The 72089-nt window shown below is 36.5% G+C and overlaps 1 protein-coding gene across 2 annotated transcripts; it reads left to right on the top strand.

The window, feature by feature from the left end:
• The first annotated feature begins 13307 nt into the window (after positions 1-13307).
• CYRIA (CYFIP related Rac1 interactor A) lies at positions 13308-70774 on the top strand. Of its 2 annotated transcripts, none has more exons than XM_084283304.1 (13): positions 13308-13428; positions 29779-29829; positions 31663-31731; positions 48143-48222; positions 58973-59094; positions 59984-60089; positions 61243-61379; positions 61464-61541; positions 61792-61908; positions 62007-62086; positions 63869-63995; positions 66608-66678; positions 68733-70774. In XM_084283304.1, exons 4-13 carry the CDS (start codon positions 48150-48152, stop codon positions 68794-68796), a joined length of 975 nt encoding a protein of 324 aa, XP_084139430.1. In that variant the 5' UTR covers positions 13308-13428; positions 29779-29829; positions 31663-31731; positions 48143-48149; the 3' UTR covers positions 68797-70774. The 2 variants fall into 2 exon arrangements, with proteins under 2 accessions (XP_084139430.1, XP_084139431.1); XM_084283305.1 differs by lacking the exon at positions 48143-48222 and adding an exon at positions 47876-47955.
• The last annotated feature ends 1315 nt before the right edge of the window (positions 70775-72089 follow it).

Raw genomic sequence — 72089 nt, 5'->3', positions numbered from 1 at the left:
ATGCTTCAGAGTGAAGGAAAGGAAATCAGAATGCTCGAGCTTACGTTAACTTATAACTATCACTGTAAATTTTCAGCTTTTACTTTACAACTTCATGCTTCATGTTTTTATATAGATCCCCTCTTGGCATGTTTGTGACTATTCACAAACATTACAGTCTAAAAGTTCAGTGCCAGCTAATTTTGCCTTGTATTTTTTTCAATGACCAGAACGTGTGCACATGTGTTTCCTGTTGGAGGCGAGGTTCATATTTACAGGATATGGAAAGTTAGCATGACAAAAGTAATGATTGTGTAGAAGGAAATTCACTTTCATTAACAGGCATCCTATTTACTCTACTGTCACCTTGCATGATATGCTGCATACCATTTCAGACAGATACCAAAGTAATTTTAGTGAAAACTTCCTGCACAGAAAATGGAAAATTTGACCAAAAAAAAAAAAAAAAAAAAGGCAAAGAGATATGGCTGAATTTACCCTGAAAAATAATATTATCAGTTAGATCCTTCCCACTCAAATCCTGCTATGTCCATTGGTCACACACAAAATTGACCTCAGAAGATGATAGTGAATTGTTTGGTTTAATTAAGAATTTTATTTTAAAATTATTTTATTTTTTTACCCACTGCAACCCACTCACTGAGAGGTCAATCTGTTTTCAAAAACTATTTTCCAAAATCTTTTAATTGTGGCTAAAATTTAATTCTTCTGGCAATGGCAGAGGAAGGCCTCCCAGTCAGCAGAAAAACACCCAGGGAGACAGACTGAGGTTGGACAATGATCTGCAGCAGCTATGTATAGGATTATTGGATTACTGTGGGATGAAGATATAAAGAACTAAGTTTGTATTTATAAATCCTCAAAAAAAAAGGACTGAGAGACCCAATGACCAAGTTAGAAATTCAGGCCAGCAGATGGATTCCCAATGACATTCTCTGTTAGTGAGGATCACAAGAATAACTCAGTTAAAGGAAATTGCTTTTGATGCATTTAACACTATCACAAGCCCTCCACACTTAAAAACTGGGTTCCATGTGATTGCAACACAAAGTATTGAAATCAGAACAAAATCCCATCAGCTGGTGTAAAGAATTATATTTAAAAAAAAAAAAAAAAAAAAAGTTGTTTATGGTTTCTATAAAAACAATGGGGAAAAAAATATGCAAGTGTTGCCAGTAATGCTAGAATTTGCAATTATATTTTAAAAATAAAACAATTTGGCTGCTGATTTCATTCAAGATTGATTTCATTCAATCAGCTGCAACAGTTCTTTTGCAAAGGCTATAGCACTGAAATTTAAAGGATGGTGTTTACCACATCAGAAATTATATTGTGTGAAGAAAGATTCGACCACAAGTCAGGTCATATTAATGACTGAATTGAGACCCATGGAATAACATTCTTCTCTGCCCTGTGGTGCATTAATTTAATATTGCACCGAAATACAGATCACTGAAAAATATCATTTCCAGGGTTATGGAAGAGCTTGCTACTGGTTAGAAATCATAGACTGCATCTGAATTTAGGTGCAAAAAAAGGCTGAAAATCAGTTTAAAGACTCAAAGCTTGGGCTTCTGATAATGTGTGTGTGTGTGTGAATGGTTCACTGGTTACTGAAATACATCCAGTTTTACAACAGCAAGAGCATGTAGACTTTACTTATCTAATAAAATATGGGTGGTAACAAATTATGTTGCAGTGAAGAGCAAATCAGGAGAGACGCCCACTGAAACCTGATGCTGTCTTTGAACTCTAAAATTTTGACTTAATAAGCTCTGCGCTTGTGCGGCTCAGTACAGAGCTGTCACTAAGGGCAGATTTGTTTCACAGCAGAGCTACTTTATTAAAAATCCTCAGCATTTCCATAAAGTCCTGATTCAGAAACAGAAGGAGGAGTTACATTGAACTTGACTGCTGACCTGACAGTGAGAATGGAGCTATTGTATCCAGAACTGAATATGCAGATCTGTGCTGCTTCTTGCTGATCTTCACACGGCAGTTACCCTCGGAGAGAGAGGAACCCTTCAAAGATCTGAAAGTTGCTGACTGCCAGAAACCGAAACCCTGAACAAGACCCTGAAGTCAGTAGGTTTCCAAGTCATTAAGAGGTTAAAATACAACTTTTAACCTCACCCCTTTTTTCTCCGTTTGCTGTAGGCTAATCAATGGATTGCAAACCACGTAGAGTAGCATGGCCCATGTCGTCATCTTTGTGCTATTTAGCAAACTGCAAGCTAGATGTGCTCAATTAATAGCAAAGATTGTCAGGGAGGCAGAGCTGGAAATGCCTTTTTGGTATTGCATGAATTGAACCTGCTTGTTTGATTAAAGCACTAATTATCTCATTGATTCATTTGCATTAAGCCTCCTCTTTATACTGTTCTTCACTTGATGAAAAGGCATTAAAAAAATTTGTTCAGGACAAAATGTGATACAAACTAAAGCTTGGGAAGGAAAAACTCTAATGTTTTATGTTGTTCATTGCATGGCATTCCCTATCACTGTTGAACTTTCAGGGTAAAGAAAACACCATTTGTAATCACTGGATGCACAAAGCAAACACACAGAGAGGAATTTCATGCCCTCATCCTGAACCTCAGCAAAGAGCAGAGCTCCTCTCTGCTCTGTGTGCAGGAAGGCCAGCTTTCACCTAGGTTATGCATAAGATTTCAGCTGTATTTCAAACTCTGTGATGAAGAGAGGTCTCCTTATGATTTGATCTAGTTATGATGCCATGAAAAGTTATCTTGTTTTCTCCACTGCTATATTTGAGTCATAGAGGCTGTCTTATCCAAGAAAATTTTAAATGCTTTTCTCTGTCTTCATCCATGGCTTTCTTCATTTTCATTCTGGCAGAATTTGTGACACAGCTTGACATTTTCTTGTTATGGCTGAACTGAAACACAGCTCTCATCTCAGTCCTACAGCTCCTTTTAAAGGTGCTACCTGTAGCAGGAAGCCATCACTTGTAAGCAAAGAAATGCAGAAAATGCGGTGAAAGAATTAAAGCAGAGTATGCTTCAGCCTTACTATGAGATCTATAAGGACATGAAAAAAAAAAAAAAAACTTTTTATAATTTTAATATTCATGCAAAATTAATTGTTTTATAAGTCAATGTTCAGTTCCTTCTAACAACTGAATGAACTTGTTTCTTGTCATAGGAGAAATAGCTTTCTGTTGCCACCTATTAATGAGCTAGAAAAGACTGTTTGCATATCATCTTGTCAGATAAATACTTGGATTGTTTTGCACCATAGTGACAAAGCTGAAACTGTTCAAAGTAAAACTGTGGTATGTCTAACTAGGACTGTTACAAGAAGCAATGCCAAAGCAATGAGACACTATATCTGGCTCCCAGAAACTTCTGGTCACTACTGGAAAGCAAGGAGCTTCTTTCACTAGAATAAAAGCTCAAAGCAACATCATGATTTAAGATGGCTTTGGGGACTTTGCTGTACATGGCTAACAGAAGACATACCAGGGAGGAGGTCAGGGGATTAGGATCGGTGGCTTTATTGGGAAAACAGAAGAAGGTGAGGTAGAGTAAGATATTTATTTCCCATTCATAGTAGCTGATAGGAAAAATGAGGTAAAGACTTACTGTCTATTGTATATTACTGTTAGGGAGAAATAATAGAAGCTTTCTAATACCCCTGAGAAGGTTATCCAGGATAGAGACAAGTTCTTCAGAGTGATTTATGTCAGGAGGAAGGGACTCCATGCACATAAGTTGAAAAAAAGTGATGTTCAGACTGGATATAAGGAAAAGTCTTTTCAGCATGAGGACAGTCAGACAGTAGGCCCAGAGAGGCTGTACAGTATCCATTCTTGGAGGTTTTCAAGAACTGACTGGATAAATTACAGAGCAACTTGGTCTCAAAGCTGGCCCTGCTTTGAACAGTAAGTTGGACTAGAAACTGCCTCTGGTCCCTTCCAACATTAATCATTTTATGATCTTCTGATCCTATAATTGTTCAATATATTGATGAAATGGGTCTTTTTCCACCCATGTAAATAAACTTTCAATGAATCCTCATAAATGTTTCAGTATTATTTGCTGTTCATTTTTAACATCTTCTTGACTGCTGGCTTCTGACTTTTCCTAATTACTGCTGCATTTATCTTTCAGATAAGTAATTCTTTCATTTGTTGATAGATTCAATGCTTGAAAGAAGAAATGTAATGGTTATTTAGAGAACTCATGAAAATGTGCTTAGCTTTCCTTGTTCTAATGCCAGAAAAGGCACAGGTAGTTTACTAATAATAATGATATTTACCTTTTTAAATTACTTTTGACATCATTTAGCAGGAAGATGGTATATGGCCTATAACTTCTAATTCTAGTAACACAGCAAAAGAGTAATGCACTTTTGGGCAGTGCAGAAAGCATTATCTCAATGTTCCTAGCACTTCTGTTGCCGTGCTGTTTGTATTATAAACTAGACAAGTGATAGACTAAGCTTGGAATGCCTAGATTATAGAAGAAATAATTTTGTTTGTGTGTCTTTGTGTGTTGGCACCCTCTCAGATGGAGTCTTTACCAGTGCTGTTATACTTAAATTTTCTTTGAATGTTCAACCAAAAGGCAGAAGCACTTCTTTCTAAAGAGGCAATATTTTTGATTTTTAAGATCTAAGGTGAAAAAAAAAAAAAAAAAAAAAGGATGGTTCAGTCAAAATGAGATGACCCAGTAAAGACCTACTGTTTAAACTTTCATCTAACCTGTCTCATTTTGACTATATTAGCAAGTCATCCCAGCAATAGGATGGGGGAACAATAATCACAGGCAAAAAGTTGACAAGCAGCTGGGAGTGGTAATGTCCTTTATTAACACAGTGGAACCAAGAAGGTAACATCCATTTACAACTTAATGCTTCTGCAAAGGAGAAACTCAATCCTACAAACCCTTTCCAAACCCTCTATGCAAGACAGGGTATCAGATCTTCAGCATAAAGAATGCATTCAATACAGTATTTCATAGAATCATGGAATAGTTTGGGTTGAAAGGGACCTTAAAGATCACCTAATTCCAACCTCTCTGCTCTGGACAGGGACACCCCCCAACCAACCAGGTTGCTCAAAGTCCCATCCAGCCTGGCCTTGAACACTTCCAGGGTTGGGGCACCCACAGCTTCTCTGAGCAACCTGTGCCAGTGCCTCACCACCCTCATAGTGAAATATTTCTTCATTGTACCTAATCTGAATCTACCCTATTTTAATTTAAAACCACTACCCCTTGTCCTATCACTATGTGCCCTTGTAAAAAGTCCCTTGCCAGCTTTCCTGTGGGCCCCCTTTGGGTATTGGAAGGCCACTATAAAGTCTTGCTGGAGCTTTCTCTTCTCCAGGCTAAACAATCCCAACTCTATCAGCCTTTCTTCATGGAAGAGGTGCTCCAGCCCTCTGATCATCTTCACAACCCTCTTCTGGACTCACTTCCATGTCCTTCTTGGGCTGGGGGCCCCAGAGCTGAACACAGTACTTCAGGTGGGGTCTCACAAGAGTAGAGTAGAAGGGGAGAATCACCTCCCTCAACCTGCTGGCCACGATTCTTTTGACGCAGCCCAGGATGTGTTTGGCTTTATGGGCTGCAAGTACACATTAGTGTGCATACAGTTCTTATTGAGCTTCTCATCAACCAAAACTCCCAGGTCCAACACCACCCTCCGGGTGAAGAATTTCCTCCTAACATTTGATCTAAATCTCCCTCTTATTTTAAAACCATTCTCCTTTGTCCTATCACCATCTGCCCATGTAAAAAGTTGCTTTACATCTTTTTTATAAGCCCCCTTAAGTACTGAAAGGTTGCAATGAGGTCTCCTTGGAGCCTTCTCTTCTCCAGACTGAACATCCCCAGATCTCTCAGACTTACTTCATAGGAGAGGTGCTCCAGCCCTCTGTTTAGCTTCTTTGCCCTCCTGTGGACCCACTCTAACAGGTCATGTCCTGCTTGTGCTGGGTGCCCCAGACCTGGATGCAGTGCTTCAAGTGGGACCTCGCAAGGGTAGGGCAGAGTGGGACAGTCATCTCCCTCTCCCTGCTGGCTACTCCTCTGCTGATGCAGCCCAGGATGCAGTTGGCCTTCTGGGATGCAAGCACACACTGCTGGCTCGTGTTGACCTTTTTGTCCACCAAAACCCCCAAGTCCTTCTCTGCAGGGCTGCTCTTAATGAGTTCTTCCCCCAGTCTGTAATCCTGTCTGGGATTGCCCCAACCCAGGTGCAGAAACTTGGACTTGGACTTGTTGCACCTCGTTAGGTTCATTTGGGCCCACTTTTCAAGCTTGTCCAGGCCCCTTTGGATGGCATCCCTTCCTTCAGTTGGATCAACCGCACCACTCAGCTTAGTGTCATCTGCAAACTTGCCAAGGGTGCACTTGATCCCACTGCCTATGTCACTGATAAACAGCACCGGTCCCAGGACAGACCCCTGAGGGACGCCACTTGTCACCAACCTCCATTTGGACATAGAGCTGTTGACTGCAACTCTCTGTCTGAGGCCATCCAGACAATTCTATATCCACTGACTGGTCCACCCATCAAATCCATGTCTCTCCAGTTTGGAGACCAGGATGTCATTTGGGTCTGTGTCAAAGGTCTTACAGAAGGCCAGGTAGATGACATTGGTCAGTCTTCTTTTGTCAACTGATGCAGTCGCTCCATCATAGAAAGACTGCAGATTGGTCAGGCATGATTTGCCCTTGGGGAAGCCATGCTAGCTGTCTCAGATCACCTCCTTGTTCTTCATGTGCCTTAACATTGCTCCCAAGAGGACCTGTTCCATGATCTTCCCAAGTACAGAGGAAGGCTCGCTGGTCTGTAGTTCCTCGGATCTTCCTTTCTACCCTTTTTAAAAATCAGAGTAATGTTTCACCTTTTTTCAGTCACCAGGGAGATCACCTGACTACCAGGACTTTTTGAATATGATGGATAGAGTTTTGCCACTACATCAGCCAGTTCCCTCAGGATCCTGTGATGCATGTTATTGGCCCCATGGACTTGTTCCTGTTCAGGTTCTGCAGGTGGTCTCAAACCTGCTCTTCTTGTACAGTGGGAGGGCCTTTACTACCACAGACCCCGCTTAGAGGTTCAGGGACTCAAGAGACATGGGAAGCCAGACTGGCAGTGAGGACTGAGGCAAAGAGCTTGTTTAAGAAGAATTAACGATTTTTATAAGTGTTTTGTTCTTATGATGGCATTATACACTCTGCATTTCTATAAGCAGAGCTTTGTTCCAGCTGAACACCTTAGATGATCTCTAATCAAACAAGGTTTTGATGATACTAGAATGTACTGAAGATGCACAGGTTGCTGTAACCTAATCCTATAGCAAATGCATTGAAATCATTCACACGTATGCACCGAAACCAAAAGGTTTCTTATGTGTCCTTTCAAGGACACTTGCACACAATAAGATAGAAACTCCATATATAGCTTCAGCTTCATGTTTGCTCTAGATACTGTGTTAACTTATCAAGTTATCAAGTCAGCATGCATAGATGCGGTCAACAGCTAGAGCCTTTGCTCTTCCTCCTCCCTCCAGTTGATTAAACTCTGTATGAGTCTGGGAAACATGCAGCATTTTCAACCCCAAAAAGAACAAAACAGAATCATGACTGTGGTGTGTGATAATTATTACTTCACAGGACACAGCTTGGGTTGCTACTGCTTTCTATTTTGCAGTAAAAGTATGTGAATTGTGCAAGATAAACCCCTTAGCTGGGTAGGTACATGGAAAGAAATGTTCAATAGATTGTTAAATATATACATATATTACTCACATATCACTCCTAGTCATCTATATATAGCTCTGAACGATGTTATCCAAGTTATCCGTCTTGAATTCTCATGATTCTTGCAGTATTGGTTACCTCATTTGCATAAAATGAATAGAATAAATTGTTACAAATCCAAAAATATACGGTTGCCAGGATACATCTTGCTAGATGCAAATGAAAATGGGTTTGTGCCAACCAGCTTAAAATAGTTTGGTACTTAGACATTTTCTTATTAACATTAATAGTGATAAATGCAACTTTACATATCCGGTGAGCTATTGCAATTATTGCTATTAATTTTTCATTAGGAATATTATTTCAAGAAAATCTGAACTTGTTTTGTTTTGTTTTGTACAATATAATTCCACTACTCTGCAGTTTCATTGTAGAAGAATACAGAATGAGTAAATATTCTATGTTAGCTACCTGATAAACTTTTGAATTTAAAAGGTAAGTTTCTTGTTATTAATTTTTATGATTTTTAGTGTTATAGTGTTACCAATAAGCATGTATCAGTGTATAGGGACACTATTATTATGGTTTGCCTGTGTATATTTGGATAAGTTGTTTACAGTTGAGAACCGTGCCCAAAAAATATCCTAGGGTTTTACCACATTCCTATTCAATTACATAACCAAAGTCTCATTATTTAATGTACATGTATATTATTCTGACTTGGTCAAAAATGACAAAAGTAAAATTACTTTTTACTTTAAGCAATATATTTCATAAATCTCAACTGTTTTTAAATTGCATACATGAATATTGATACCTTTAAAAGCCTATACCAGAAGCTTAATCATATCACTTTCTTGAGAAAAGTTGTTTAATTTGTGTAAGACCGACAATGAAGATTGTCTGCATTGAATGCCTAATGAATATACATGTTCTTATATATATAACAAATACATTTTATTGTATACCTCTTTAAGGTGTGTACATGCATTATAAAGAGGATTATATTTTCAACATATTGAGTTTCAAATAGGTAAACAAAGTCAGATTTCCAGCTGTATTCCGTGGGGACTCCTATATTTTTGTGATCAGTGTAGCTGCTGTAATCTCCAGTGGCTGGCCCTTTGCCAGCAAAGGGCTGTCTGCCCATGCTTCTGCTAATTTCTTTCATCAGCTGATGCGAGAAATAAACAGGGGATTTCCAATGAAGGCTCAATGCATGTTGAGAAAGCAAGCTCTTCAAGCAGAAGATATCCACAACAACTGAGAAGCAGAAGTTTTCTCTGCCCACTTACTAATAGTAGATTCTTTGCGAGGAGAGAAAAATAAGCTGACAAACCACAGCAGCACATTTCTCTGGTAGGAAACAATTTCAGACACAATTCAGACTCATAAAATGACAGATTAATTCCTCCCCACCACCACCTCTTCATTTATTTATTTGGTTTGTTATGTCTCATCTACCGTTTTTACTCCTAATTTTGAGCAGTATAACTCATAACTCAGAAAATTATGTCCCTAAATTCCAGAACTGTACAGAGGATTGTCTTCATAAGTGATGAACAGCTACAATTCCAAACAGTATCAGTGGTACCATGAATTATGCAAGTGATGACAGGATCATACTGAATATTCATACAATTTACTTCATAGAATATATTAGCATTATCTTTTTTTTTTTTTTTTTCTGCATTAACCACAAAAATAAAGTACTTCCAGATGGAGGAGGTGATTAAGGGGCTGATTCAATGGCCGCTGAAATTGAAGAGACTCTCCTTTGAATTTGGTAATCTCTGAAGTGGGTGCAAAACCCTTCTTTCTGAGAATGCTGTTTGTATTAACCTCCTTCATGGCAGTCTGTACAGAGTTAAAATAAATATTAAGAAAGATGTCCTTTTATTCCACAAAGTAACCCCTTCATTAAATACTTGAGAAAACTGCTAGATAAATCTATTACTTCTTCTTGGCAAGTCAAATATCAAAAGCAGAGAACTCACTTTTCCATCTGTTCCAAGGCCACTGTTTGCATCCAGATGATTGTTAGCGCAATTGTGCCGAAAACCTTGAGTTTCAAACTTTTAAGGCACTGTACTCTCTACAGAAGGCTACACTGTCCTAGGTAGATAGTCATTCAAATATTTGCTAACTTTGTGGGTGACTTATCCAAAAGCCTTGACATAAGTCTATGACATAAGTCTTATGAGGAGCAGCTGAGGGAACTGGGGTTGTTTAGTCTGGAGAAGAGGAGGCTCAGGGGAGACCTTATTGTTCTCTACAGTTATCTGAATGGAAGGTGTGGGGAGCTGGGGGTCAGCCTCTTCTCCCAGATAACTAGCAATACAACTAGAGGGAATGGCCTCAAGTTGTGCCAGGGGAAGTTTAGGTTGGAAATTATGAGACATTTTTTCTTAGAAATAGTAGTCAGGCATCGGAATGGGTTGCTCAGGGAAGTGGTGGTGTCACTGCCCCTGGGGGTGTTCAAGGAAAGGTTGGACATGGTGCTTAGGGACATGGTTTAGTGGGTGACATTGGTGGGAGGTGGGCAGTTAGACTAGATGATCTTAGACGTGTTTTCCAACCTTAATGATTCTATGATTCTATGATTTTATGACTCAATCATTCCCATTTAAAAGAAAGAAAGAAAGAAAGAAAGAAAGAAAGAAAGAAAGAAAGAAAGAAAGAAAGAAAGAAAGAAAGAAAGAAAGAAAGACCTCTATGTTATCTTTCAAATTACAGACAGAATCTAAAAAATGTGTTATTGGTGCTATGCTACAATGTTCAGTTAAGCCATGACTACTGGTTGCATATACATTGTCATAACTGTGCAATAAAATGTGTTAAATTCCCCTGAGATTTAAGATAGCAAATTGTTTTGGATAGGATTCAATGTAAGATTCAAACTTCCAAATTTTTGTTGTCTGTATGCAGTTGTCTTCATCTAGGGATTGAAATTTCCATTGCAGTGAAGACAGATTGACTTCTGCAGCAGTGAGTATCTTGAGTTGTCTGAGCTACCTGTATGGGTCATAGGACCTAGAAGAGATCTGCATGCTTCCATAAGAGTGGCAGAAAACAAAGCAAGATAACCAAGGGCATCTTGAAATGCCCTGCATATTCCTGCTTACCCCTTCAGGTCTTGGCTCAGTGGAGCCTAGGTAGCTTTGAGCTGTGATAACACAGCTTTGTAGTAGCTGGTCCATATCATCGCTACCCGGTAGGCACCTGACTGCTTCTTGCGATGCTTGAGACACCCATATGAAAGTACCAGAACCAGACACTACTACACTACTAAAAAAAGTTTAGGGTGTTTGAGGTACTGGCATGCAGCTGGTAGATATGAGATGGAACTTTGTAAGAATTCTGCACCTTTTCTGAGCAAAAGCTGGGCACTATATAAGACACCTTGTAGAGTCCAAATGATAAGAAAGAGCTTTATTTAGGAATCTGAATCCTACCAAATGTGTCCCAAATTGAATTTGTCTCACATCTGCATTGGCATAGCAGTTTCACACAGATAGTTACTGTGGTATTGCCAATACGCAAGTAGCTGACTAAACAATTAATTCCTGGTCTGTAACGTCATTGTCCAAAGTTGAGAATCTGAAATCTATCACTCAACTGCCGTTCTCCCTAAAGGCTGTTCAACTTCAGTCTTACGGCAGTATGTGACGCTAAAGCTGGGTAGATGTTCTACAGCTCATTTCATCAATATATAACAGTCCCTTTGTTTTGACAGAATTTAAAAGTTGGACATATCTAATTCCTAAACACTATCAGCATCCATAATCAAAATATTCTTCTGGCTAAGTTCCAGCTGCATTCAGTGCAGGCATTCTGAGAGCATATGTAACACACACTAACAGAACGGGAGTATTTACCAGTGGTGGTAGACAGCTATTTCTTTTTGTAATAGCAGCCAGTTAAAGACGTGTCCATTATACAGTGGTCAGAACACATGCCCCAGAAAAATAAGCAAGGAAAAGGGTTGCTAGCTGTGAATCTGAGGTTCAGTTCTCTCTCCTGGTTCAAGTTTTCCACGTGACCGTTCTTCCTGCTTGAAAGTGGAGCAATGCTTTTTACTTTTTTTAAAAGGTACTTTTGAGACTTGCGGATAAAAAAATGCAAGCCAGCAGTTTAGTGTTCCACTAAGCCTGGTGCTGTAAGGATAGCTGTATTAAATATGTGCCGCTGTAACAAAGACTAAGCCTTTTAATAGACCAGTTCTGTCCCTTGAATTATTTTCTGACAAGAAAATTTGGAATTTTCAGACCAAAAGAGAACAGTTCAAGGATATCTGACCACAGCCTGGGTAAAGACAACAAGTTTGGGCATGTAAGTGTTGCTGCTCTGCTGACTTGGTGTGAAAGGCCAGAGGATCAAGTCAGCAGCAGATCCTACATGCTCGCAGCTCTACCAAGCCGCTCTGCTCCACAGCACTGCAAAACTTGCCTTGTTCAAGAGCATCACACCTGCTCAGTGCACAGAGGCCATTTTTCTCTGACACATTTTCCCAAAGCTGTGAACTCCTGGGTGCACTGACAATGGTGTTACAATGGCTTTGTGGTCAGCCTTGCAACATCTCACATCTAGAGCTCAGTAAGCAAAACCCCAATGTGAAGAATAAATAACCTGGTATTTCTATACTGTACTTCCAATAGTTACTTGTAGGCGATATTTTTTTTTCTTTCTTCCTGTAAATGACTCATAGACTCATAGACTCATTTTGGGGAAGGGGGAAACCAAGCACCGCATAGCCACTTTTACAACTTTAACCTTACTTAACCCTCCAAACAGTAAGAGGAAGTACAAAGTATTTTCACGAGCTGTGAATGGACTCAGATCTGGTTTTGACATCTTGAGGAAGTACTGCCTTCTGCGAAGTCAGAAATGCACACACACACACAAAATGTCTTTGCAGCCCTGCTGAACTCAAGCATTCACACACACACCAAGAGTCAAAAGCCCACAAAGGAGAAGGGGACGGGCTGGGAACTGTGAGAAACGGGGCAGAATTGGGTCGAAACGGGGCAGATTTGGGTCGAAACGGAGCGGTTTTGGGTAGAAACGGGGCTGATTTGGGTCGAAACGGAGCGGTTTTGGGTCGAAACGGGGCTGATTTGGGTCGAAACGGGGCTGAGTTGGGTCAAAGCCGCTGTCGCTGAGAGGAAGAGGGCGGGTGGGGGCCGCTCCTCAGTGGCTTCAGGGGTGACACCGCCGGGTGTCCCTGCCCTTCTGGGCTGGGCTGGGGGGTACGTGGGGAGCACGAATCTCCCCGGGTGAGGTCTGTGCAGAGGCAGGGTGCCCCCCTCACCCTCCTTTCCCTCTTCTCCTTATCTCAAACCGCGCCGCCTCCTCTGCCCCCGCGCCCTGCCGCCCCTTCCCCACCCTCCACTTGGGGGGGGAGGCTTCATCCTCTTTTCCTCCTCCCTCTTGTGACCCTACACAGCCCGGTGGGGAGACATTGAGGGGCTCACAGCCCTCCTTCAGCAGCGGGAGGCGGGTCCGGGGGGGGGAACCGCGCCCGGCCGGGGCCGGCGTCTGGCGGCAGCCTCACGCAGCCACCGCGGGGCGGGCCTGCGAGTGTGGCGCGGGGCTGGGCTGGGCTGGGCCGGGCCGGGCCGCGCCGCCGGCTGTCTCTGAGGCTCGGGGGATGGACGAGGGTCCCCGCAGCGGCCAGCGGCGACGGGCAGCTCAGGTAAGGCGGCTCGGGGGCTGCGGCTGGCCGCCGGTGGGGGCAGGCGGCGCCCCGTCCTCTTGGGGGGGAAAGATTGGGGGAGTAAGGGGGAGGAAGGGAGAAGCCGCCCCCGCAGCGCCCTGCTGGGAGACGGGAGGCTCTGCAGCCCCTGCGTTGTTTTGTGGTGGTTTTATTTTTATCTTTCTCATCTCAGATCGGGGGTTGCCTTCCTCCTCGCCACCGCCCTTGTGTCGCCCCCCGTTCCCTGCCCTCCTGCTGCCAGCCTCGGGGGGCAGAGGGGTGGGGGGCTGCCGGTGGGGAGGCGACCAACTGTTGCCTCAAAAAGCACCGGCTCCAGTGGCCTCGAGTGGGGTTACGGGGCACCAGGGCCACGCTTTGCTTTCCCTTCCCCCGTGGTAAAACGTTTTGCTGGTAGATCTTAGCCTCAGCTCGGGGAGAGGCTTTTTTTCCTCGGCCCCAAAAGGAGCTCCCATCGCTGCCTCGGCCTCAAAAGGACCGTGCCTGAGCTCTCATCGCTGCCTCAGCCCCTAAAGGAGCTCCCATTTCTTCCTCAGGGACCCCCATCACGCCGGGGTGCTGTGGGCACCTGGCTCCCTGTGGGCCCAGGTGCCAGGATGAGCTGTAACGGGGCTGAGGGTATCAATCAATCAAATAAAAAGGCTGTAGCCCTTCTCTGGATTAAGTATGCCCTTGCTCGAGGTTGGGGACAAGGGGGGTTCAAATTCACAACTTCGGTTATTAGGGAAAACTTTCAGCTGCTGGAGATGGTTAGATGCAGAGTGCTGTGAGCACTGTTTCTAGAAGGATGTGCCATTGTGAAGGCTAGGCATGAGAGAGAGCAGATGGAAAACATGTTCTGCAATGTTAAATTCATCTCATCGTTTGAATCTCTGAACAGACACCACACAAGCATTTCTGCCTTTTTTTTTTTTTTTTTTTTTTTTTTTTTTCCCTAACTTAATTTCAAGACAGTTAAGCTTCGGACTTATTTATCTGGGTTTTGTTCTGCTAAGGCCCTGGTAATGTATGATGCCAGTGTATAAAATCAAATGTTCCATAATTCACCAGAAGCACTTTTAACTTCCCATTCTTTCAGCGTTGTTGCTAATAACTTGCTGAGGGTTGTAATGTGTGTTGGTTTCCAGCCTGTTCTGGTAGTCCTTGATTTCCATACAGACAATCTTTGCACTCTGTTTTTGTTTACCAGCTCCTAAAGGCAGTTTGTGTGTGCATGTGGAAAGGGAAAATTGAGGGGGATAGGGATGTTTTTGCTTTGCTTTCCTTCTCCTATTCTTGCCATCTGCAAGGTCAGAAAAAAAATAAAAATGACTTTGACTGTGAACGCTTAGGTGGGGAGATCTGGAATGAAACGCAGTTGTGACAGGAGGTTGCCTTGTGGGCAAAGAATTTTACATGCTCAGCATTGGTCTACAAAAATACCCCAACTCATATTACACAGAGAACTAAGTTGATACTTCCCTTTTCTCAGTTATGCTAAGTTTTATATCTTTTTTAAGATATAAAGAAAAATTATACATTGGCAAGGCTGTTTTGTTTTATTTTATTTTTAGGGAATAAATTCTGTCATTTCTCATGTTGGATTCTTCTTTCTGCATTCTTGTAAACCCCGCCCCCCCCCCCCCCCCCCCACACACGAGGCCTGAAATAAAAACAAACAAATCATAAAGTTAAACAACTCACAAAATGTTTTAATGAAATTACAGACTGAGACTAGCATAAAGGGTTTAATTTAAATTTATAAAAAGCATAGAGTAGCAACTAAGAATAAGATTCTTCAGCTGCATTTTGAACCACTGTATAGTGTATCTGATCATTAAGGTTTCACTTGAAACTATAAACTATGGCAAGTATAAGAGAGGCTTTCTGAATTATTTGCATGGTTTCTTAATGACTGTCCATTATTTTATTGTATACTGCTCTGTACTTTTTCACTACTCTCATCTACTGTTTTGCAGTCATGTATGCCTGTGAACTTGTTCTTTATTAAAAACAGAAAATAAGCAAGTCACAAGTCATTAAAAAGGCAATGTATGCCAGTAATTAGAATGAAAAATACTTGGTTAATTCACAAAGGAAAAATGGTGAAGATCTTGGGTACTACTATATAGTTACTGTCAGCAGATGTCATTTTGCCATAATAGTGAGCCTGTTAGTGAATTTTACAGTGCTGGGAAGATAATTCGTTGTTAGTGTGCTTAGCTTGTCTTCATGACATCATTTTTGACACTGTTTTGTCAGCCTAAAATATCTTGTCCTCAGCACTATGGTAGTCTCACAGACGTCAGGGATTTGCATGTGCAGTGTGTTGCAGATTTACATGGGTTACATGTTATACAAAATGAGTGATGAAAATGTATATAAAAATACTAGACGTTATTTAGATGAATAACAATTCTACCTTAACAGAAACTGTAGGTGTACAGATACTATAAATAAGACCTCCTGAATTGATTTATATGTATTTCCAAATACCCTTTTAATTGGAGTTTTTAGAGAAACTGTAAAATAGTTTTGTGGAATCACGTTCTTTAGTACTAGATGCAGTAGCACATTAACTTGATCATTCAGTTCACATTTTATACAAAATAGAAAAATAATATTCTAAATCCAAAACCTGCATACAATCCAGACATCATTAGGTCTCCTATTAAATCCTTGGAAACAAACTTACTATGTCAATGCGAGTCATAGTATCAGTGGGCAGAGGAATATGCATAGTAATAGTATGTATCAATTTGAAGGAGCCAAAACCTCATAGTATTTCCTGTGTACTGAATTCAGTATGTATTTGGATCTGTTTCAGTATTATCAATCATTCTTTTAGCAGTGCCTTCTACTTATGTTATCTATGAATGCAAAGCAGTAACATTAAATCTGAGAAAACAGTTTGAGAAGCATGAATTACAATATTTAAAATATGGGACAGCTTGAGAGCTGCAAAAAATGGAGTCATAAATTTGAATTTTGCTGTTTAAATTAAAATTGTAATAGAAGCTGCTATGCATTCATGTATGAATAATGATGAGAGCAATGTGAATGATGGGAGTTGTATAGGTCCTAATTCTTGTGAAGTACACATTTTACCGTTCCTCTGCTTTCACAGAATTCCAATCTACACTTGCACTTAAAATGAAATACACGTGTCTTATTTTCCATCTTTATATACTGTTTGATACAAGTTCTTGATTTGGTAGCAGTAGTTGCTTGTACCTGAAAAATAGCAGATACAGAACAAATATCTTGTAGGATGCATATGAACTAGGGCAGCAGTGACACACAGGTGCTTAAAAGATTTGTATTTATTATTATGGATTTAAAATGTTTAGAAATAGTCTTATGAGTCTTCACATCTTCCATACCTTACAGACTTAATTCAAGAAAAATTAACTTTGCTCACCAACAGCTGAAATATTCTTACCTACTTTACCAACTTGTCCGTAGACTACGTAACTAGTGAGCTATGGGAACTTTCTGTGAATTTTGCCCTATTTTTTTTTCCCTGACAATGATAATATCTACAAAGGAAGGCGTGTTTGAAGTGGAATGTACAAGTTGATTTTTAAAATCATGGATTAGATAAATGGCAGTGCAAAAGATGAAGCTAATGCCTAAGTCTGAGAGTTATTTTTTCAATAAATCTGTGTAAGGAATTTGTCAAGGTAGTAAGATGTGAAAAATTAATTTTGAAGGTTCCACTAGCAATGCAACTTGTGATGTTATTTATGTCTATCACTACTGCCACTCTTTCTTTGTCAGAGTTTTGAGTTAATAAATGTGATTCATAAACTTGTCGCCCTCAGATCTGTTGAACAGCATTGACATGTCATGGGAGGTGTCATATATGGAACATGGAATGGAATATATTGGGATGTTGCATTTGGTCACGTGTTTATCTGTGGTGAGCTCTGAAAGATTGAGTCATGTCTGGGCATTGGAGTTTTCACAATTTAATAATGCTCTGGAGGTAGTTTGTTGTTTTTAAAGGGAAGGGGTCTGTGGACTTATGCTGACGTTTTAGATAACAGCTGTTCTGCACTGTCCTATAGCTCTCTGATACACATGGGCTTTACTTAAAATTTAAGTAGCTATTAGAAGCCTTTTATTTATATATATATGTATAATTTATGGTATTTTGGAGGAAAAATCTTTCTCTCTGTTGAATTGCAGCCTGAATTCATAAATTATTTGAGTGGCCTATTTTACAATTAGATGCCTCAAAGCCAACTATGGTGTTCTTAAAACTCATTTCTGAAAGCATGCTGCTGTCTGTGTTTTTACTGTAGGGAAAATTAGGTACACTGAGCTACACGTCTGCGTCCATCCAGCATTGTTACCCCCGTGACTGTTCTGGAGACTGGCATCTCTCTTGTGCCTAACTGCCTTTGGCATCCTTAGACAGGAATGATCCTCCTGGATTTGAAAACCTTGTTTTGCTTATAAATAAATAAGAAGTGTAAACTATTTATTCAAACTCAAGGAAGAAATGTTTGCAATGATGTTTCTCTCTCCCTCTTCTCTTTATATTCAGTGGTGCATTAGTTGCATCAATTACCCATGAAGTGGAAAGCTTGTTTCTATGTCCCCTTTTCAGCTTGAAGTAACTTAAACTCACATCTCTCTCTTCCCAGGAAAGTACAACAGTCAGCATCTCATAAATGTCCCATAGTGGTAGGAAACGTTTATTTCACCTGCAATTGTGTTACTTGGGAAAAAAAAAAATAATTAGGCCAAAGGGAGAGCAACTCCTGCCCTGTGATCAAGACATTCATCTGAGATGAGGGAAATCTGATTGCTATCGGTGTTTCATTCTTTCATCCAGTAAATATTCTCCAGTTTCATACCTTCACTGGGAATGGTCTGGGAGAAACTAGTCCATTGGCTAGGGCAGTGCCCTGTCAAATGGAGGTGTGGTTGTGAGCCAGCATTTTAGCTTGAAGAGAGCATACCACCCAGCACTTCCTCCGTGGTTGCTTTACTGATGCTCTTGAATTGCTAAAAGGTGCTCGGGGGTGTGCTCTCATCTTCTCATCCAGAACTTCAAAATTGTGTGACGCCTTCCCTCATCTCTTTGTGAAAGGGATGTCTTTGTATTTTGCTCCCAGGGAGGCTTGAAGGTTTTAAAACCCTTCTTAATAACATAGGCATCTCTTGAGCTTCCAGGATAATGCTGTTTAAGGTATCTACTTCTCAGCATTGTTTCCTATTAGGTTAGAGGGCTTCCTGCTTACAATCCCAGTTACTTTAAGTTCCTAGCTGGAATTATTATAGCCATCTTCGGAATTTTCATGGGAATACATTGTTGTGCTTCTATTCTCATATGAAGTGGTAAATCTAAAAGTGTAAATTTCTGGGGGGATGAAGTCCAGAATTTGGCAAGAGTGGACTGCAGTTACCTTCCAAAGAACAACTGTATTTGGGGGTTAGGACACAGTTGGAGCGTGGTTTGGTTGAATTGCCCAACACAGGCATCACGTCCTATTCCAGATGCCCTGCGGCTTCCACTGTGTCTATGCTTTGCTGGCAGATGCAAGATGTACAAAGACCCATGTTCTGCCTGGAGTAATGTCTGCAGGGAATGCAGGGGGGTCTAAGTTGGTGCTGAGAACTTAAAACAGCTGGTTCTAGTATACAACTGAACTGAACCCAGTAGTTTACCAATATTTCTGTTGTTTAGGCTGAATGTATTTAGGGTGAGAAGTGTGGGGAAGAGGTGTTTTTCTTACTTCTCAGAGGCATTTCAAAGAAAACCAACTTTCTGTTTTACTTTCTGTATTGCTAATATATTTGGTACATAGCCTGATCATCCTCATTTTTTTAATTTTGCAGCAACCCCATATTAAGTCTGGGAGGTTAGCTTGAGTTAATGGCTTTCTGGGAGGGGAGCAGAAAGTACATCTTTGGGTTTCTCTCATGCATATTAATGGCGGTATGGACCTGTGGGGCAGAAATTCATTACTGCTAGCTGGTACGGAAATGCTGAGTGATGGTACCACTGATGGAGCTGGATTGGTTCTGGAGAATAAGGAAAACTCTCTCTGGTAACTGATCGGTATGATCTTATCTCAAGTAAATTGGCTCCAGAATTGTGTTTAAATAGCCATCAGAAGAGATGTGCAGTGGTATTTATCATTTGGTTTGTTATTTGGTACAGGCGATTTGCTGTTCCTAATTTTTGGGGGAGGTTCTTCTAATGCTGTGGAAATTGGAGGAGGGGAAACATTTATTTCTCTGAGTTGTTCAACCCTCTTTATATTTTAGAAGGCTAGATTGTTAAATTTGTTATGCTTCATTTCCAAGAACAGTCTTGATTTTTTTTATCAGTTGCAATTTTTACCACCCACATACACATAGTCTGACTTCTTTTACTGAATGGTTTGATAATTTTATGATGTTTTGCTTGAAGGATCATCTGTAGACTGCTGGTGACTCCTTTAGATAGGGATTTCATGATGGATGTGGGCATCTTTGGAAGTTTCTGGAAATAAGACTTTAGTCATCTCCCTAATAACTGATTGGGTTTTTCATGGCAGCAGAGGAAATGGGAGCTGATACTTTGCAACTGTTTTTCCTATGTTTTTATTATTAAAGCATAAATACCCTGTAGGACTGGAACACTTTCCTCACCCTCTCAGAAGACTGTATTACAGCAGAGCGCTGTAATATCAATTACTGTGGGAATGGTTTGCGAGTCCAAATGAGATCATGATTGGGAAGCTGGAAAATGAGTCTCTCTTAAAATGTGTTTCATGCTCTGAATACATGAAAGATTTTGTTGGGAATGCAATACTTAGGTCTACAGGGTTTATATTTTTAATTAGAGAAGGTGTTAAAAAATCCACTTACTGTTTTGTCTGAACACCTCTTGTACTCAAGAGGAAAATAGAAAATAATTCCTGATCTTGAAGTATTCTGGGGATATGCTGCATGCAAAACAGATTTGTAGTTCTGCAACTAGATAATCTTACTACTTTTATTGGTTTTTGTATCCAGAAGACATTGAGAGAGCATACATATTAGAGGCCTTAGAAGTATAGATAATCTTCTTGTCCATTTTTATTACGTGAGGCAAAAATTATTGTGGTCTGACTACTTACGCCTGTGTTTAACTGAGGTTTTGATTCATTATGGCACAGACAGTATCATGTTGTCCTTTACTGAACCAAAAGTAAATCCGCCTAAAAAATCCCCTTTTGTTCTGCTGCTGAGGAACACTGTGGGCTGCCAAATCCTGGCAGTCTGACTCACCACAATCGTAATAAAGTGTTTGTACTTTTGCAATTGCAGTTATTCAGTGCTTTCTAATTTATTTATAAGGCAAAGGGACACCTACAGGTTAAAGTACTACTTTTTAAAGAAATATCCCTTGTTTATACTGAAATAACATTTGTCAAAAGAGAGTTAAAGACCCACTGGTAAAACTTGAAAGCTTCGCAGGAGCAAATCATAATCTTTACCGATAACAAATATAGAGATATATATATTTAATGAATTTAATTTTCCATGTAATAGCAATGTTAGACTTCAAAAAATGGTGGGATTATTTTAAACTACTTCCAGAGCTCTGCTGTTTTGGCCATCTAATCTGACCCGATAGTGATCTGATAAGTGGGAAGACTGTTTCCTTCCTTTAAAAAAAAAAATGCTTTGAGGACAGAGACTCTGACCTGGCCAGTGCTTATCTGTGTTTTAACTTTGATGCGTGGGTTGCAACCCAGCAAGCGTAACTCATGTAATTGAATTCAGTTGTTTGCAGGATGAGTCCCAAAGCAGTCGAATATTAAGTTGCAGCACTCAAATAAAACGTTGAATGACTGCGCATCAGCAGCTGAGGAAAAGCAAGGTGGCTCTTGGTCAATGATAGGTACCTGTACAGCCAACAGATAAGTACCCAGTTCCACGCAAGGTGTCTGCAGGTACCCTGCAGGTCATTGTGTGTATGTACATACATTATGTGTGGTCTGGCTGATGTGCCTGACTGCCTGTTGTTGGAGAGGAAATGGGAATTCTTACAGTGTCATGGTCCCATCACCTGTGCATGGTGAGGAAAAGGGCTTTCTTGTCTCTCGATTCTTTAGCTTTTTATAGGTAGGAGTCCCCTCATATGATTTAGGGGTTTAACTGTTGAGGCAGAAACAATGATTTCTTTCTTGCTATTGATAAAAGAACAAAAAGGCTTTTATTCCTTTTTGCCTGATACATGGGGAATTTTCTATATCATTTACCTTTCCCAAGTTTTGAGCTAATGACATTCTGACAGTTTTCTTGAAAAGGCCAAGCTGTGGTAAGTCAGATTGTTTGTAACTTTCTCTGACTGTCTTGTAGACCACAGCTTGGTGCTGAACAAAAAATAAACTCCCACGGCACTGGGAGTGGGTGCTGGGCACTGAGGCAGCATGCAACTGGCAGAGAAATATACGCAGAAGAAAGTACTATAGTTCACAGGAATGCATTTTAATTGCTGCTCTGAGTCATACTATCACTACAGCTGCTTCCAAAAGAAGAGATTCGTATCTAGCGATAGGCCATTCACATAAAGAAAGAAGATGTTAGATAAGCAAATACAAATATGTTACATGCCCTTTCTCCTTTGGTTTTCAGTAAGTTCTCTAGTTCAGCAGCATGAAATATTTTGTGACATAATTATATACGTGGTAAGTGCCTGCCAACTGATTCATGGTATTCCTCTTCCAGGGTGTGTGTTCTGATTTCACCAAGGTAGGCACAAGCACGTAGTCTTCCAGCTTTGAGCTTCTTGATTCACGTGGCAATGCAGTCCTGCTCGTGGTGCTGACTTCCTTTCTCCTTTTTTTTTTGCCCATAAAAGGAGAAAAGTGCTGCCATATGACTTGTTTTAGAGCAGATCTCAAAGGGAAGAAGGGGGGAGGTTACTCAGGTAGCTATTTCTTGCACTAACTCTTCCACATGGTGTTAGACATTCTGCTCTCTGCGTTTAATTTGATATAACTGTCAGAGTATGTGGTAGTACTTCCTTCAACTGACATTGAAGTAAAACATTTCATTCTTAGAATAACTTTTTTTTTTTTTTCTTTTCTGCTACATGGACGAGAGATTCTGAAGGGAAGCTGGATATAAACGAATTTGGAATAAAGAAAACAAAAAAAAAAAAACAGTTCTCTAGGATTAGGCTTTCCTCCAAACCTGCAGAAACTTTCCTGATGGTGATTGAAAGAATGACTGTGTGTGGTATTCTCCCATCTTGTGCCAGTGACTGTAGATATGCAGGGTAAGTTTAGTGCTTAATGTTGCACTGTTAAAAAGTTTCTTCTCCAGTTTTCAAGAAAACAGAATATTCAGGTGATCCTCTGAAGGCTTGCCCAGAAATCAAATCTGGAAGTCTCAGTGCTTTCTGTGACTGGGGGCCTTGTGCCCACTTGCTCTGCAGTCTTACAGTGTCTTTCAGTGTACAGCAAAGCACGAGTCTCCTGGCTTTCTTTTGATGTACTCTGACAAAAAGCATAGTCCTCACATTGGTGAGAGTCACATTTTTTCCACAGAGTGAAGACAATTAACAGCTCTAAATAAGTGCCACCCGGCTTCTACCATGGCTTAACGGGTAGAGTTCAACTGGTTTATGTTTCAGCATCTAAGGGTGCAGCCAGCTCCAGGACAGTCTTAATCTGTCAGATCCAACCATGCTCGCTGCTGATATCCTGAACATACTTTCAAAACCATCTCCACGTCAATCCACAGTAATGATGAATTTGGTTTTAGTCAGTCTTCTACATTCCCTACTTACTGATGGTATGAGACAATGTGACTTGGAGGCATACAAATTAGCTGTCTCTCTTCCAGCTCAATCTAACATAACAGGTTTTAGAATGATAGCAGAATGGATCTACCTTTGGAAATCAGACTTTTTTTTTTTTTTTTTTTTTTTTTCTTAAGCAACTGTGAAAAGTAAAGATCTTTTATGCAAGAATTTACTTTCATATGAAATGAAGTATTTTGTCAGGGAGTCCAAAGGAAACCGGAGAAAACTGAGATGACAGTATTGACCAGTTATTTCCTAGCTTCATCTTTTTCTAGTGACACCGTATGTATTCTGGGCAGCGTGTCAGAGAAAACAGAAAAAGGACCATAGTAATTCAGGATCTACAGTTGTATTTTTGCTTTCCAACAAGCTGGTTTGTTACTTTTTTTTTTTTTTTTTTTTTTTTTCCACATCAGAACTAGGATTTAGGCCAAAATCTGTGCAAAACATATGCCTGTCTCATGCCAGCAATGTTACTGTTGCTGAGAGTTAAGAAGTTTGTTACTTCACTTATGTGGGAGGGCATTTGGATTTTATTTTTTTTGGTTGTTTTTTTGTTGGCAGATCTGTTAGTTTTCTGGTTAACTGAAGTGATCATCTTTATGCATGTGCTCATGTCACTTTTTTGAAAGACAGAAATTGCATGTATAATTCAAGGGGCTACGATTAAAGTACTCCCAGGCAAATGTGGGTACAAGAGTTCACTGGCTGGGACTGGTACACTGGGTAAGGGACAAGGCAGCATTGCTTGATATTTTAATTTTTCAGAGCTCAGTGGACCAGATTGGCAGCCGATACTCTAACAGTTATCAATGGCAGGTTGAGGTTTCGCAGAATAATATACAGTTTTGTCAATACCATTACATTTTAAGGCTATTTCAAGGTAAGCCTTGGAGAAGCATGTATTGAGATAACTTATAGGTATGCATTTGTGAAAGGAGTATATGTTTTTATACTCAGTTTTAATTTTTCTATTTTTTCATTACCTTGTGACACTGCATAATCATTTACATCTATACAAAGTTTAAGAGACAGTAATTCTTCCTAAGTATAAAATTTGCATCCAGTGTAGCTATGTTTTCCTTTGGAAAAAAATTATATGCCTTTGTTTTGTGCACAAAGACTTGTTACTTGTATCTATTTTTGTGCAAATTAAGTGTAAATTCTTTTGATTTGTGTTAGCAGGAAAAGTAAGTAAGTCAGGATTTCTGATTTAGAAGAAATTTGTGAAGACACAGACGAGTTTGTTAATTACAAGAAGAAGAAGAAGAAAAAAAAAAAGAAAACACTAACCTTTTAAAGTATTTTAATTTTGTCCTTGCCCACCACCCTGATGCAGGTAACGTCTGGGGAAGAGTCTCATCTGCTGTACATTGGCTACTTGTCACTAGAACTGTGCCCACTTCATACCAGCTGACAGTCTGGTCCAGTGTAATACTGACAGCAATCCAGGCTTGCTAAAATGAAGAAGTCAGATCCCAGATGTTCATCTTCTGTCTATCTGAATACACTAGAAAAATTCTAAATCCTAAGAGAGTACAAATTTGCACCAACAGCCTCGATTAGGATGTGTTATTAAGGCTAGAAGCTCTTGTGCCTGGAAAAGGTGACCTGTTAATTCTGAAATGCATTGGCTACTTACGGAATTCACTTCTTAAAATGATATTCTCCAGAAGCAACTGGGAACTATAATCATGATACATGTTTATAGTAGGAACTAAATAAGGAATGGATATGGCATGCAACTGTCTGTACTGTTACAAATTTAGTACTGTTCGTGACACAGTTTTGTCTTGTGCCAACTAACACTCTCCCACATTATGCCCAAGCATAGTTCTGGGGTTAGTATAGACTGTGGACTGTTTCCAAAAGGCTGTCTGGATCTGGCCATGCTGTTTTGGAGGGACAGGATTTTAGTTGTCCAGCCACAAGCTATACCATGCTAGCTGCTGCCAAGCCCAGAGTGTGGCCATTTGCCCTGCTCTATTTTATTTTTTCTTATATATGTAGCTGCAGATCCTACTTTTCAGGAAGCTGGGATTCAGGAGCATATTTGAGAAAGTAAAGGCAGGATTCTCTTTGTGCTTAGAAGGGTTGAGAAAAAAAATCAATCAAATCTGAAGGTAAGAATTTGTGTCTAGAAAGCTGGAAAAATAATCCTGAGCAACTTAGAATAATTGTTTCATAGAATAATTAAGTTTCACATTGTGTGTATGAGAAAAACCCCAGGGAATACACAGGCAATTAGTCATTTTGAAAGTTCTATTAAAAATATATTTACTTATGAAGAATAATGGTCTGGCATTTTAAATCAAAATGAGTAAAATAAAAGTAAAAGATGTCACCTACAGTGTCCTCTGACCAGAGGACATGTATACTGTAAGTGTAAAACTTATCCCTTTCCTAAGTTTTGCCTTCTGTTATCCAAAGTAACAGTAGCAACCTGCTAACAACAGGTATGATCTTTAGGTTTTCCCTGGGGAGTCTGTCTCAAGCAAATATTTCAACCTTCTTTAGTTGTCTTATTGCCTCCTGTCAGGGAGATCTAAGTCTAACTTTATATTTTGCCAAAACTGGTGGCTTGATTTTTATTTATTTATTTTTTTAAAGCAGCATTAAAGCTCTTAGCAATGTAATATCAGTTGGGCCAGGGTCTCTTTAGACAACTTAGGGGTTGAATCCAGTCTGTGGAGCGCTTCCATCTGTCTCCCAGCCTCTTCTGTAGGGGATGAGGGAGGAATAGCTGTATGGGCAGCACAGGCTGTCTGCTGAACCAGGCGTGTGTCCCTCTGTCTGGGAATGGTCCCACAATCAGAAACCAGGTCCTGGGCCACAGGGAGAGTGCTGGGCCGAGTGGTGGATTGGGCTGGGGATGCTGGGTGCAATGGGTGACTGGGTTTGTGTGTAAAGGGAGCCAAAACCAAGAGCAGGTGCCATTGAAGTTGAAATTCAGCAAGAACTGCCCTGAACACAAGAGTCCAGATTTAACATCTTTCTCTCTCTCTCTCTCATCTTCCTGCATAATATTTAAATAGTACCAGGTTGGTACTAAAAATTTCAACAAGCCTTTGTTTTTCACTGTATACATCAATCAGTGTGTTCTGCTGCTTCTCTTTTTTCCCTGTATCTTAAATTGAAATAAAGATTCATAACTTCTTTTTGTAACATGTGCTATCTTGAGTAAGTGAGTTCTAAAATGTGGAATAATGTCCTGGTTGCATTGTTATAATTTAGAGATTGGCCTCTATTACACATCACATCTTGCTTAACTCTTGTTTCACATTTAGTTTGTTCTGTGATGCAACGTCACTTGACTCTTTATTTGCAGGTAGAATTAACTTGCCCTCTCTGCTATAAATGCTTTCTTGAATGCTGATCATACAGCCTTAATTATTTCTTACACAGCAGGAAACGTTCAAAGTAGCAGCTGCGTTATGCCTTAGGTTTGAGTTGGTGGTGGGCTGTGACGGCCCAAATCCCTGGGTGTATAATAAGCTTTACTGCCAGCAGGCCCCCCAGCCGCCTGCTCTGAGGGTGCGGAACTGACTCCCATGCTTCATTTTATAAATGCCTTTTAAAGAGGGATAAGTGGACTTACCAGGTGTTACCGAAGCAGTAACAGAATTGTCTCTTCTACACTAATCTGTGATGGTTTTCCTCCTTGTTGACATCCTTCCTTTAAAGCTGCATTAAGGGTTGGATTTTTTGCTGAGGTTTCCAGAGTAAGCAGCAGCGTGTGTATTTGTTTCTGCCCGTTTTCATCATGCTGGTGTTTTCCTTGCTGAAAGGTGCCTTTCCTTTCTCCCTGACACAAGAATTCCCAGTTGCTTATAAATGTGTTTGTTCACCCCCTGTCTGGGTCACAGTGTCGTAGGGAGTATACTGGTATTTAGTTATTTTATAAACATTTTAAAGTGTTGACCCTCTTGGTTCCTCTGGCTCTCCTGTGGAAGACTGATATCAATCTATGCTTATCTAAACTTTTAAAGGAATATTATATTAAAGGCCAAGATCTGAAAACTGGAAGCTCTTTCAGTCAGTGTAGTTTATCTTCTCTCTCCCATGGCACTTGCTTTCCTGCTCAATGGCACCTCACTCAGGCCACATGTTTTACCTCAGTAAACTTGCCTCCCAGGCCATCCAGGCATTTATTGCTAGCTGAACAAGAACAGCCTCCTGGCATCTGGTCCCTGTCTCTTTTAAATGCCCTCGATCATATCAGCTTTACTAAACTGGGCTGGCATTATTTTACATGCCATTTGAATTTATATATAAATATGTATATATATGTGTGTATATATAAAAATATATACACACATTGTTTAAATTTGAAAGACATTTGGATATCCAGAAAAAGTTTTTTAAAAGATTAAAAGACTTCCACAAGGCAATGTACAGTTTTTTAAAAAACAAACCCACTGTCAGCTGGTAGCTAGGTTGTGTTAGGTTTATACAGAAACAAGTATTCTGTGGAAGTAGCAATATTTGTGTAGTTTCATGATTCTGCTATGCTGGAGCTACTTCTTTATAGTTGCTGGGTTTTGTTGCCAAAACCTAGTTTTTTCTATATAAAAATGTGCAGGACTCCCTAAGTAACTGTGCTAGTCGACTTCCCAGCCAGTCTGCTTTCTGTGAATATACTTTACACCTGTTAAAGGAGAGTTTACTCTTGCCCACACTGTTCGTTTTTGTCCAAAAAAAGACAAGTTATGTAATAAAACAAATCAATCAAGCATCAACAAACGGAAACAAACAATATAATTCAAGAAAATACTTATGTACCTTTCTGTAGGTCTACATTAGATTTCAAAGTTTTCATTTAGCATCACTAATACTATTATAGAAGGCTCATGTGATATGAACATGGAGATTTTTTAAAATAATCTAAATACATTATTTTACAAGATACAAATTCTAAAGTTTCTGTCAAATATATTTTAACTTTTGTGCTTGCATCATGGCATTCAAACAACTTCATTTTTTTATAGCAGTTCCTTATTCCATAGAGTTACAGACTGGATTTTTTCTGTCCCATTTGCAATCTGTTTAAAGGTTTCCAGCAATTCTTTGCCATAATTAAACATGTAAGACTGATTCTATAGTTTGAAGCTTTGTAGCCTATTTTAATTTAAAACTCTCAAAAAGAGGTGGAAATTTCATAATTTTTCTAGTGCCCTTACTGAGGTATTTTTAGTTCTATTTTCTTTCTTTTGATATTAGATTATGAATTCAATTAAACTGCATTGCCTCTGGCTTCAATGACTGAAAATTTCTGATCTTTTCAAATTGATTAACTTTTCCTGATTATGGATCAAATAAATACAGTTCTGCAGATGCCCACTTTGGCATGAGATTTTTAATGGATTAATTCATGTATATATTTAAAGTTAAAGGTATCTAAAATACTAAAATGCTTTCCTCCCCTTTCTCAAACTGATTTAGGGTCTTTTTTTTTCAGTTGTGAGCACCTTCCAAAAACAGTTAATATGTGTCAGAATAGTCTGTGCTGGATTTGCTAAACTCCTTTTTTTTTTTTTTTTTTTTTCTTTTTTCCTTGTTGAAAAGCATCAAGTTTCACTGGCCTTTTTCTTTACCTGTACTAATATTTTGTTGTTTGGTTTTTTTTTCTTAACATTTCCATCCATTCTGTTCTACCATCTTCACTTTCTCTCATTCATTGTAATAAATCTGCTTTGTTTCAGTTTAATATGAATCTTAGTGCACTGTTGCTTGACCACTCTTTCTAGTTATTAACCAGCTATTAATCCTCAATTACATGAAATTAGGAAAATACCTTAGTAGCACTAAGACACTTAGTAGCTTGGGAGTTAACATGGTGCTGTAAGTGGAATACCCTCTTCGAAGCTTTCCCACTGATACTCATTTAATTAGTGCTGAGGTTACTGAATCTTTCAGATTTGTCATTTGTGATGGGTCAAGAGGGAAGTGGTGATAGTTTGATGCATCTTTAATCAGTAAATGTTGTAGAAAAGTATGGTAGCTAGTCCTTTGTTTTCCAGGACTGGAGGGTCAAAAATTGTCTGTTGCTATTTTACTACTCTGTAAGAAATCAATAGTTTTCTGGGTTCTGTGGGGGTGTTTCCAGTCCTTTTTCCATCCCTCTCTTGCCTGTTCTCTGATGCCTCTTTCTTGGCTTCTTTCCCACGAGTAGTGGAGTTAAAACATTTGAAAGGTTTTATCAATTCCTTTTCTTCAATTCTTTGCAACTCTCCATAGAGACAGTTAAAGCTGCTGAGAGTCTAGTCAAATTTAACTCTACAGGAGCTTCCTAAGCTGGGTCTGAACTTTCCCTTGCTATTCTAACCATGGGAACAGTAGTTCACTATCCTGGTGCACTGTACTATGAGATAATTGACCTTTTACTTTGGGCATAATGCACAAGAGAAGATACCTTGCAGCAAAGATACTCATTGCTTTTTAAAAATGGGAAATTACTATAATGTTTTAAAGGCGTTTTGGTAACTTTTCTGATTTTTACTTAGTAATCAAAACTTGGATTAATAACAATTCTTTCAAACAAATTTTAAAATTCACAGATTGCAGTCTCTCTCTAATTATCAGGAAGGCTCTGAATCATCTTCAGCAAGGTAAGAATCAACTCATGTACTTTTCATCTTGCACAGAACAGTTGTCTAGCAGATTCAGGTGTCATAAATAATAAATGAATACTCAGCCTCCCTTGAATGATGCCCTGTGATACAGTTTTACCATTGCACCTAACTGATGCTTTCAAAATGCGGTGTGGGCATAATATTCTCGCCCTAGGGTTTTTGTTTTCTTTTCTTATAGAACAAAAGCTGTAAATTCTCCTTCCCATGTACTTTTTTTCACTTATGCTACTGTTTGTTTTGAGTCATCTCACTGTTACTGTGACGTGTTTTTGTTTGTTTGTTTGTTTGTTTTTTGTTGTTGTTGTTGTTTAGACTTTGGGGCAAAATTGGCCTAGATGGAAAATAGGATTTGTTCTCATCCCTTCTGAAGTCCTAATACCACAATTATTTAGGTCTTCCACTGCTCCTTTTTTTTTTTTTTTTTAAATCTTGACCACATTCCCAGAAAACTGTCTCAAAATTAAATTCTAAACACCCTCCATTGCTACAGAACTAGAGAATTTGTAGCCAGCAGCAAAATAAAGTGATGCTGAAAGTAGACTTTTTTCCCTAGAGAAAGGGAGTTCCCAGACTCGACCAGCTACTAATTGGTATAAAGGTTTGTTTACTCAAAGGAGTTATTCCTAATTAGTTCCCTATGTGGGTGCTCTACTTGAGAAATTAGTGTTTCATTCTGATTTAATTCAATCTGCTTTTATAAGAATTGTTACAATTTGTAGTGAGGGACTTATTTTTAGAAAAAAAATATCTGTGCCATATCACTCCCTGATTTTCAAAAGAGAATTTCTCTTCAGGAAGTGATTAAACATGCTTACTTTTTTGAAATTAAATGAATAAAAATTCATAGTTAGATTAGGCCCAGTTCCTAGTCATATCTTTATAAGTACAGCACCAGAAACCATGGGATTTTCAGAGCCCAAACTTAAATGAACTGATTTATGGACCTGATGACTTAACCTCTGTTTCTCCATAGTCATGAGAACAGTGAAACAGAATATTTGTGAAGAGTGTTTGTGGAGCCAAATTAGCAATTCTGAGGATATGATTGAAAAAGAAGTTCACTTCCAATATTTTATTTAGCAGATTTATTTCTCTTAAGTTGATTTAACTTAGTTCTTGGAGCAAACATGCATCATTGTAAGTTCTTTGACTTAGAGAGTTGTAGAAGTGATACAACAGCCATATCTTAAGAACAAGTCTACCTGTGGATTCTTATAAAGGACCTGGTTGGTCTACTTGCATTTCTCTTAGCTTTCCCCGCACACTTTGAGAATGAAATTATCACTGTTAAGCATTTCAGTTTCATTCTTTATTTTAGAAGTTTCAGAAGACAGGAAACTTAATTTGTGAACTTAGAATCAGTTTCACCAGACTTCTTTCAATGTAAATACTGTTTTAAATAAATATAGCTGTTGTAATAAGTAGCTATTATAATGTTTTGGAAATGTGTTTACCCTTTCATTATTTAAATGTTATTTCTTTTCATTCTTAATGCAATACATATCGGTACCAGTGAACGGCTGTGCAATCTTGGCAATGCTTAATATGAAAATCAAAATTAAATTTAATTTGTAATGTAGAATTATATGGGATGAAAAATCAGTTTAAATATCTGACCATTTCAATCCAGTGGGATTTTTTTGAATTCAGTTATTTTAAAATTTCTTGGATGCTCCAAACTTTTAAAAGACTCGTTTTCAGTTGATACAATCTGGTGTATTTGCTTCCAAGCAAAAAAGTTTTAACTGAAAACTGAAAGAGGAAAAGCACAATGATCGCATGTGTAATCTTAAATGTTTTTCGTGACAGACGGACGTTGAATGTTTAGCATCAACACTTCGGATTTTTGAATGTGAATTGGAACCACTCTATTTCTAGGTAAGACATAAGTAAGTGTTTGTGTTAAGTATCTCCTTAATTTTGCACTGATTATGAGAAAGCTAAAGAATGCAATATGCTAGACTTTACTGTGTATATTGAGTGTTTATCTTTGTTGATTGAGTCCACTTTTATTTGAGATTGAATAAGAGGTCAGTTATCCTAAACTTTTCTTTTCCTGAGAGAAACTGCATTAGCAACTCTACATGGTCTAACTATGTATAGGATTTAATTTTGTTATTGAGTAAGTAGTTTAGTTAACTTGTTGCTGTAAAATGTGGTGGTTCAGTTCTGTCTGCCCTTTCTGTTGCATCAACACCTGTATCCATCTTTGTGCTGGTTTAGGGAATTTGCTGCTGAAACTCTGTAGGATTTTAAAGACATATTGGAAGGTTTTCTGACAGGTTAGGCCTCTGGATCAGCATGCTGTGGAATCCAACAAGTACCGGTGTTTACACAAGGAAATCAGTGCCAGTACTTGTGGCAACAAATTGTTGTATCAGCTTTACTGTGTCTTTAAACCTCTTGCTTACTCTGCTCCAAGAACAAATTTGATGCATGAGAAATAAGATAAAGGATTTGTGAACAGCTGGAGACTTTAGAGACTTCAGTATCTGGGGAGGAAGTAGAAGGTGATAGAGTAGAACTAGAAGGTTTTAATAGGTACATGTAATTACAACAGTTGTCCCTGAAGATTGCCTTCTTCCTCATAGTGAAATACTGGAGGTCATGCCAATTTGGCTGCTAGTATTTACCACATAGATTATAAGGATGAGAATGGAAAACTCAGTGTAACACTTAGCTGACACTAACTTGGCCATATGTTATGATTTCTGAGCCCGAAGGCTACAAGTTGCAGGAAATGGTTCTATTGGTTCTGACCCTAACACGCTGCTGGTTGCCAGCCCTTTCTAGGCTGTTGAGAAATGCGAAGCAGACATGACATTTGAGCTGTGCTGTTGCAGCATGTAACACTTAAAATCTTAAAATCTAAAAGAGACTAATATCTTAATTTGTTAAGGTAATTAAGGCCCTGTGAGATGCTAGCTTTTATCCAGTGGTTTCTAGGAGAGAAGGAAATCATGAAATATGGAGAGGAATCTTGAAGCTGGCCCTGCTTTAGTGAATTCTGTCATTAGTTAGCTGCTATGAGAGTCATCCAGCAAGGGATGCTGCAGGCAGGTGACCACAAAGACTTCAATTTGTTGTAAGTAAAAACCAAGCCCAACATGGCAGCAGTCTGACTGGCAATTTATCAAAGCAGATTTGCGGTTCCCAAGTGACCCCAGGAATCTCAATGGCAGTCTATCAAAGTAAAAGTATTTGCTAATCATGTGGATGTTTGTTCAAAAGCAACAAAGCCACTTGCAGAGGACTTTGGAAAGTTTAGATTCATTAATTTAAGACCACAAAGGTTTCTGCTGAAAGTGGAACCAGTGTAGTTGAAAACCAGCAGTATTCCTGTTTTGTTTCACTAGATGGTTGGACAAACCCAGGTCCAAGGGATGAGGTGGATATAAGGGGTAGAAGGAAAGTTAGTTAAGATTGAAGGCTATAATCCTAACTTTGATTAACTTCTGCAGTGTAAGTAATTATTCTTTTCTACCTTGTGAGCTAATGAAGTGACGCTTGAAAGGATTACAGACTAAATCAGTGAAGTGTCTGTGTGTATTTTGTTTTTACGCTTTTTTTTCCTTTGAAGGGCCTTCCATCGCTCTATTCTATTAAAGTCAAGTGGAATTTAAAATAAGAATGATGTATATGATATATGTATATACGTACATTATATATATACATACGTATATGATATACCTATTACATTTTATAAAGATTGAATGGGCCTAAGTTTGAATTTAAATTGTTTTTTTTTAGTTGAAGAAGATCTTACTGAACTGGAGATGAGAGGGTCTCAAAAATGAATGCTCTTCATGGTCTTATCCGTCCTAGTAGAGGGGGACTGAGATGAGCTGAAGTGGGCAAGGAGATCTTAAGAGATAAGAAAACTGAAAAGAAAGAATAAAGGGAAAAATGGTAGAAAAGCTACTGAAGACTCCAACATGTTAGAAGAAACAGGAAATGATAAGAAACAAGGAATGCAAAATAAAGAAATAGAGATTTACTGAATTAAGGATTTTTTCTTCTTTAAATCTAGTCCATAGAAGGTTAATCTTTACTACAATGTAGTTCATTGTTTTTATTAATTCCCTTGCTAGGAACTACAACTGGTAGAAAAAAAAATAAATTGGTAATCTCTTTATTAGCTGATAAATCCTATTTTTTTGCTATTAGAAACCTATTGCAGATATAATGATTTTTTTTTTTCAAAACATGCCATTAATGACCTTAAAGATTGACTGTAGAAACATCTAAACACTTTTCCCTAAAATAAGTTTCTAAAATCATATAACAACAGCAAGCCAAAAAGAATTTTTATATATTAATGCAGCAGAAGTAATTCTTTGTATCTTTGTGGTAATAGCTGTGAGCTGTCTGAGCTGTGCTGGAAGTCTTGCATGATAAGATTTTCCACGTCTCTTAGCACAAAGAGGAAGATCAAGTCTCTTATGCTGTTTTTAAAATGATCCATATCCCTTAGAAAACTTTCCAAATGTGTGACTTGAAATACTGTTCTAATTCTCCAGAATCGGGTTAAACATTTGTATAACTGTTCTCAGAAATGTTTTTGTGTGTATATTGTGTGAATATTCATGTGTATGGTGATCTAATAACATTTTCCAAATGACCTTAGAGGTCAGTAGAACGTGGAGTGGGAAGAGAGTAAACTAGTTTTCAGTTTCCTGTTTTCAAAGAATACATAATAAATTCTAAATTAAATAGTAACATAATAAGCATATGTTGAAAGATGAACTATGATGATATTGTTCAGGTCTTTTGATGGTAAGTATATTCTTGAAATAGTAACCAGTTGACAAAACTTAGGCGTTATCATTTTCTACCAAAACTAGTGTGAGTTGTTAAGATGAAGACAGCAATGCAATTTAGGCAACCAAGGTAGATGCCTATAGTACAGTTTGGAATCTTCATTTACTGTCTGATGAGTCTGGATTGATGCTTAGGTGCCAAAAATAATATCTAAAACTGAATTTCTGGTGTAAATTTTTGCTTCACATGCAAATGCATTCTTAGCATCTCAAGTATGGTAACTTTCACTGACTTGACAGGTACCATGATAAAAGGAGGGTCAGAGTAGTCACAGAACTTTAGAATACATTTTAGACATTTTCTAGAAAATAATTCAAAGTTCAGGAAGAAGGTGATAATGTTTCGTGTCTGTTACTGTGAAGTCTTTGAGAGATTGTTCTTTATTATGCTAGTGAAATATCTCAGTGTGTAGTGCATAGAACCATGTAATGAATAGTTTTCAACTCAGATTACTTTAATTAATTGTTGAATATTTATAAAGCACACATGTGCTTCAGGGAGAAACATGAAGAAAGGTACTGTAGAAAACATTGTTCATTGTCTTGGGGGTTTTGCCAGATTTTTACAAAGAGGTGGGTGCACTCTCTATCTGGAACTCAGCTTTAGGTCTGATTATTGTCTGTAATAATAGAGTATGACTCAGTTGGAGTCCAAAATTTAAATGTCTCTCGTGAATTTTGCATTCTCAAAGAAGGACAGTCTCCCAGCAGGTGTTAATGATGAGGTGTTTGCTAATTTACGGTGATGAAACTTTATGAAATTCCTGAAATTAAGGGTTGAATTTTTAAAATGTAACAGAACCTGCACTCTTTATTGACTTTTATAGAAACAACTGTTCTAATATTTCACCACTAGCAAAAAGAAAGGCTTTTTAATACCCTTTTTCTTTAAATAAAAAATGCTTCAAAGATATTTTCTTATATAAAAAATGCAAACATCTTTTTTCGTAATGTTCACCTTCATTAACACAACTTGCTGACTTCCTTCCTCAGCTACAGTTCTTCCTACACTCAGAGGTCAGAAAAGAGCAAGATCAACAAGCCACACATCTGGCTGTCTCTCTTTCCAACTGGAACAAAGAAACAATTTTTTAAATGGCTTTTTGAGTTAATTGTAAACAATTTGGTTTTGGAGTCGCTGACTTGCAGCAAATGTTTGTCGTAGGCGGATGTAGGGAAAAAGGACTATGTCCTAATGCAATTCCTCAGTGACCAGTGAGGAAAAAAAATCCCCCCCTTTTTAAAAAAATAAAATAAAATAAAAATAAGTAAAAGGAAAAAGAATGTCTTGATTCTTCTAGCATTGTATGTACATGTATAGGACATTTCACAAGCTTAAAATACATGCTTTGAAGTGGTAAAGAGAGACAGAAGTAGTTGCTTATTTAATTTTCCTAGTCTCTTATACACTGACACTAGTTTTTTTTCTTCTTATTTTCTGCAGTTCTACATATGAGCCAACAGTGATAAAAGATGAGGGACTAAAAATAGGAATAGAATAAACCTATTTTAAAATGAGAGTTTCGATCTAATACATTTTTCTTCTATTCATATTGTTTCTAAATGCTTTTGCTCCAGTAAACTTTTCTCAGAAAGCTACAGTTTCTTTCTTTTACTGTTAAGTAATATTTTGAAAATTAACCCTTAAATAATTACTGAAATGTAATAAATACTGCTCTTACTTTCAAATGGTTGGTATTTTTTAAATATCTTTTAGCATCAATTAGCAACAGTCAATTAGTTTACCTGATGTATTAGATTTATTTTTTTCATCTAAAGTAAAGTATTTCATCTAAAGTAAAATAAACATCTGGTGTGACTTCTGTTGCCTTTACGTTTTACAGTAGGAAGCACTAGAACTGTTGATGCACAACAGTTTGAAATGCCAGCTACTTTTTAAATACCTTATGATACCTTTATCTATCTAATTTGAACTCATATCACTGTAAAGTTTTTGGTTAGTTTAATATCTCTGTCATGATAGTTTTATTTCTGACCTGACTATTCTGCTAGATATTTGTAAATGTTCTTGTTTCTCTTCTGCTAGATATTTGCATGAGGAATAAGCTGGTTTTCCATGAATTTGTTTCTAGGAGCAAAAATGAACTGTACTATGATTATTTTTTGTCAAATTTACATGTTTGAGTTGATAATGCCACTTAGTGGGTAATAGCCTTAACTACAGTCTTTTGCAAAAACAAATCAAGTAGCATAAAGTTATCCTTTTCTATATTGTAGTTTTCTTCCTGGCTAGAATACGGTGATAATAGCACGTTTTCAAAGAACCTTCTGTTATCACTATTTTATGAAGTTCGTGATAGTCAGTGCAGGTTCTGGATTAAATGTATTAAAAAGTCAGAGTCATTTATTACAGCATGTTAAACTTCATAGAAGAAAGTAAGGATCTTCTCATTTGTGTATTTCACTTGATTTGAAAGATCAAACATTCTTGGTCTTACTGCATTGATTCTTTAGGCTAGTGAAATATAATTGTTAGTAAGCTAAAGATAATGGTGTTTCAGGCAATGAGTTATTTTTGGCATTCATGGTTGAAAGATTGGGTGGCTGGGCAAGCCATGACCAAGCCGATTCTTCAAGAACTGGGTTGAAGAGGACCTAATTGAAAGTAGTCAATACCTTTTCTTGGATGGCACTGAGGAGAGTATAGCACTGGTACGCTCTCAGAGTATAGATCCTGTTTTAGCTGGAATCTTTTGTAGACTTCAAACAATTCTGCTTTGGAATAGCAGAAAGGTGAGATAGATGCAAAAAGTCTATTCAGTCACTATACACTTATTACTTGAAGTATATTTTTTCCACAGGGATTTTTCTTTGCTTAGTAAAGATGACAGTGCTAATAACTTGGTGTATCTGATAGAAAATTGAAATACATAGAAATTCATACTTTGTATCTGACAGAAATAATCTATTTGATGGAAGAGATTGTCTCCCCTGCGGAAACACACTGGTTTAGGACTGATTTATGACTCCTTTAGTATTTGACTGTGTTCTTTTAACTATTTATTCCCTAAGTAAATTTCCATTGCTTCCCATCAACCCCCAATTGAGCATTTTTTACTAAATCTCTCACTTTTTTTCTGAAGTTTTCAGCTATACTACTTTTATTAATAGGTGAGTTGAATAAACTACAAGTAAAATACTGATTGGCTCTGAGGAGAAAGAAGAAAACATAATTAAATTTCCTGTCATCTTCTAATGCTTTATTACAGACTGGTTGGTTTACTGTTGAAGATTAAAAGAAAATGCTGATTTTGATTTGCCGAAATAAAACTTTTTTTTTTTTTTTCAGGAAATTTGTATCTTCTAATCATGATATTTGTTTATAATGAAATTGGGAATAATTGAGGGTTTTTTACCTGTCTCACCCCATCCTCTGAAGAACTCACATCATCTAAGTATGGAGCTGAAATTAACCTGAGTTTTATGACACTTTTAGAGCTGAAATCACAGAGACATTCTGCTGTGTGCTTTACTGCCGTACAGCAGTTTCTTGTCTCTGGACGCATAGACTAGATAGCTTTGAGTCAACAAATAGAAGACTTTGGTTCAGTAGATTATTTTAATCTTGATTTACATTATTTTGTTACAATTTAATCTTGATTTGCATTCTTCCCCTTTAACAAGCAACTAATTCTCAGTTTTCAGTTAAATATGCTGATTTGCAACTTTGTGTGTAGTATCTGTATGTATACATGTTGTGTTACATCTGTGTGCATGTATGACTTATATACTGAATTTAACATTTTTAATGAGTTATGTTTCTGTACCTAAACTATTTTTAAATGAACTATTTAAATAAGTTATAGTTTGAATTTTTGTTAGAGGTAATGATTGATGTCTTTACAAGGGTGTTTTACTTTTGATTTATCTCACCTCTAAGTGTGAATAAAAAATTCTTACATCCTTTTTAGGTAAAAATAAACCTAGCTAAATTTTTCAGTAAACATAATTACAGTGTCTTTTCTGTAGTTTCTAGTTATAAAACTAGAATTGCCTCTCAAACAGCAGTATTCAACAAAGGTAGTAAAAAACTGTTGGAGCTAAATACCTACCTACATTTTCGATAGGCATTTTTAAGCTAGTGTATCTCATCCTGTGTATTTAGTTTTCAGTCAGACTACCAAGGGAAAAGCAGATTTCTTCTTTTTTAAGTTGTAATCTGCTTCTTAACTTCCAAAGAAAAAGTAGTAATTGAAACTTCTTGAGTAACTGTAAACAAAGATAGTGTTTCTGTTCACATAGAGAAAACACAACTGCTGCCAAAAACCAGTGTAACACATGTTACATGCTGGGTTGGGATGCCCTGCTCAGAAAGCTCATCAGCCTCCCAATTTCATTCTCTGCTAAGCCTGGCTAATAATACACCATTGAATGTTTCAGGAGAAATGATGGTTTCCATAATTTTAGATGTAAATTAACAGTCACTTTAAAACAAAATTTTGTGTTTCAGTTGGAGGAAGGGGAAAACAATGTAATGGTTTTGATACTTGTTCTGAAATCTAGTTATTAAAATAATATCTAGCTTACTTTGGCTTTATTTAGAAAAGGAAGTAAAAGTAGAGGAGAAATTCACCCGCTGATATTGTAGCTGTAGTCCCTGCAAATATTCAGTTTCATACATGCATCTCATGCAGAAGTTAGCACTGATGGTTCACTGCAAATATAAACTCATGGTTAGATCTGAAGTGCTAGTGCTAGCTACTTAAGCATAAAAGGGATAAGCACTTCAGATAAAATATTAATTAACTTGATTTATTTAGAGCATAAATTTTCATGTGCTTTGTGTAAAAGCTCGAGTTTGTGCTTTCCACAGTATCGTACTGTGCAATATTGGGTAAATTAAAAACACTCAAAAACGTCTCTCGGTTGGAGATTCCCATGCGGACAGCAGAGGGCACCACATCACCAGCAAAAGGCTTCCTGAGCTTGTGTTGTAGCTACTCGAGTGAAGCCATGTTGAATGAGCAAATGTCTATAGGCTGGTCTGTGAGTTTTAAATGTCTCCTTTACAGGAAATCCACTGAGTAGCATTGTAGGGTTGTCAAAACAACTGTACAATGTTCACTTTTGTGCATATGTTTAATTTGCTCACGTCATCGAACAATACTCTGTTTTCTTTGTATAATGGGCCACTATAGACTCGTGCATCTTTTAACGTGAAGGGACTAAGCTGTCATAAATGGGCTTGTGATTAACCATCATGAAAATTAGTCGATTAAGTAAAAATAGATTTTATAGGAAAGTAGAAGGAGAATATATAGTCACTACTGTGCATCAATTTTACTGTCTTAATAAAAAGTTATTGTGCAAAGTTCATTGCTAAATTAATAACAGCTTCCAGTAGTGATTTGAATTAATTACTAAGAAGCCTGTCAGGGTCAGTATGTTATTTCAATTTTCATTTGCACCATCTAATACAATTTTTAATTAAAAGGATTATTTTTTAATTCAATACCATCCGCAGTGCTCTTCCCTCATCAGGCAATTAGCAGATTTATTAATGTAGCCAAAAAAGTTTTAGTGGCTTTTAGTAGCTCATATTGGGGCACAAAACTTATTTGGTATTCTTTGTACGTAAAACATATTAGTTGGAAATAGATTTAGGAGGGGATGTGCTTCTTGGAGTATTAGGCATGATGTAAAATTATGAATCTCTTTGTGTTTCCAACATTATGAGGGCTTATGTGCTTGCCTATTAATGGAATACAATTTTCAAGGCAGGATATTTTGCAGCAATGCTATGATCCCAAGCTTTCTCTGCAAGTTCTAATGAATTGAGTGTCTAATGGGAAAGAGTGAAAGTTAATAAAATAATATCAGAAGGAATTAAAAAATGACATAAAGATAATGAAGCTAAAAGGAAGTGTTACTGGAATTCATTCATTTCTTTAGCTCCCGTCTAATTACAGATTACACTAATACATTGAAGAAAATATATTCTTCAATATATGGGCCCCCCTTCCCTTTCCTTGACTATAAGTGCAATCTTTGAAAAAATCTGGAGTTTTAACACCTTTCTAGTTTTATGTTTAATTTATTGTCCAGTATAATGAAGAAGTAATTTTTCCTCAGTCTTTCTTCATTCCAGACCATCTGCATTTGTAACTTTGTTTGTTTTTGTGTTTTGTTAATTGTTAGTGTTTTATTATTATTATTATTATTATTATTATTATTATTATTATTATTATTATTATTTTCACTCCTTTACTGCAGTATATTACATTAGAATTTACTGAATTTCTTTTGGATGTTATCTCGAGTTTATCAAAAATGATTTTGAATTGTAATCCTGTTTTCCAGAATATTTTTATTTCATTCTATCTTATTGCATATTTTAAAATGATATTTTCTGCTTCTTTGTCACCGATTAAAAGTATTAGAGAAAACCAGATCTTTACAACAAATACCAAATACAGTATAAAGATACTATAAAAGTGAAAGTCTAAAATAGCCTTTCTTCTAGTAAATTCCTCAGTGTTTGAGAAACAACATTTATTGCTAGTCGACTTCAGGAACTGGTACAGGTAAATGGTTAATTAAACCTCCTAATGCCCAGTTCTGTTACCCAGATGCCTCCATAGCTCAATAAACCTTTTTGGGCTTAGGGGATCTCTCAGAATGCTGTCTTGATGATACCTGTGCTTTCCTCCTTTACCCTCACCCATATTCCATATTTTGGAATTTTTTCTCTTACTCTTTTCTGAATTAAAAAAAAAAAAAAAAAAAAAAAAAAAGATTTTATATATATAAAACCATCCGGCCTATTTAAATATTTTTCTTCTTTCTAGTAGAATTGTTGCTATTTCTGTCAACAGTATCAATGTAATGCAAATGAGTCAGTAAATTTTCTTATTTTCTGGAAGGAGATATTACGTATGATCAGTATTATACAAATGGAAGTATTTTAAACTAATAGCAACTAATCCCTCAAAGGTCTACATTTCTTCTTTAATTCCCCAAATCTTGAGCAATTGTTATATACAGTATGTCAGCTATCTTAATTCTGACAGTATCAATATACTTCTTTGATTGAAATTAATAATGTGCGTAGTGTTGTAAGATATCATTTCATTTCTGACTCCTATTGCAGAAAGGAATATGTATAAAGACTGATTCGGGTTCATAGCTTGTAGATCAGCCCCCTTCAAACTAGAAATATATATTCGGCATGCAAAATGCTCTATGCCCTACGTATTGGCACATTCAGAGCAGATCACTAACAAATATGCAGCAAGAAATCCAGTCACCGTAGGATTTATGTCTGGCTTGACTGAGGTTTTATGTGCTGTTTTGGTATTTAAGTATTAAAAAGAAGTAAAATAGATAAAGAACAAAGTTAGCATGCAAAGACTTATTCCTATTATCAACTTTCTCAAGAAATAACTTGAAAATAAAAATCACTTTGTGGAAAATCTTTGCTGTTGCTGTACAAAGAACTAGAATATGTTGGGTTTCAGCTTGTTGTTTCAGACACATACTTTGGATTTTCTATGAGCATAGTATGAAATGTTATGTATGGTATAGTCAGAAGGTTGAATAATTGGCATTAATTAAAAGGCATTAAGAGGAGCAACGTGTTCTGGTTTTTGTTTTTGTTTTTTTTTTTTTTTCTTTCTGATTTTTCATCTGAATTCTGTTTCTCATTCTGTATGTAAGACTGTATGGGATCAGCAGTAGAGTTTTTGCTTGTAATATCAACAAATGTTGAAAGCAGATGCCCTTTGAAATTGAAGTTTTAAAGCGCTAAGTCAAACTGTACCTGGAAAAAATGGTTTTGTTTTGAAGGAAGAAACAAACTAGCTAAACCTGTTCTGTTTCTGTGAAGGATACCTTTAACAGGTATCAGTTGGGTAGATATTAGAATCCTGTTTAGCTTACCTGATTGAGGCTCTATTTCTTGGGAGAGGGGAGGAATTGAACCCCTGTTGAGTGTGTAAGCATCTGTGGATGTGATGCCAGTAGTCAATGAATTTGATTCAAAATGTATACTTAGGTGGAAGCATCAAGTATACAGCTTGATGTTGTATAGTTCCTTTATTTCAAACGTAATTTTATTCTAATTATTTCATTGTCTTCCATTCTTGGTTATTGTGACCTGCAAGTCAGAATCCCAAGAGTTTTCTTGCCTGGTCTTCATTCTTTCATGATGTCTCTTTTTAATATTATGCACTTTGAAAATACATAGGTATTCTCTTCAAAGTGTGTTCAGGTGTGAGGGTTGGCATGTTGAAAAATCCCCCCTTAAATAAGTTTTAAGTTCATCTGAGGTAATCCTTTTTTTTTTTTTTTTTTTTTTTTTAACCTTTTGATTTTAGTGAAACCATGAGCCAAGCTCTTTGTTCCTTGGGGCTATAGGTTCTCATATTGTTGGCCAACTCTTTTAACATTTTATGATTATTTAAATGTATGTATTTGTCATTACAAACCATTTATTAACTCCTGCTGATACACCCCACCTTTCTTGTAGCTTTCAGTTGTGCCCACAATCTACCTGTCTGTTGACAGCAAAAGCTCTTGGCTTGAAGCATTGTTTTTCTAGGAACTGTAATAAAATAATTGTTCAAAGCAGAAATTATTCTTTTATCTTTGATTACTTTCACCTTGAGCAACATTCTTCTCTTATTCCACTTTTCACTTTTTTACATCTGTTTTGGGGGGTTGAGTTTTGTTGTGTTATGTTTGTTTGTTAGTTTGTTTGTTTGTTTCTGTTTATGCTTCACCTGGGCAAGGAATGTGAGGTACTGGTTTTTCTTTGCTTGTTTGTAAGTACTCCAGTCTCTCTGTGTGCCATCACTCTGTGGATAATTCCAAGAACTGCATCAATTCCAGTTTGCTTGGAGTTAGTCTTACATAAATTCTTACAGAATAAATAATAATAATAATAATAATAAAGAGAGTAAGTGTTAATATGCTTATTGCAAAGAAGAAGAAAAAGCAAAAATATTAATAATAGAGTAGGAAAATGTAGCTGAAAATGATCTTTTACATCTTCCTTCTTCTCCCAAACAAAAAAAGAGTGATTCAGAAAACAAAGTTGGTTATTGTCATGAAGAAATTGTGATGATGTTTAATCAGCATTTTTTTTTATTTTTATTTTGATTTTATCTCTCAATATTTTTCTGACCATTTTCCAAGTCTTGCACTTCTGCTATGTTCCCTTGTAAGCACCTCAACAGATTTCACAGGTGAATATCACAGTAATTTGGAATTGTGATTGTGCTTTTGATTTGAGACATCATCTTGGGTTCAGATGCTTCAGGTTTTGTTTTGTTTTGAAATCGGAGTAAAGTATTCAGGCAGTAAGGTCAGTTCCACTACTTTAATAATAGGGTTACTACAGTACAGTTCCCTCAGACTGTGGACTTGGATGCCTGTCTTTATCAACGTAGATGCACCATTAGAAGTCGTCATTCCTAATTACTCATAGCTGCTTCTGAACTTGGGAGTCTCTGTTTCTCCTGAAACTCCCAGTGGAGCTGCTCATGAGAACACTCCCAGCCCCTTTTAGTTAGGGTGATAAAAATGAATTTAAGCAGTAGGTATTTGCTGATCTAGCTCATTTTGACAGAAGCCTTTTAGACTGTGTTTATGTAAGCAGGCAGATTTAGGAAACAAAATTTGGCAAAGGAACGCTGATGATCAGCAAAGGGTTGAGCTGGTGAACATGTTTTTTTTCACTAATACAGTGTTTAAATGTTTGTCTCTCTATGTCTACCTTCAACGTAGTTTAGTGATAGTGATGTTTTTGAGCTTACGCTGATGTAAATTAGTCCTGTAAAGGAAGAATAAATACATTTTATAAAGTTATTACTTAGCAATATCTAGAATATTGTAGTTATCAATTAGAAATATTAAAAAACTCCACACATCAAAATTATATAATGACATAAAACAGCAAATACAAATATTTTTAAGAAAGTTTAAATAACATGTTGTTTAGCATTTGACATGCAAAATTCAGTTGATAATACCCAGTTAGTGCACTTTGGGGAGTGTTTTGCTTATCATTATTCAAAAATACATTGATTGCTTTAGTGTAGGAGAAGAATTTTCTTTACCCATCATAAATAGTAACCTGGAGAATGTCCAAACTAAATTAATGCAATTTTAGGAACAAAGTGATGATGCAATAGAAAATCAGTCTGTTATTTTTATTTCAAAGCTCAAGACTTTTTAAATACCAGTGAATAGCTGTATATGAAACACAAGATACTAAGTGTACCTTCTTGTTTGCTGCTTTTTTATGGTTTGTTTGTGCAACTAATGAAATGTTGAGTATCGAATACGGATTAAACTGTCAACAATACCTTAGTATTTTCTGTATGTTTATGTATATTCTTTGGATAAGCTTTGATGGTTTGAAAAAAGTGGGAAACATGAAAACGCAAACATCATCATGTCATTTTTAAAACATACTGTAAAAATTGAATTTTTAATGGATTTGGACACTAAGGAGAAGCTGCTGTCATTTAGGATCGCTGCAACAGCAATGTTTTTATGCATGCATTGAGTTGTATTTCAACATTGAACTGATTTTACAGTAAGTAAAGGAAAATGGTTTCCAGTTTAATGAAATTGAATTATCTTTGAAATCTCATTAAGAAATCATCTTGGAAGTGACTTGGTTCCTGAGGTTTGAAAAACTTTTAGTTTCCAGGGAAAGACAGTTTGGAAGATTCAAGTCATGGGAAGCAGCAAGCTATAAAGAATAAAATAATTCAGCTTGGGGTAGGACAATATGCTTATCAATACTTCTATTATGGTAAAGGTTGGTCTTCTAATACGGAGTTAAAAACTTAATATTGAATGAAGACTTATAATTAAAATGAAAATTTACTTGGAAGTAGATCTTGCTTTTAGTATTGCTTTTAGGAAAACACTAAGAAATTATTTCAAAACATAAAAAATGACATATTTATCAAACGCCCAAACCGTGCCTTCTAGATGTTGAATAATATCACGTACTTTTTTGGTTTTGTGTGTATTGGAAATAGATGACATCAAACCAGTGCCTTTAAGACCTCTACAAAATGTGTTTTGACCCTGGTATAAAGTTTGCAAGAGAGTTCTTGTTTAGTACTTATAACATAAATAGCTGAACGTATTTTCTAAATGAGGATTGAAGTAGAGGGGAATAGAATGAAAAACAAGCTAAGAAATGTAGTAAACATTCAAGAAAAAAATATTTAGAAATCTCCACAGCTTTGGTGTGCTGTAGTTGTGTAAGAAGGATAAGAAACCAAATATTGGGCACATGACTTCAAGCTATTCCATGCAAATAAGGGCTCATAGCTGCAGTTTTTGGCAAAGGGAACAGCTTTCTTGCTGTTCGAAGCATGCTATCAACTAAAACAGTCTTTGGATGCAGTGCTAACTTTGGCAGTAGAAGAAATGGTTGGATTCTCTCTGAAGATTGAAGGCAATGAGGTAAGATACGGCTTAAAATGAGTTGAATGTGAAGAATGAAAACTGAATTTAGATTGTGGTAGTATTTCTTAATAATATAAATTGTTTCTTTCCGAGTTCTGAAAAGGAAAATAACTATATGCGTATTATTTTGTCCCTCTTAAATGATGTTTATGCAATATTTCAGTGTGATGAGATGTTATATTATACATCATTAAACCTTGTCTTGAGTAAAGTTGTTTGCCCTGTTTGCATGTTTTTCCCCTTTTTAGGCTAATCAGAAACTTAGGTTCAGTTCATAAAGTGTAGAACTTGTGAAAGTAAAACTGTATTTCCTTTTTTCTGCATGTAAATGGACATGACTTTATGAATAATGGAGAATGTTTCTTCATGTTTCAATATTGCGTATGCAAGATGATGCTAATTGTAAAGGGCTTGACAGTCTGCTCACTAGATCTGTTCTGGAGAGAAAATTTTGAAGAAATACTTTATGCAAAGCATGTGTAACAAAAACCTGGTTTACATGAAACTGTGTACTCGGAACGGATTATTGACTAAATTTATATCATTTTATGGGATGACTATGACTGCTTTGAAATCTCTAAGCCTTACATTACCTTTCTAGGTTTTCCTGCTATAAAAATGTATCCTTTATATGCATGAAGCAGTTAGAACTCATGATACTTTTTCTTCTGTAATGCTTGAGGGAAAATTTAGAAAAAATCTTTGTCTCCTCAAATGAAGTTTTACCCGTATACATGCTTAGAATCATTTTTGTGTGTGTTCTGATTTCTTAAGTGGGAAAAGTCTTAAACTGAAAAATAGATGAGCATCAGATGTAAGCCTCAAGAGCCATGGTTTAGAGTACTGAGAATGTTTATCTTTGAGGCAAAAAACAGTTTTCAATCTGACTTTTAAATCTAAAATTACATTTTTCTACATCCCTCCAGGCAGACCCTCTTTATTGTAGCTTTTCATGGTTTAATTCCTCTCTTCTGAGAAAAAACGATTAAGCTTACCCAAGTAAGCTATACTTTCACATAGTTTTAGAATAATGGAATTTTCTAAGGACCATACCAGTGGGGGGAAAAAAAATATCTTCAAATCTCCTTCCTTCTTGTCTTCCACAGAGACTTGCCTTTTTGAGAATTGGTCACTTTTTCTTTTGGGAGTTTTTCTTAATAATTTCACATGTAAATGTTTTTGAGTTGATACAAGATAGGAATAACAGATAAATAGTAGAGTCTGAACTTCAGTATTTTTTTCAAAAATACATAAAAATACTTACAAGTTAAGAAGTAGACTTTTTAGGTTTCTAATATAGTAATTTATTTTCTTTAATAATTGAGTCATTTTAGTGCAATAATGTGTGAATTTATGCTTAAGAATCCAAACCAGGGATTAAGACCTTATTTCTTACTGTGGAATGCTATTTAGCAATCTGAGTCCAGCAATTTAGAGGATTTACAAATATAGACAGTTCTGAGTTTGTTTCTTTTGCTAAGTAAATAAACTCATAAATATCTGTCTGTACTTAGGAATGTTATACTGTTGTTTAAATTCCAATTTGATGAACAGAATTATTTCTGTATTTATCCAAGGTCTTACTCTCTCTGTCCCCACACATAAATATCACTGAACTGACCATCAAAATGTTTCTCATGGTCCAGAACTTGCCATAATGTTTAATACATGATGCAGACTGTGTCAAGCCCTTAGTTGTAGTATTCTAACTTTACATATATAACTGTTTACGATTTTGTTGCATTTACTAGGTTTGCTGGGATGGGTAATCTTCTTAAGGTCCTTACCAGGGAAATTGAAAACTATCCACATTTTTTCCTGGATTTTGAAAGTAAGTTCAAACAATTACTAGACAATGAGAGAATCTTTCCCTGACTTAACAGCAAACTGAGGAAAAACTTTTAAAATCTGATTGCTTGCAGTGTATATTTTCCAGCACAACCAGTCTGTCCAAGTCCTTGTCTCTAAAACCATTTGTTCACTCAGGACTCCTTTTCTCTTCCTTTTCTATTTTTCAGGAACCAAATGGGAAATCTTTTAAAAGTTCTCACTTGCACAGAGCTTGATCAGGGGCCAAATTTTTTCCTTGACTTTGAAAGTGAGCAAAGCTTCTTGCCTGGCTTGCCTTCTTTGCTTATTACTTCCTAATAAACTGCATGCGCTTACGCATCATAAAGCAATTCAAAAGGGATTTGCAAGCAAATCAAATTACACTTCAGTTGAATATTGTTTTTTGATATTTATAAAACCATATAAAGTGATTTAAATTCATTCTGAGCAGAGAAGAGGGCAGAATGATAGACATTCAAGTAAAATCTTACCTCAACTTAGTTTCAGAAGATTTATAAACCATTTTTTGCATATGAATGAACTTGACCTCAGCTTCCTTTAACATTCAGTTATGTTGTTGTTGTTGTTGCTTCATTGAATGCAAATATATATTGGAAATAAAAATCTTGTTAAAATGTCAACAGTGTAGGTGGCACAGTTTTTGCCTGTTTCAGTGATTGATTTAACAGGATTATTATCATTTTTAAGAAGTAATGAAGTGGTCAGAGTGTATGTGCTTGATTGCATCTCTCTTAATTGCATGTTTAGCAATTTGCAAACAGTGTTTCGCTTTCTAATTTCCTTGTTGCATCTGTCTCTGAATCAAAGCTATTTCAGTTCTGCTGGCTACAGTTTTCCTGCATGTACTTCTAGACATTGTCTTGAAAACTGGTCATCAAGTCCTTAAATATGAGTTTAATCTTACTCCATTACTTATGTGAAATGCTTTTTATTTGAAATGCTAACAGTGTATAATGTTTTGTCTCTTAATATCTTTAAAGAACAAACAAAAATGTTTTGAGAAAAGTCACTTTTTGAATGACTTCATTTTCAAGAACAGTTTGAGAGAATTCCAGATGAGTAGGCATCAATTTTATTACCTTGAAATGGCTTTACTAAATAATTTATTCTGAAAGTATTTTTTCTGAAAAAAATTACATGAGCTAAGACTGTGTGTGCTCACTCAGAAGCACTGATTCAAAAAGTCATTTAAGCACATGTAAATCTTATGAAATTGTTCAAACTTGCTTTCTTGGATCAGAACTGGAGTGTATGCATATCACTTTGTACGTATCTTAATCTTCTCATCTCGATCTTACTATGTTAAGAAGGATCAGTTTTAAATTATGGAAAAAGTTAATTGGCTAGTTGGGGTTTAGAAAAAAGGTACTGCAAGCCATCTATGCCGTTTTCACCTCTGTCTATATAATTTGACAATTTTATTGTAAAACTGAGATGTCAAATCTTTATCCAAAAGATCATGTAGTTTTTACTATCAAACTTCAGAGCGAGCACTGTGCCAAGCTATTACAAAGGTTTTCAGCTGCTTTGAGCCTTCAGGTTTAATCAGTCCCATCATGTCCTGTATTGTAAGAAAGTCCTATGAACCAGGAATGTAGACGTAGCAGGAAACAGGTGGCCTGGCAGTGGGAGGCCTCGTAGGAGGGAGAGGGGAAAATACCTATTTTATTGCCTTTCTAAAAGTGCACTGCCAACAAGAACTGAAATGGGCCAAAGCACCTTCTCCCGAGGGAAGTACAAGTGATTGGTGTAAGCACACACACACACTTGTCAGGCACAGCTACCTAGAGATTGAAATAAAGTCCTGGAGATTTTTATGGAATGAAATCTGTGTTCTGTGGAAGGGATGTGACAACAGAGGTGTGTAGTGGCATGCTTTTGTCTCCTTAGCCATTGAATGGTGTTAAAGCGCTCTCAGTTAATGGCCAGATGCCAATCTGCATATTGCTGGCTATGTGACTTTCTGTGGATTTAGTTTTCAGTTCAGTGGGTAAAGGTTGTCACTAGAGTTGGTTATTCAGAAGTCTCTAAAAGTCCTTCGGCTTTGTATCTCTAAGGTATAGTTGCTAAAGATACATCCACTGTAGTTCCAATCAGGAGTTGACATCAGTTTTTGATACCTTGTTGAACGAGATAGTTGGGACTATGCTTAAGTACAGAGACGTTCCTCATGCATTCTCAAACATAAACTAAATGATTCTATGTTAACACGTGAGCATACACTGAAATCTCCAGGTATCTGGTAGACAGTTCTGGTGTTATGTGTGTTTTATGAGATGCAGAAGTAATTGTAATTGAGAAACCCATTGTAAAGTGACTGTATGCTGATTATAATCAAAAAGTTGAAGATTTGTTTTGTTTGTAAATTCATATATTTAAAAGTGCATTCACCATAGCCAAAAACCTATCAATATCTGTATTGAACTTATGGAGAGAAGTCAAATAATTAGAGTACTCTTAGTTTTTTTTCTTGGATTTCTATTCTTACATACCTGATGTCAGCAGTAAGAAGTATTATTAGAACCTAATGCAGTTACAAAAGTTTCCTTGTTTAAAAAAAAAAAAAAAAAAAAAAAAAAAAAAAAAAAGCCTTTCCAAAGCTTTGGAAAGGTGTTTCATATAATGTAGAATATAATGTAGAATCAAATTTTGATAGTTTCAGAAGTCTCAGATATTTTGATGTTATCTTTTATGTTATAACAAAAAGGTAATTTTAGTCACATTTTTAAGACTAGAACTGCATTACTTACAGTTCTCCTGTGAAAAACCCTTAGTGTGATGAGCTCCTGACACTGCAGGATGCCAGGGGCAGCGTGTTGTGCATCCTTATAGAACATGACAGGTGCAAGAAATTCTATTCTTTTCTTTCTCTACAAAAGACTTAATGTGTCTGCAGGCTGAGTTAGGAGTTTTGTTTCTAGTTTCTCCAAAAGTTGTTTTTTCCAGTCACTGTAGCTGTTGGACATTGTAGGTATGTGTTAGAAGGTAAAGTTTTGATCCACTAAATTTAAACTAAGACAGAGTTAAAGTTACTGTAGAGACAAATGTTTTCTTACACAATTTGTTCCTTTTTTCTCCCCCTAAATTGTATTAGTCTGCAGAGTGAAATAGCTTGTGCTTTTCATTGAAATGTAAAAACTAATTTTCAAATAAATGTAAAAATATGTAGAAATGTTCATACACACACACGTATACATGTGTGTGTGTATATATATATATATATATATACACATACAAACAAATCCTCAGGTTAATACAGACAGGTTAGGTACCTATTTTAAGGAGAGCAAATATTCTTTTTCTGTGTCAATAAAGCCTTCAACCAAAATGCAGTTTCAAGGGTACTTGTATTATGCTTATGAATAGTATAAGACTATCACAGGCTTCCTTCGTTCAATTTCAAATATATTGCATAAAAAAGATTAGCTGCCAGGCTCTTTAAATATTTACTAATCTTCCAGCTATTTTGCATCTAGAAGTGTGATGGACCTTAGATAAGAGACTTAAAGAACGAATTAGCTGGATTGTAGAAATGCAGTATCCCTTTCTGTCCACAAGGATTTATCCAACTGTGCCACACCTATTCTGACAGATTCATCAGAGAAAAACTCACATCTGTGTTCATCTCTGCTTTAGACTGCGAAATGACTAAACCAAAGTTAAATAGGTAAAACTGTAGTTTCAAGTGTTAGTGGAGTTGTTGTTCAGTAACTTTCTTGAAAACATTGCTTTGCAAGTATAAGTATCCCAGAGAGGTTTCTGTTGAGTTCAACTGCATTTATAACTGAACGTTATAAAAACACAGGAAATACTCTGTAGAATGTCCCTTTTTTAGATGAGAGGTACGTTGAGTTGATACGTTTACTGTATTCCATTTTTTTGCATCAGGATATTGCTTTTTAGTTTTTGTGCACTTTTTCATTAGCAGTAAGCTGAAATCTCAAAGTAAATCTGTCAGCACTATGTCTGAAATGTTTACAGAATTTTTGGATATTCCTTCCATAGTACATTTTGCTGTTCTTCATTTGGAATTTATTGTACCTGAAAAGAGGGTGTGTGACATACTTCTTCCTGCTATGCATCTAATGTGCCATACAAATATTGTTAGGAAGAAAAAAAAAAAGCTTTTTCCTACTATGCAGGAGTAGAACAAATATGATCTGTCTTCATACCTCCAGAGTCAGGGGTTTTATGTGCTGATGTTGGTCAAAAGTAGTATGAGTGCTTATACAAAGGAAGCACAAGAAGAATGTGAAGGTTTTAAATTCACTTGATAATCAATTTAAGCTGGTCTAGCTCTGTGCTGCTCCAAAGGGGTGATCCCCAATGATTTGTCACGTAGTCTTATATCCTTGTGCTAGAATTAACGTGTACAAATATGGTTGTACCAGTCATATAACTAAGTCAGATAACTATGTGGGATAATGACCCTGCTAGGAACTAGCTATTCAAAACAAAACAAACAAAAAATTCTACCAGCTTTCAACTTCCTACTAAGTATTCTTCCAGTGAGATCAGAGTAATCTGGATGACTGCATGGTTGGAAGAGCCCTAACAGTGTCACATGAATGAGAACAGAAATGCTGGAGAGAACGACAAGCAATTGAACAGATCTAGATATCTTAGGTCAGTTAAGAAACTGCACAATAAGGTCAGCATAGTAGTCAGTAGACTTATTTTACTAGTTTCCCTTACTACCTTTAATTTTTAGGCAACATGTTGTAAGGTTGAGTTGTTCTGTGCAACAGAAATAAATTTATTTTCTTAGAAATTATGATTTTTCCAGAACAGAATTGTTTTAATTAAACCCCAGATTTATTTATTTTAAATACAGAAAGCAAATTACTGTTCTACACTTTGTGTATTTGTATTCAAAATGATAGGTATTTGAATTGATTATATACCACTTTGTCTTAATTCCTCCTTTGCTCTTAACTCAAAAAAAATAAAAATCTTGTTAGGAAGAGTGAGTACATGACAAATCTTGAGAGTTTATGGTCTTCACAGCTAATGAAAGCTTTCGTTGTTAGCACGTAGGGTGAATTCTCTTAAAATTGTTTTTGTCCCTTCAAGAACAGAACAGTTCTTGAAGGGACAAAAACATTCTGTTAGACCTTCACCTTTTTTTAAATTAGTAACAAATAAATGAATTCTGAGTGTTTGAAGCTCTTTCCGTAGCAACTTATGAGTGCTCTTTTTTGTAGAAATTTTGTCAAATTACTACTTCCCACTCTTCAGACAAAGTAAATAACTATTTCATGAATTCTTGGAAATAATTTGATGATTGGGGTAACAGCAATTTGTTTTGAACCTAAAAGACTGGAGTTTTATAACATGCTTTGGAAAACTTGTAGGTTTTTGGCAGGAAATGTCTCTAGTGTCACCTTCAGTCCCATCCTCTACGCACATATAAATATCTTTTATAAGACCAAACTCTTTGAACTCAGAACCTTAAAAGAACCTGAACCCTTTTTCCTAAATGTTAGCTGGGTGGACTTGTTATCTGATCCCTCCCCCGAGAATCAAGGACACTTACTTTCCAGTGTTCCTCCTCCACCATGGAATGATCCATGAAGTACTGAGTTATAATTTTTCATACATGATTAAAATTGTCTATTAATAGAACATGTCTGGCAATGGAGCAACTGTCCATTTTTTGCACAATAGAGTATTAATTAATTCCCTTACTCTGCAGGCAGGAAGGCTGGAGATGTAATCTGTATCCAGCCTGAGGGAGATTACATTTGTCTCCTGCACTTCAGAGAGTGCCCTAAGCAAGAAGTTGTGGTTTAGTCTCAGAGGTCACACCACCTCTTCTCAGGCTGTCCACTCCGCATCTGTCACAGAACTGAAGGGAGCAGCAAACAAGGAAGCCTCAGACTCAGTTGTTTGGCACAGTGTCATGCCACTAACAATTTAGAGAGCTTCATTTTGTTCTGGCTGATTTAGAAAGGATGAAATTCAAAAAGCCAGTGTACACTGGAATTTTGCCTTAAATGTTTGGTAGGATGCTGTTTCTATGTGGTACCATTCTTTTTAATGTATGGGATATAGCAGGTTTCACCTGCTATACCTGCTAGAGGGTTATACCCTTTGAAATACGTTATTCACTGTAGTTGAAAGCAAGGCTTTTTGTCTTTTTCAAGTACATAAGCTAGTTTTTTTTGTGTAATCATGTGCCAGGTTGGAAAAGGAAAAATCATTGGCGTGCTGACAGACCTGTAAGAGAAATTCAGAAGGATGCAGTAATATACATGTATATATGCTGCACTCTGACTTGCTTTTGGTGGCTGCTGGAATTATTGGCCACATTCAGCTATGGGTAGGACAAGAAAAGGTGAAAGTAGAGCCTGTAAAACACCTTGCTTTACTCACTACTAGCTTTTTAGGTTGTCAGAGCCAGCTGACCATGGTATTTTGTGACAAATGCAATTGCACACTTAATGAAATGCGAGCACGATCCAACCTCACTGGGAATCCCCTTAGCTTGAAATTACTTTGAGGGTGGAATAAATGTCTGTGCTTCTCATCTGCATTTCAGATACAGAAATGGTGTACGGATTGGAAGTACTCCTTTTAGTACTGACTTGTTATCTCTTCATGAAAATCAATTGCAGAGATATTGTTACACTTGACTTTGTCTTGGTAAATGCTTCATATCCATTTTTCTGTATTTAATCTTGTCCCGTGAGAACTAGTGTCTTAGATATGTAGTCGTGTCTATGCTTTTTCTAATGCATAAATGGTGAAGGATGAGGTAGGTACCTTTTCATTGTTAGGACTTTTTTTTGAAACAAATGACATATTATAAAAAAAAAAAAATTTGTTCCATGTTGCAACACTACCAAGTACCTGAAATACGTAACTCATCCACAAATGGACTGAATTTGGTCCAGAGTCCATCATTTCCGCCTTTAATTTTTTTTTAAATCAGAAGTCCCATCAAAAATATTGACTAGATCTTGTATAATGATGAAAGGGTTAATTTGTTCATGGAGTGGATGAATTACCGTATTCTGGTTAATTGTGATGGAGCCAATGGAATAACTTTTCTCTCCAAAACTATTTTTTTTTTTGCTTTCTGTATGAAAATTTGCTGGTAGAATCTGTATATACAAATATACAGATTTCATTGAATCATAGAATGAATGGACCTTAAAGATCAACTAGCTCCAACCTCCCACCAGATCAGGTTGCTCAAAGCCCCATCCAACCTGGTCTTGAACACTTCCAGGGATGGGGAGTCCACAGCTTCTCTGGGCAACCTGTTTCAGTGCCTCACCACCCTCTGAGTGAAGGATTTCCTCCTAATGTCTAATATAAATATACCCTCTTTCTGTTTAAAGCCATTGCTCCTTGTCCTATCCCTACACCCCCTGACAAAGAGTCCCTCCCCAGATTTCCTGTAGCCCCCTTTAGGTACTGGAAGGCCACTGTAGGTCCTCCCCAGAGCCTTCTCTTCTTCAGGCTAAACAACCCCAGCTCTCAGCCTGTTCTCATAGGAGAGGTATTCCAGCCCTTCTGACCATCCTCATGGCCCTCCTCTGGACTTGTTCTAGTAGGTCTGTGTCCTTGTGCTGGGGGCCCAGAGCTGAATGCAGGGCTCCAGGTGGGTCTCACGAGAGCAGAGTAGATGGGGAGAATCACCTCCCTCAACCTGCTGGCCATGTTGCTTTTGATGTAGCCCTGGATACAGGTGGCTTTCCAGCTCATGTTAAGATTCTCATCAATCACCACCCCCAGGTTCTTCTCCTCAGAGTTGCTCTCAATCCATTCTCTGCCCAGCCTGTATTTGTGCTTGGGATTTCTGTGGCTCAGGTGCAGGACCTTGCACTTGGCCTTGTTGAACTTCATGAGGTTCACACAGGCCCAGCTCTCAGGCCTGTCAGGGTCCCTCTGGATGGCATCCCTTCCCTCCAGAGTATTTACCACACTGTACTTGAATACAGTATATTGAAATAATTGAAGAGGATTTACTCAGTTATCAGAGAGAGGTGCAAGGGTCTCCTGTTTTGTCTTGCTAAAGAAAGCGCACTCTGAAAGATAATTGTGAATTGTAAAGATTCAGACTTGAGGGTACTCTAAAGACTGTTAGACTTGAAATGCAGTAAGTTCAGTGATCTGGTACCTTACTGAGAGGGCTTACATTCTGTGTGGATTAGTTGTGGCTACAATTTTATTTATAAATTTGCTCAAAGTGCTTAAGAATGTGCTGGATCTCTAGTAATAAGATGCAAGAGATGATGCTACCAAGCAGTAGTTCCAGGCTGTTACTGTTTGATTCATGTATGGCATTTTTACACACAGTACAAGGGAATGAGCTTTGGCATTGTTGGAATAGAAAAATAATTTTAAAAGCCAAACTCTCAACCATGAAGAATTCTTTATTCCTTTTAATGTTGTTGTTATTGTTTGAAGCAAGCTGTATCTTTTTCAGTGATTGATCACAGGTATTTTAGCTGACAAAAATACCTGGTAAAATCTTTAGGTAAAATCCCTTTTGAAACACAACTATAATTTTAGCAGAGCATCCATTTGCGTAACGTACAGTTCATAAATAAGATGCATGTTTAAAAGAAAAAAAAAAAAAGCCTGATTCATCCTCCCTGCCTTTGCGTTTAAGCTAAACACTTTCAGCATAAATACAAACTGCTTCTGCAAGTGCAAGCTAAGCCTATTGCTCTGTGGCTTTTGCAGCCTGCTCCCTCTCCCTTCCCTTTTCCATCCATCTACCTTTCTGCTAGTCCTACTTCCCCAGGTGCTGGGATACAAAATAGCTCTGTTGGTTTCAAATGTTCACCCTTACCCCAGCTTCCAAAAGATGAATTAGGAAAATTTGATAAAGATTAACTACAAAGGATGTTATTAAAGACCGTTCCTAAGTTCCAAAATGCTGAGCAGTCTACAGCATTTAAATTTTTATTAGTGGTTAAAACTTTTTAAAGTGAATTAACTGTGAAAGTAACATAGAAGTACTTTGCTAACTAACCCATGCTTCTGGTGACCTGTATATGCAAATTTTACACTTGTGATTTGTACTAATCATTTACTTATTCTCTTTTTTTATGCTGGTAATACTACTCTAATTAACTTTTACTTAACAATTAAAATACAAATACTGATTTATAGGTGACTCCTTCCTTCCTCCTACTTCATTGTTATTTGGTATGTAACATTTTAGCAAGAGTACCACCCTCCTTGTTAAACTCATAAATGTTTACTGTTTTGTTCCCCTCTTTTTCACAAGGTCAGAGAACCATTACAGTGTATACATGAGATTTCTTGCAGCTCGGGGAAAGAATCAGTCAGTATCATTGTAAGCTTAATATCACTAAGAGTTCAGTTCAACAGCACTGTCTCAGCTGTGATTTTTGTCTTTGGGGTACTTTTCCCTTTGGTTCTACCTTCCCTCCAAGATGTTTACAGGAGGTGATATCCGTGGGGTCTCGGGGAGTGAGCTGAGCCAAGGAAGGTACCGGTTTAATATTTAACTGAATTGTCCTAACCTGAAAATTCATAGAGAAAGTCTTCAGAAGTGTCTGCCCTTTCCATACTCTCCAAATTGAACTGGTTCATTTGCTTCTAATGGGGGTTGAGTAAATGAATCCCGTACTGATTTATAGCTGAAGAACTGTGTCTCATTTCTTAGGGAGAGTGAGAAGACTAAATAGAAAAAGTATTTTTAATGCCTGTTAACGTAGAGACGTGTATAGTTGCTCTTCCTAATCACTGAATTTCAAACTGAATGTATCTCTTTGCTTTGAATTCAAACAAGTAGCCCTTAACAGTTGACATAAGATTTACCTTCACAATATTTTTTTTTTTCCTCCATTAAGATCAAAATACTGTCTTTAGGGGAGGAAAAAAAAAGTCTCATTGTAGAAATCTGCGGGGACACTGTGATTGTTTCTACAACTGCTGACAGCAATTGTAAATGTAGGTCATCCTGTCAAATCAGTGTCGTTAACTTTATGTTTCAAAGCAAAAGAAGGGAGAAGATCTCTACCTTGTCTTGCAAATTGATGTTTGAGGTCTGACATCATCACTTGACATCATGCTTTAAAAATCCCATCACGTGGGATTTGAATTGGAAAATTTATCTTAAAATTGTAGAATGGTTTGGATTGCAAGGGACCCTTATAAGGATCATTTGTTTCGACCTCTGCTGCCATGGGCTAGGACATCTTTCATTAGATTAGGCAGTCCAAAGCCCTATCCAATCTGGACTTGAATACTTCCAAGGAGGGGGCAGCCTGTTCCAGTGCCTCACCACCAGAGTGAATAACTTGTTATCTAATCTAAATCTACCCTCTTTCAATTTAAAATCGTCTCCCCTTGTCCTATCACTATGTGCCTTGCTTGCACTTGTCGAATTTCGTGTTGTTAGCGTGGGCATTTTAATCTCCTTCAAAATGTCATTTCTCTTAATATAAAGGCCTACAGGCCATTCCCACCCTAAAAACAAAATTATCATTGTCAGAACTGGTTTTATTTTAGTAGCAGGAATGGTCTTTGACATACAAAGGAAAAATGTTTAATAGTACTGTACCTATTACAGAAAAGTTAGCCCAGTTAGGGAAGCCTGGAGGAAGTTTATATTCTACTGCACCGTTCAGGCTTGATTTTATCCCCAAGCTGCAAGAAACATGAACAATCCTTTGCTTGAGGATTCAAGCTGTGGAGCTCACGAATGAGAGGCACTATTCTGTTTTCTAATACTACTGCTTTATGATACTGCTTCACTTCAAAATGCCGCTTTTTGAGAAGAGACATTCTGAGCCAGAGCTTACCAAAACTGTACTGGTTTTCCTTCCTTGGTGTAAAGAAAGGAAAAACTTTGATGTTAGCAGAGTGGCAGTGCAGTATAGTTGTGTGTTTAAAAAAAAATGCATTTAACACATTGTCAAGTTGAATATAATTAAGTAGAACTGAGTAATCTTGCCATTTGTACTGCAGCTACCTTTTGACTTTGTGCCTTTTGCTTTTATGTTTCTTAGATGCACAGCCCACAGATGGAGAAAGGGAGGTATGGAATCAGATCAGTGCAGTTTTGCAGGACTCGGAAAGTATGCTTGCAGATCTTCAGGCTTACAAAGGAGCTGGACAAGAAATTAGAGATGTATGTTCATTAATGTTAATAACAGTTCTCTGGAAGCAAAATCAAGCAAAACTCAATGTGTTCCTTGCTTCTGTTCTATATCTAAGCATGTTCTGTCGAACTATACAAAAATCTTCGTTAAAATTGTTTTTTGAAAACATGTTACTGATTATGGGTAACATAGTAAGCCCTAACGTCACATCATCAGATGATGAAATGACTGTTGGAATTTCTTTTGGGTTTACTATTAGAAATTAGTAACTATTTTTTACTTTGATATACAGTTTCAAATGACTCTTTTCATGTATCTTATGGCAGAAGTCACAGATAAGAATGTGGAAGAAATAATGCTCAGATATCAGAAATAATAGAAAAAAAGTTGAAAATAATGGTTCTGTATAAGAGAAATAATGAAACACAGTAAATTATAACTTTATATCAACTTTGCAGGTGTCTTTTTCTGTGAATCTGGTCCTGAAGTAAAATTCAGAACTGTTACTTAAAATTTGTCTCAACTTACAGAATCTTTTCCTGCATCAGTCTCATGTTTACTTCTATTATGAGCTATAGAACTTAAGACCCTGAATATGTTGAAAATTTCAAAAGCATCAAAACTTAAAAAGAAAACAAAAAAGTTTCTTATACAAATGTCTTCCCTTATGTTTTCACAATATTTTTTTAATCATCAAGTTAAAAGGAAGAAGGAAGCTGGAAAAGAATGTTGTGGGTTTTTTTGACCGCTTTTGTTTTTGTTTAATAGTTTTCTATTCCTGTACAGTGTAATTTCTTGTAATTGTTCTGTGTTTTTATAATACTTACTTTCTAAAACTCTGTATTAAAAAGACTTCCAAACCACCTTTTGGTCGTTACTCATGGATCACCATTCTTTACTGTGATGTTTTCATTTCAGGCAATACAAAACCCCAATGATATCCAGTTGCAAGAAAAAGCGTGGAATTCAGTATGTCCTCTGGTTGTAAGGCTGAAGCGTTTTTATGAGTTTTCACTCAGATTAGGTGAGCCTTGTGTTATTTTATCTGTTTTACCAGCTTACTTTAAGGAAAGACAATGTTTCTTTTCCCACAAACTTTTAAAAGGTTGTTACTCTTTCTTTTTGATACCGACAGAAATTTGCCTTCAATTACATTTCTCAGAGCATACCTTTTAATCTTTATTTGATTTCAAAATTATCACAGTTTATTAGCTTGTCACTTAAGTCTATGTTATCTAAATAGAGGACAAGCATGATTGTAACAATATGAAGTTTGATGCCTCCCACTGTTCAGCACATCATTGATCTTTATTGTGGTAATGCAATTTGATTTTGTAATTTGGATTCTTGAAGAGAGCGGTTTTAAAATGAATTAAGACCATATATATATATACGTATATATATATAAATATATATATTTAAATATAGTAAAATATACAGTAATTTATGTTTGTTTTTGTTTGTTTGTTTGTTTTAAGGAGGGAGATAAGAGAAAGGAAGATATCGATAAACTCTCTTGCAGGGTGAAAATCCAAGCCTGAGCATGTTTTAAACTGATTTTGCCATCCCTGCTCTCCTCAAAAAATTATGTACTTAATCTTTGAATTAGGATTCCGGATGAGAGCCAGTGTGCAAAAAACTTATTCATAATGTATTTATAAAGTGGGAGAGCTACCAAAACAAGGGAATTCTTCTACAACATCCTAAATTGTGTACCCTTTTTGAGTAATGCTAGTAATTATAACCACAGGAGCTGAACGTCATTGCTATCAGTGCCTAAGAGTACACTTTTAATAACTGAGATGCCAGAATAATCTCTCTACTGTTGATGGCTAATTGAGTGAGATGAAAGAGAGAGGGCATGATATTTGAATACAGGAAAAATGCTTTCTCCATACAATTTTTGATAGGGATCCTAGATAAAGGGTGTTAAAAAGGAAAAGGAGAAGTAAGGGAAAGGAGCTCACTGATGCAAAATGGAGAGGAAATGACAGCTTAAAGAGGCAGGTGTCTTTGACAAGTGTTTCTCACCTTAGAATAGAAAGGAAGAATATTCCTGTTTGGGCTCTGCATATTCAAAGGGTTCCTTCCTTTTTAACAAAGTATGTTTAGATACCTATGTAAAAATTGTCATAATATGGACTGAATAAAAGCTGTGCTTCTATTATTTTATTTAGAAAAAGCCCTGCAAAGCTTATTGGAATCCTTGACTTGCCCACCTTATACTCCAACTCAACACCTGGAACGGGAACAGGCTCTGGCTAAAGAGTTTGCAGAAATCTTACATTTTACTCTTCGTTTTGATGAACTTAAGGTAAATAAAATCTTTTAGTACATGCTATTTTTTTCCATATATTTTGAATTGAAACTGATTATTTCCTATTTGTCTTTCCCTAAGATGAGAAACCCAGCAATTCAGAATGACTTCAGTTATTATAGGCGAACAATAAGCCGTAACAGAATAAACAACATGCATGTAAGTAAATAAAAGCTGATCTGCTGTTCATGCAGATGTATTTATTATTTTGCACACATTTACACCATTTGTGGTAATATTTTTTATTCTGATTAGCAAGCTGTCATGTTCTGTCCCTCACAGTGAGAGTTAATCAGCAGTGATTAGGCTGGAACTATTCATGCAACAATCTGCTTGCTGATATGAGCATCCTGCTACTGCCAAAATTTTTAAGAGTTTTACTAACTATTTTTTCTCATGTTTTTATCAGCTAGACATTGAGAATGAAGTAAACAATGAAATGGCCAATAGGATGTCCCTGTTTTATGCTGAGGCCACACCAATGCTGAAAACACTCAGTAATGCAACTACACACTTTGTATCAGAAGTAGGTAATGGGGGAGAAATGGGAGAAATGCATAGACATTCTTAATTTTAATTTTACAAGACAATTTACTGAACAATGTCTATTTTTAACCCTTCTAGAACAAAACATTGCCAATTGAAAATACAACGGACTGTCTAAGTACTATGGCTAGTGTATGTAAAGTCATGTTGGAAACACCGTAAGTTTTACCTTAAATCTTGTTTTTCAAGATTTTTATCGTGTTATCATATTGGTATAGAAAGCATTATCTGTTTCAGAAAGCCTTGCCTCCTATTTTAACCATCTTAGAATATTTTTCATCAATCAGCATTGAATTTTGTTAGGTTGGGATTACATGGTCAGCCTGTATTACAACAAAGGTTAACATACAAGTGTAATTTAAGTGCATAGGTTTCAATATCTGTGTCTTGTCTAACCGGAGTCATATGCCAACTGCCATCTCTTGATTGCCCATTCTGCTAAATTATTAGCAGGACAGGTTTTGGCTCTTCCAAGTGGCATTTTTGCAGGTGATACACAGGGACTATTTTGAAGATAATTTGAATAGGTCTTTCTTGGATGCAGCCATCTTATTCTGGATATGGGAAAGTTCAATTGTATGGAAACTGTATAGTTGCTTTCTTACTTATTTGCATTATTATAGCCAGTGGAGTTACTATTGTTTAGCTGTGCTTTTGGCCAAGTATTTTTTAGGTTAGAAGTGTTCTCTGAGTGAAAAACACATACAAGATAGATTCACAGTAGTATTCTTGTCTTTGAATTATTTGCTCATAATGGTATATAAAGGGTAGAATGCCCGAGGTTATTGTGATTGTTTATGAAGATTCTGGAGAAGTGTATATAGGAGGTGGGGCTCATCTCACACTACTTGGACATCTTAAAATGCGTCATTGAAAACTAACCTTATGTGTTAGCTCATTTTTTGGCAAAATTAGAATAACAGTAAGTAAAGAGTTAGAAAAAGAAAATTGACTTTATTATCCAGTTCTTAGTTCTAATTGTGGGATAATCAAATATTTTCACATGTAAATGTCTGAAGCCTTTAAATCAGGTCATGTTATGATGCTGTGTTAATAGTAGTTGTAAACTGAAGAATAAAATCTGAAGTCATTGTAAACTGAGAAATAGTACAGTAAAGCTTTTGGTGTTTTTAATATTTAAGTATTTTTTTATATTGAAAGCCAATGAATGACAGTAGATGTCTGTGTATTATCTATTCAAAATAATACTTGTTGGAAAAATAGCAGTGATTAGCGTTTTTCAGACTTTCTGGTTTTCTCTACTGTAGTTAATTCTTTATTTCTTGTGATGATTTCAGGTATTGGAGCTGTTAGGGACTGACTTAACTGTGCCATCCATACTCCTATTTTGCCGTTCAAAAATCACAGAAAATCTCTTTGGAATGAGTTCAGTCAAGTCCCATATAGTGTGCCTCTACATTTTAGATGTTTACTGAACCTGGGTTGTTGAAGTTGCCTATGTACTTAGGAGAGAGCAATGGCTATGATTCACCTAGGTGAAGCCCTAAGCTTCCTAGCTGCTAAAATTAGATCCCACCTAAATGTTAGTTGTTTCAAAGAAAGCAAAAAGAGTAGGTTTCATTTGAGGTCCAAATATGTTGCATTGCTAAGACTAAACGGAAGCAGAATTTTTGTCCATCATATTTTCATTAACTATGGAAGTCTTCAGCAAAATGTCTAAGTTGATGGCTTCACAGAAGTGAGGATCTAAACTGTGAAGAGTCAATAGGACAGATTTCCGTATCTCTTTGCTTTCTGAACTTCTTTCTAAATTGACATGGACTTATGCAATTTAAAGATCTTTAAAATTTTGCTAAAATTCTTCTTCTTGTACTACATTTAAGTACAATGTTAAGGTTTCACACATTCATAGTCTAGTTTGGAAAGCTATCAAGCTAAAAAAATTCAAGACTTGTTGTTTCTTTTGTTCTGTTTTTCAGAGAGTACAGGAGTAGATTCACCAGTGAAGAGACTCTTATGTTCTGCATGCGTGTAATGGTGGGAGTTATTATTCTGTATGATCATGTTCATCCTGTGGGAGCTTTCTCAAAGACATCAAAGATTGATGTAAGAATTACTTTTTCTAATATTCCATAGGTTTGAAATCTAGTTTGCAGATTTTTTTCAGTACAAGCTTACGACTCTGTATAAATCATTTTAATTACTTTTGAATGACAAAACTTAAAATTTATGCTACCTGCATACTTTCACATCAGATTGTTTGAAATTAAAATAAGGTATTTTCTCTCAGACACAGATACCTATTTGTCTTTGTTAGCTCCACTTTTCTACCAACTGTAGAGTTATACTAAAATAATTTTGTATTATAGCTAACCTTGAATAAGTTCTGTGGTCATAATTTTTTATTAATCATGTAATCTCTTTATAATAAAATGCTTATCCTTGGCTGTAGCTCTGTTGTAAATAGGCAGATATTCTACATTGTCTCTGCTTTGTCTGTGATCTAAAGTAACACAACTGAAATGCTACTGTTGTAATGTTGATAATGAGCCTTCAGTTCTATTTTTGGCATGAACAGTCACAGCAAAATAAACGTGTTTTTTTTTTTTTTTATCTGAGATATCGCAAGCACATACAAAAAAGTGCTCTATTGGTGCTACATATTTTTACAAGCCTAAATCTCATGAACTACATCTTTCAGAAGAAATAATCTGTAATTAATGAAAAAAGCTAAATCTTTCCCTTTACAAGACAGTCTACTTCAAAGGAAGAAAAAAAAAATATGTATATATATACATACATATATGTTTTTGTACTCCATGACACTGAGTCTTTGTTAGCATTTTTATTTGTGGATACCAATATTTTACTGTATCTCTTTGACTCTGATTAACAGAGGGAAAGGGATTTCACAAAGAGGTGAATTGATTTGCTCAAAGTCATGCAGCAGATAAGGTCTGGGAATTAAATTCAGACTTCCTGACTTCTAATTTGGTCTCTTGCCTTCAAAGAATACACAAGTAGAAATTTTCACAGGACCAAATATACAGTGTGCGTACTTTGTTTATCACATTTATCCTAAAACCCTGTAATCTTACAGGATAGTCAGCGTAAATGGGAGGCAGGAAATGTACGACTCAGTTTTAAAAAATTAGTATATGATCTCAACTATTAATTTGCTTAATTAGTTTAGAGATTCTTCTTAAAAAAAAAAAAATATATATATATATATATTCCTGTTGTATTTCAGGTGATGCATACTAAAAAAAAAAACAATGCTACTCTCCAAGCTAGTCATTTCTTAGGAGCCATTTGAAGAGTTTAGGGACAATGGAACAAATTACCTTTCTGTTACTCTCTCAAGGCTGGATACCAAAGAGTTGTATTTCAAGCTGTTACTGATAGGCACCTAGCTTAGATACCCTAAGAGCTTCTATTTTTTTGATTGTTTTAAGGATTCTGAGGCTGACAAAAATGGAAATGAATGCTTTGAATTTTTATCCTTTTTGAGTTTGTCTGATCTGATGGGACATCTGAATGTGTACTTCATACTGTATTGCAGAGTTTCTCTGGTTCAGGAGAAGTAACTTTGTCACTTAACAATACATGTGCTGCTACCCTGAGAATTTCATCTGATTTGGTGTTTGCATTGCTAGTTTTATGTTACAGGTAGAAATAAGCCAACTGAACAGTGATCAGAAATTGTTAGACCAGTCTTTGTACAGGAGGCTGAGTCACATTTTCCAAATAATTTTTATTGGCAAATACATGGACCCTGACTTCAGTTAATCATCCACTTCCATAATAAGGCGGAGTTGCTCTATAGCTACAAAGAAAATAATGGCTTGTAGATTTAGCACTGTAATGTGACTTGGAAAAAGATCACATCTTGGCTGTGCCATGTCTTTATCTGTTACTTTAAATAAGATTGATTTTACCTAGACTGACTTCTGAATAGCTAATGGATATCTACATAGCAATGGGAAGAAATATGTATTTCCAGGGTACCATTCACTACATCTGAAATTATATTTTGGATAGGTTGGAGGAATTTACTGTTTCTCTCTATGAACTATATAAGGAGTCTGTATTTTGGGTCAGATAAGTTCTTTGTCTTCTTTCTCTGCTTTATTATCTTTTGTAAATTTGAACAGTATTTTTAGCCTGATTATTACAGTCTCCAAGGCAGATGTTCTTTCACTATCATGTTTAAAGTCAACACCAGAGACTTCTCATCTCAGATGAAGTTAGAAACCACTAGTTATGAAACAAACCATAAGCTATTGCCGTTTACAACTATAAATGAAATACTGAAAATTACTTCTCTGTGTGCAAGTATAAAAATAAAAGTCAAAGTTAAAACATCTCTTTTGATAGTTCCTATTAGCAGTGATATGGAACTCTCTCTCAATCTCTTTGATTTTTTTTAGCTTATATCAGCTATTCTTGAACTCTTTTCCAGTTGGAATTGGAGAAATTGTGTGAGTTAAAATAAACGTTTTTGATTTATAATTTAGTATCAACAGCTACTTAGTAAAGTAGGTGTTTTCTCTAATTTAAAATAAGTTGCACTTTTTATTGTGTCCTATAAAGCATCGTTAACGCTCAGTAGGAAAAAAAAAACAAAAAAACTGCCTTTCTTTGGTGAAATTTTTCCTTGCTTCCAGCTAGTGCAATTCATATATTATTGTTCAATAGTGGCATGCTTCTGTTCCCAGATGAAGGGATGCATAAAAGTTTTAAAGGAACAGCCACCTGACACTGTGGAAGGACTTCTGAATGCTCTCAGGTATGTATCGATTAATTGTTTGATTCAGCCTTAACAAATTAACAAATTCCTCTTTTTCTTTCTTTTTTTTTTTCCTCCCAATTTCTTCATATTTAAGACTTTTCACCCTAGAAGTTTGTTTTGTTAAGAAAACTGTCCTTTCAGGTATGCATTCATCACCTGGGATTTTCTTAAGTAATATTAATTTCTTTCAATTTCATTTCACTTTGATAGTCAATGACAATTAATACTGGAAGTTGTAATGTCCTACGTCAGTGATACTTAAGTAGAAGTTCATTCAATTGCCTAAAAATTAGCTATCTAAAAAGTAAACAATATAGCTAAGCATGTTTTCTATGCTCAGTTAATATTCAGTGGGAAAAAATGAGCATTTGTCTACTTCTCTGTCTCTGTCTTTGTTGCTTACAAGCATGATCAGAAATCTCAAATTAGATAAATGACTTTTATATAAGTAAGGTTAGGTGACGTGAATATTAATTGCGCGCTCTACCACAATCTTCTTGAGACATCTCCAACAAATTGTCTAGAACTGTATTAAAAACTGGAATGGTATGGTGCTTCAACAAGGACTTTCTAAAGCCAACTTCAGAGCTGAAGTGACTGCTAGAAATGAAGAGCTAGGTTCCTCAAAGCTGTTTGCAATAACCACAGCAGCCTGTGCAGAGACAGTAATAGAGAACACTAGAGGAAGGGACAGGAAAGAGACTGCAAATTTCAGGAAAGTTGCAATTTAGAGCACTGATCTACATCTACCGTCAGTTGGAGTAGACAGTTTGAGCTTTATTTTAAGGCACAGCTAGAGAAAGATTTCTTATATAAAATATCTCAGTAGTTAGAACACTTAGAATGAAAGAATTACAATAGAATATAGAATAGAATTGTGTAGAACAAAATTTCTATTTCTCGGGTCATCATTACTTCCCTTTTCTCTTTCCTTGCGATCTAGTGAATTATTTTATTTTAATGTTGCTAAATGGTACAACTTAAGGAAAACATCTAACCTAAATCCCTATATTGTACCTGAGCATTTGAGGCGCTCTCGGAAAGCAAGACACGAAGATCTGACCTCTCTGAAACTGAGAAAGGCATCATAGTAACAAATCTTTCACAGCTGTGTTGAATTTTTTAGCTGTAGAGGACTAGGATAGAGAGAGATCTACAGCCATAACCACCTCCATCTTTACTTATGTCTTTTGAATTGAAATTGATACAGACTTAAATCCTACAGGTGTTGGTTGTCCTTTGAGCTTGGGTGGCAATTGATTTCCCCAAAAACATACATAGTGGCAAATGCGTTTGGGCTTAAATGGAAGAAACACACTAAAGCTCTTTCAGTCCTCCTAGGATATTCATAATAGTTTAACTCAGCACAAAATAAACTGCTGGTTTAAAAAGCAAGCAAGCAAGCAAGCAAGAAGGTTCTCTGTGTGATGGTACATCATAAGATGCAAGTTTAGAAGACATTTTAAAAAGCTTCTTAAACTTTTAGGTTCTGCCAAAATTCAATCTAGATTCCTAAATCCTAATTAGGATTCCTCTAGATTCCTATTTTTTTATCCTATTTCATATTGCTTTCTATTTGTTATATTTCTTTTGAGGCTTTTAACTGAAAAAAAAAAAAAAAAGATAAGTCTGCAAAAAAAAAAAAAAAAAAAAAAAAGACGTCATAGACAGTATCAAGATCTGTTCTTGAAATATGATGATTTGACTTCAGTTTCCTGCCAGATCACAGGCACTGTATTTGATTGCAGACCCATCTTTTAAATTAAAACACTTGCAACACTGAAGTAACTATGATTGTTGGCTTGAGGCCAGCATTTCTCCACCTATTAATAAGGAATAATTTATTGCAAAGGGTAATTAAAAGATAAAGAGCTCCAGACTAATAGTAATTAAATTCCAGTGATCAGTGAGTAAAGGAATATACAAGGGTCTTTGTGTAATTGACCTGTATTGACTTCCAAAAAAGCCAATGAAGTTTTCAGACTCTTATTATCCATGTTTGTTTTATTGTATTTACTGTTTTATTTATTGTTCTAACTTGTAATTTCTAGGTTCACTACAAAACACCTGAATGATGAATCTACTTCAAAACAAATCCGAGCTATGCTGCAGTAGTATCCTGAGACAAGTAGATGTTTGTATTGACCACAGAAGATGTGTATGTTTACATAATTTAATACAGTTGGTGTTAATACTCGTGTGTATTTACATAACCATTTTCTTCGCACTGCTAAAATATATGAATCTGTAATCATAACCTGACTGACTTTATATAGTGCAGCCTAAGTTTTTATGCTAGCCTTTATCTTTTGACTTTTAAAATACCTTTTCTACTTAGATACTTCAGCTACAACAGTTTATCTGTGTATTTTAATCCTTAAATGCCTTCTCTTCCAGAGAAGTAGGTAGTAATGAAGACAAAATGAAATCAGATAAACTGGAATATCAGAGATGCCATAGAAAAAGGAACTTTAAAGGAGAAATTTAATCAAAGAGAAAGTAAAATTGTATGAATAGAAGAATACCTGAATGTTCATTATCCTCATTAAATATATTGTCTTTCCTGTAATAAGTGGACATCCGATTTTAAGGATTATTTGCTGGCTGACATCTAAAAATGCATTGCAAAAGAGGTCATCTTACCTCTAATAAATATAGCCTATACCTTTCCACCACTGAGGAAATTAATACCTGTTTTCAGATTCAATATAAACACGAAGTGTGTTTCAAGACCATTGCTAGATTTTGAAAATTATACAGAATTTTATTAGATTTAGAAAGGTAAGGGAAAATGCTAATGCCTTGACTTGAGAAAAGAGTTTGTCAGTGTAAATATATCATGGTAAACATTATCTGTTAGAGACAGCTCTTCCTGGTAAATAATTTTTTTGCTGATACAAAACTGTATAAAGCTGAATGCTTTTCTGTAGCAGTAAAATTCCCTAGTGTCAAATTGCCCACATCAGACTAGGGATGAAATAAAGGAGTTTCAAGACCTGAGCTGTTCTTAGGCACTCCATCAATTTCCTGGGTAGTAATATTCATCAGCTGATTCAGAATCCACACAGAGGTATGTTTCAGCTGACTGCTCTTCATTGTTTTTCTAGGTGTGATTGATGCTTCAAGGACTTGAGTTCCTTGCTGAGTTGTTTGTTCTTTCTTTCTAGTAATTTTTCCAGTAAATGGAATAGAAATATTTTGCCAAAAGCAGCAAAATGTTCATGCTCTGTTAAAGTGTCTTTTCTGAGTGATCTACAGTTGCTGTACATATTCTTGCAGAGGTCACGTGAAAATGTGTTCAATTGTGTACTTTGCTTGCATGTATGTATGAAAACTCCAGTGCTTGTGCACAGATTCAGATTTGTATTTGTTTATTCTTGTGTACATCAATCAGAGTTTGTGTGCTGTCACTGGAATTTTCATGCATTTCGCTTCTGAAACATTACCCATAAGACTTTGAAGATGCATTTGGTCTGCTAAAACTCAGCTGCGCTGTTACAAATTTAGTCATTGAACTTGGTCCTTAAACAGTATTACTATCATAAGTTCTTTGGAATAGGAATTGCCTTAGAGTTTATTTCTGAGCAGAACTGCCACTATGAGGTTTCTCAAATCTTATGAGAACCCACAGAAGCTAGTGTTATACATGTAATGTTACAAGATACCACTGCAACTGTAGAGTTCATTTCAGAGATCTGCAGTTGTGGCAGATCACTATGTTGTCGTCAGGAACAGAATTAGAAATTGCGAGTAGTTTTTCTTTTTCTGGAAGCGGTGATCACACTGCTATTTTGTAGTAGTAAATCCACTGTTTGCAAACTCCATTTTTAATTGGGGGACATTTACAAATGTATATTAGGGAAAATCCTGTTTTGTTCATAGCCACTTTCAGTTAGATAAATTTAGGTGGATTAAAGGTCATTCTGTTGAGTTTTAGTAACTAAAGTTAATAGACGCTTACCTGCAATTATTTGTCAAACAATGAAGTCTTTAAGTAGCCTGGAGGAAAGCTATTTGTCACTTGTATAATAAAAATGTAAACGTTAAAGCATTCTGCAAGTTGTCATGTGCTGTTTGCTGAAGCCACTGAATTTCTTTGCCTGCTGTGATGTTTTTGTACAGAAGTTTGTTTGAAATAATAAAAAGTTTGGTACAGTAAGCATTGGCACTGTCTGTATTTAGAGACAACATTTAAAAGTTGACAAGGATTTTATTTAAGTTTTGAATCAGAGTTATAATAGGCTCACCTTTATGTATCCATTTTATAGTTTCTTTAAAAAGCATTTAAAATGTGTCACTTGCATGCCAGAACAATACAACCTCAAGTCAGTTAAACAATTCCTGGATTTTTTGACAAATAGTATCATTTGTCATCATGTCCAGGGGAAATTGTTGATACAGCTTTACAAAAAAGAGGAGATGAATCCCTTCCATGAAATTTATAACTGCACATTAGTGAAGTGTGTGCCACCCAAGGCTGTGGTGGCCGTCACAGGCTGCCTTTATAATCAATAATAACCAGAGGATGATTCATTTAATCTTAAGATAAGAGCAAATGATTTGCTTTCAGAAGAGAAGTTCTATAGACTAACAGTCAAAATTATTGATCTCCATTTTATCAGTTCTTCTTGTTATTTTGGTTCATCATTACGTAAGAATACATATTTTGTAGTATGGTAAATATTTAAGCCTCATAATGAGAGCATTGCAAAATGTGCATAAATATGTGTGACTAGTTTGGGACAGAGTAGCCTTTAAAAAAAAGTGGGGGGAGAGTTGTGATATAAGACTAGAATTTGCTGCTGCAAAAAATGAATGGGTTTAATCTCAACTCAGAAGCGTTTATTAATTAATTTATGACTTCTAAGCTTTCTGCTACTACTAAGTGGCTGTCACAAAGCATAGTTGCTAAGATTATATTTGCTGGTATGTCAGAGGCCACAGATAAGCTATTTAATGTTTTCCATGTATACTGACATTTACAAAGCAACAAAAAGTCATCTCTGTGTTGCTTTCTCTGTTGTATTTGAGCCAAACTTAAATTGGAAATGTGACGTAAGTAGCATACAAGATGACTTGTTCTTACATTTACTCTGAATTAAATAAAGTAGGGCATATGAAGTGATCTCTTTCCTCCTCTCCTGTATCTTTCTTGGGAAGTTTAATGGAATCTATGTATTCCTACAAATTATAGCACCAGTAGATGTATGCAAACATTTGGAAAATACTGCATCTTTCTTTCATCCTACAACTTTTTCTAGCTATATAGAGTTCTGCATTCATGTTTAAATATCTCTACAACCCTTACAGAAAAACTATTTGGATGTAGGCAAGTCTCTCTCTCTCCTTTTTTTCTTTTTTTCTTTTTTCCCCTTCAGTTTCCAAGTTTGCAAAACAGGTCTTCAAAG

This window comes from Netta rufina (genome assembly GCF_964035555.1).
Source record: "Netta rufina genome assembly, chromosome: 3".
Classification (NCBI taxonomy): domain Eukaryota; kingdom Metazoa; phylum Chordata; class Aves; order Anseriformes; family Anatidae; genus Netta; species Netta rufina.
The sequence above is the reverse complement of the archived record's forward strand: the minus strand, read 5'-3'. Positions and strand labels throughout refer to the sequence as shown.

Bases quoted from the DNA above. Each gene is read 5' to 3' on its own strand.
- CYRIA (XM_084283304.1), top strand. From the start codon at position 48,150: ATGGGAAATCTTTTAAAAGTTCTCACTTGCACAGAGCTTGATCAGGGG. The intron at 60,090-61,242 runs GTGAGCCTTGTG...TATTTTATTTAG, and splicing joins TGAGTTTTCACTCAGATTAG to AAAAAGCCCTGCAAAGCTTA. The intron at 61,380-61,463 runs GTAAATAAAATC...TCTTTCCCTAAG, and splicing joins TTCGTTTTGATGAACTTAAG to ATGAGAAACCCAGCAATTCA.